The following is a 72,089-nucleotide window of genomic DNA, read 5'->3' on the forward strand; positions in this document are numbered from 1 at the left end:
TCTTACCCAAAATAGAACTTGACTATTCTATCCCTGGTTCCATTCTTCTTCTTAACATAATAGCTGTACTTGCTAACTATATCTTTCAGAGTCTCTATCGCGTTATCATATGTCCTGCTACTCAGATTTGGTCCTTTGACCACTCTAGCTAGTACTTCCACTAGCATTTAGATTATATTGCATCTGCAATCAATTGCCCAAACTTTCATTCTGCACTTTCTTTATCCATTGGCCTTCTGTGATTTATCTTCGCTAATTTATTACTCTTAACACTATTATTATTATTATTATTTTCCATGTTTACTCAATTCCAAAACTTAAGATTTCGGGCACCCAAACCCGTCATCCAATTCAAAGGATTTACATCCATCGTGATCTGATTATATATGATTCCTATAATGGAACTTGTATCCTCTCCAGGATACCCGAGCCAACTACTCTCTACCACACTCTACAGTCCCATCTGGGACACTATTCCATAAGTCATCATTATCAGTAATAACCTTCGATCCATTCTGAAAAGATAGGACTATATCCTAACTTGCTGCAACAAAGGTACTACATCTACCACCTTGCCAGAACCATGTCAAGTTAATGACTCTTTTATCATATCATAGCTCTATAAATCATCAATTCATAGTTGCGACCTTCTCTAGGTAGTAGAGTTGTACTTTATTCCATACTGATACACACAAGGTATACTATTCTCACTCTATAAGTGTCACCTTTACTTTGCAACTAGTCCAAACCTCAGTCCGATGGCAACTCTTGATGTAACTCTAGCTCATGTCAGTAATCGAGTCACGACTCTAGTTATCACCCAACCGTGACCTTTCAATATTCTAACTCTAGACTCTTAGCCAGAGTTCCCAACTCCTCTGCAAATATAGAACTCTGCTCGCATAAGCTGTACCAAAGCAAGCCATCTCAAACACCCTCATTATGGAGCACCACGGGGATGCACAGCTCTACACAATAATCTCATGTCGATCAGAATCTGCAACTTACAGAGCAGACATCGAGAACATTGTATAGTTACTACGATACGTCCTGACAGACTAGGTCTCCTAATTTCTTATCTCTCCTGAATCTTCTATTATCACAAACTTATTCTGACTGGGTCATCTACTGATGACTGCCAGTAGTGGTATCCTCATCCTTATCTAGGGCAACTGTACTTTTAAGACTCACTTTTATGTACTCGTGTCTTACGCGAAATGGGCACACCATTTAAACCCATACTGACAAAAATATAACATTTCTTGGAGTACGTATCCTCATGATAGATCTCACATGTCTACTAACTCTATTTCACATTTCTGTGTACTCCACGAAAATCAAGACACTAACTGAGGTAATCTTATATTTCCCGAGGTATAACGTAGAATCTAGAAACAAAGAATTACAGGAAAAGACGAAACAGAATCCTATACTCCGCATGTGACTCCTAGTAGACTCTTCCCAACATTTTAGACAAACATTCCCTAAGAATCTGGAGCCTAAGCTCTGATACCACATTTGTCACGACCCAACCTATGGGCCGGACCGGCACTAGGACCTGGGCCAGCCTAAAGCCCCCGAGGCCCGTAGTAAGCCTTAACTGTTCATTTACCCAATTCTAAGGCCCATTGGGCCCAAATTCAAGAAAACAAACGGACAGAGTCCGGCCATAAAATGGACTTTCCAACGGGGAGTTTTCGACTCACCCGACCTGTAAACACAATATATAGTCAATTGGGGAGCTCAGCTCACCCTCCACATACTCATCAACATAAAATAAATGGGAGCTCAGCTCCCTCATCCAATCCATCAAACATGCATAGCACATTTAAGTTTACAGGTCCAAAAATAATAATTTAGTTTACAGACCCAAATCAAATAAACATTTCTAACACATGCGGAAATTCTAAGATTTAACAAGTTTATACAAACAGTAGTAATCGACCTGCGAGGGAGAAAGCAGGTTAACCTCAAAAAAATATCCTCCTGTGGCCTGTAAAAATTTTTGAACAGGAGTGAGCGTTCGACTCAGAGAGTAAAATATCAATTTTAACCATAATCTCTATAACTATCTGTAACTAATGCACCCTGTAGCGTGAAATGCAACATCAACATCATATTCACATCATAGCATCAAAAAGGTAATTTGGAGCACTCACGCACCCTGTAGCATCAATCATAATATATTGGGAGCTGATCCCCTATACAGCTCTCTTAAATCCAACCTGGTGCCAGCGAAGAACTCAAGCCGGACTTTCGCTTAATAAACCAAATCGAGGGTCCCAGCGAAGAACTCAAGCCGTGACTACCCCGTCCTATCCATAGTCCACACCACATCACACGCACGCCAACGCACGCTTTGCTCCAAATTACCACAACAACACTCATGGCACATTAATTATGAATGCAACATAAATCGTGCCTAGAGTTTAACTACATAAATATATGCATATAAGTGATGCATGGGCATCTTGAACATATAATAATATCGAAATTATAATTAAAATTAATATTTTACTCACGGACTTGACGACAATCACGTGGCGGTGGGCGGAGGAAGAAGGTCATCGCTCACTGACAATTACATTACATTTATTTAACACAAATGACTCAATACAAATAAAGAAAAGACCAAATACGTCCTAAGTCATGCCGAAAATCCGTGAGTCTCCCCTATACCTAGGACCTACCCAACTGCAAAGTGCTCAAAACACACTTCTATATCCACAATCCATATATCCACAACTCAATCACATCACACAGCCCATCCTGGGCCCATCAAATCAATCATTCATCACAATATGAAAAAATTTCAATTTAGTCCTTATAATTGATCATTTTTGCAAAAATTGCCCAAACAAGCTCTAAAAATTATAAAACTTTGCCCATGGTCCTTAGCAATATTACTAAGCTATTGCAAAAAGAATCATAATTTTATAAGCTACCAGGAATATTTTATGGATTTTTAATCCTATTTAAGCACTAGAAAATTACGAAAAAGCAAGGTTCGGGTTTACCTTTGCCGACTCCGACTTCGGAAACGCGGTCGGGACGTCTGACAATGGTGGGGTAGCCAAAACCTCGATCCAATTCGGAGACTTTTCCGGTAACGGGTCTGTCTGGCCGGAAATTCACAGACCCGGACAACTGTCGAATTTCCGCGAATTGAGGATACCTACACGAAGCCCAATAATAATATATAAAAAATCAGGGGTGTTACAATAGGGATCTGTTTTGATCTTAGCTGTCTCACTTGATAGTCCACTATGGCTACAGGTTGCTCCTCAAATGTCAAATTCTCCTTTAGTTCTATTACATCCGGCTGTAGTACATGAGAAGGATCGGGAATGTATTTCTTGAGCATGGAGATGTGAAACACGGGATGAACGTGAGAAATGTTGGGTGGTAGCTCCAACCGGTAGGCAACTGCTCCAACTCTATCCGTAACCTCAAAAGGTCCGATATACCGAGGTGCCAACTTGCCCTTCTTTCCAAATATCATGACTCCCTTCATTGGAGAAACCTTCAGGAATACATAATCGCCTACTGCAAACTCCACATCCCTCCGTCTGGGGTCTGCATAACTCTTCTGCCTACTGAAAGCTGTTTTCAATCGTTCCCTGATTAAGGGAACCATCTCTGATGTGTACTGCACTAGGTCTACATCATGCACCTTCGCTTCCCCCATTTCTGTCCAACACAGAGGAGACCTACACTTTCTTCCATATAGTGCCTCATAGGGTGCCATCCCTATCTTTGGAATAATGCTTGTTGTTGTAGGCAAACTCCACCAAAGCTAGCTGATCATCCCATTGACCTCCAAAATCCAAAACACTCATGCGAAGCATGTCTTTCAGTGTTTGGATTGTCCTTTCACACTGTCCGTCTGTCTGAGGGTGGAAAGCCGTACTAAATTTCAACTGTGTGCCAAGTGCCTCCTGCAACTTTCTCCAAAATCGAGAAGTGAACTGGGGCCCTCTGTCAGATATTATGGAAGCCGGAACCCCATGCAATCTGACTATTTCTCGAATGTAGAGTCAGGCGTACTGTGCCACAGAATATGTAGTCTTCACAGGCAAAAAGTGAGCTGATTTGGTTAAGCGGTCTACAATTACCCATATGGAATCATATCCTCGCGTGGTACGAGGCAACTCAGTCACAAAATCCATGGTGATCATTTCCCACTTCCATTCTGGGATAGGGAGCTCCTGCAGCTTCCCAGACGGTCTCTGGTGTTCAAACTTCACCTTTTGACAAGTCAAGCACTTGGACACAAAGTCTGCTATGTCTCTCTTCATGCCATTCCACCAATAGCTATTCTTCACATCATGGTACATCTTGGTGGAGCCTGGGTGGACACTTTACAGTGTATAGTGTGCCTCTCGCATGATTTCGTCTTTGAGATTGTCCACATCGGGCACACATATCCTAGAACATTGCACTAGGGCGCCATCATTGGCAAATCCAAACTCACCACCTTCACCTTGCTGTACTCTTTCTATAATCTTCATCAATTGTTGGTCTCTGTGCTGGGAAACTCTAACTCTGTCTCTCAAGTCTGGCCTCACTGAAAAATGAGCCAACAACACCCCCTCATCTGAAAGATCTAGGATTAAACCTTGATCCATCAACTCATGTACCTCCTGAATCAATGGTCTCTTTTCTGCTGAAATGTGCGCTAAACTGCCAGAAGATTTTCTGCTCAAAGCATCTGCTACTACATTGGCTTTCCCAGGGTGGTACTGGATGGTGCAATCATAGTCTTTCAGAAGCTCCATCCATCTCCTCTGTCTCAAGTTTAAATCCCTCTGTTGGAAGATGTACTTCAAACTCTTATGGTCGGTGTATATCTCGCACACTTCACCATACAGGTAGTGTCTCCAGATTTTTAGTGCAAAGATTACAGCCGCCATTTCCAAATCATGGGTGGGGTAGTTCTGCTCATGCCTCTTCAGCTGTCTTGAAGCATAAGCCACTACATTTCCATTCTGCATCAAAACACACCCTAAGCCAACTCTGGAGGCGTCACAATACACGGTGTATCCTTCACCACTCTTAGGTAGTGTCAACACAGGGGCAGTGGTTAGACACTCCTTAAGCTTCTGGAAACTCTCCTCACAGTCATCTATCCAAATGAATGGAACATTCTTCCGGGTTAACTTAGTTAGGGGAGCTGCTATCCTGGAAAAATCCTGTACAAAACGCCTATAGTAGCCTAGACCAGAAAACTTCGCACCTCGGATCGTTGTAGGCCTAAGCCAATCGATTCTGACTTCAATTTTCTTGGGATCCACTTGAATGCCGTCACTAGAAACCACGTGTCCCAAGAATGAGATGCTTTCTAGCCAAAATTCACATTTCGAAAATTTGGCATATAGCTGGTGCTCCCTCAACGTCTGCAACACCATTCTCAAGTACCACACGTGTTCTTCCTTGGTCCGAGAGTATACCAAAATGTCATTTATGAATACGATGACAAAACGGTCCAAAAATGGCTTGAACACCCTGTTCATCAAGTCCATGAAGGCTGCTGGTGCATTAGTGAGTCCAAAAGACATCACCAAGAACTCATAATGACCATACCTTGTCCTGAATGCCGTTTTGGACACGTCCTCATTCCTGATTCTCAACTGATGGTAGCCTGATCGCAGGTCTATCTTGGAAAAGAATCTTGCCCCTTGGAGCTGATCAAACAGATCATCGATCCGAGGAAGTGGATACTTGTACTTCATAGTCACCTTGTTCAGCTGTCTGTAGTCAATACACAACCTCAATGACCCATATTTCTTTCTTACAAATAGCACAGGAGCGCCCCAGGGTGAAGTGCTCGGGCGTAGAAACCCTTGTCCAAAAGCTCCTGTAGTTGCTCCTTCAGCTCTTTCAATTCTGCTGGGGCCATCCTGTAAGGTGGCATGGATATGGGATTTGTACCCGGAACAACATCAATGCAGAACTCTATTCTCCTTTCTAGTGGCAACCCTGGAAGCTCTTCAGGGAAGACATCCATAAATTCTCTGACAACAGGAACATTTTCCATGTTGACACCTTCTACAGATGTATCTCTCACCAATGCCAAATACCCTTGGCATCCACGCCTCAACATTTTTCTAGCACTAATTGCTGACACCAAATTATATGGAGCCACGCTCCTGTCACCATCAAAGCTAAATTCTTCCACACCAGGTATGTGGAAATACACCTTTTTGTTCTTGCAGTCTAAGGTGGCGTAATGAGTTGCCAACCAATCCATCCCCAAAATTACATCAAAATCCATTACTGGTAGAGGAACCAAGTCTGCTAGGAGGATCTTTCCATCCACCACTACTGGGCTACCCGGAAAAACCATATCTACATCTATATTGTCACTAAGTGGGGTAGCTACCGACAAAGGACATTCTAAGGTTGTAGGGTTTCTACCCAACCTCATGGCAAACACAGGGGAGACAAATGAGTGCGTAGCACCCGGATCTATCAAAACACGAGCCTCATAGGAACAGACCAGAAGAATACATGCCACAACTGCATTTGAAGCTTGAGCATCCTGGTGGGTCAGGGTGAAAACCCGAGCTTGACCCCTACGAGTGGCGTAACCACGATCATCGACTTCTACCTGCTGATCTACCTCCAAATCCACGTCCCCCTTGTCCTCGGCCTGTTGACCATCGACTGCTGCCATCTTTGGAAGCACCCGGATACATCTGACGAGGAACATTTGCAACAGAACCCTGTGACCCCATCTGTGGCTCACTGAACACGGGGCATTCCCTAGCAAAGTGACCTGGTTGGCCACACCTGAAGCATACTCCTGAACCCATCAAACAAGGTCCTGAATGTCCTCTTCCACACTGTGCACAAGGTGCTAAGGAAGATCCTGAACCAGACCCAAAACTGCTGTACCCTGAACTGTGACCCCTTCTTTGGATCGTATCAGTCTGAACCCTCGAGGTTTGTGTCTAAAGCCACTCTTCTTGTTCCTACTTTTTCCTCTGTAATTACTCTGGCCACCACAGTCTGGAGTACCCATTTGGGGAACACCGGTAGAACCCTCTGCTTTGTTTTTCTTTGCTCTTCCGCTGTCATCCACAGCATAGCTAATCTCTATCTGTCTGGCTCGATCAACTACCACATCAAACGACTGATCCGACATCATGGCCAGGTTTGCATACCTTCTGTCAAGCCCCTTTAGGAATCTTTTCACCTTTATAGTTTCTGTAGCTACTGCTGTAGGGGCATATCTGCTCAATTCTAGAAATTCTGTAGCATATTCATCTACAGACCTACCATTCTGTCTTAAGGCCTCAAAGGCCCACTGCTTCTGATCTTTGAAGCTTTCTGGCACAAACCGATTGATGACCAGTTCCATAAACTGAGTCCACCACAAACCCTCCATCCGAGATAATATATAGTCATTCATCCATTGTCTAGGCATAGGCCCCATGACATGCTGCATATACTCTATAAGTCTTCTATCACCAATCGCACTGCTCTCGCCGTCATAGAATCCAAAAACTGATATGCATCGTCTGACACATCATAAGTACCAGGCACCAACTTCTTAAAATTTATTATCTGTTTGTAAGGTTCTCCTCTTGGTGCGGTGGACTGCTGCTGCTGTGGAGGGTGGACCATATACTGCGCCATCATATCGATGGTTCTCTGTAACCCAGCTAGAGTAGCTGCCATGGGGTCCATGGGACCCTGTGCCATGAAAGACTATTCCTGAACTGTGGGCAGCTGCTCTTTTACTTGAGCAGCTCTAGGACTCCTGCCCCGCCTCCTCGGGGCAGGCGCCTCATCCTGTGCTGACACCTTGTCAGGCACATCTGGTTCTGGTGCAGTGGTAACTCTCCTGCTTCTACGCATTTTCCAGAAATTCAGCAGCATTAGCCCACAAAATTCAAAACTGCACGTTACATATCTCTATAGACTCATATTTACACACAATATATGAAGCAGAAACTAGAAGCAAAGATGACAATGCAAGACGAATGTGGACCCTATTTTTCCGCATGTGACTCCTAGTAGACTCTTCCCAACACTTTAGATGAACATTCCCTAAGAATCTGGAGCCTAAGCTCTGATACCATATTTGTCACGACCCAACCCATGGGCCGGACCGGCACTAGGACCTGGGCCAGCCTAAAGCCCCCGAGGCCCGTAGTAAGCCCAACTATTCACTTAACCCAACTCTAAGGCCCATTTGGGTCCAATTTCAAGAAATCAACCGGACAGAGTCCGGCCATAAAATGGAGCTACCAACGGGGAGTTTTGACTCACCCGACCTGTAAACATAATAAATACTCAATTGGGGAGCTCAGCTCACCCTCCATATACTCATCAGCATAAAAATAAATAGGAGCTCAGCTCCCTCATCCAATCCATCAAACATACATAGGATATTAAGTTTACAGGTCCAAAATAATAATTTAGTTTACAGACCCAATCAGATCAACATTTCTAACACATGCGGAAATTCTAGGAGTAAATAAAATTACACAGATATTGATAAACAACCTGCGAATGAGAAAAGCAGGTTAACTGCAATAAAAATCCTCCTGTAGCCTGAAAAATATTGAACAGGAGTGAGCGTTCGACTCAGAGAGTAAAATATCAATTTTAACCATAATCTCTATAACTATCTAAAACTAATGCACCCTGTAGAGTGAAATGCAACATCGACAACATTTTCAATCATAACATCAAAAAGGTAATTTGGAGCACTCACACACCCTGTAGTATCAGTCATAATATATGGGAGCTGATCCCCTATACAGCTCTCTTAAATCCAACCTGGTGCCAGCGAAGAACTCAAGCCGGACTTTCGCTTAATAAACCAAATCGAGGGTCCCAGCGAAGAACTCAAGCCGTGACTACCCCTCGAAGGATCGGGTCCCAGCGAAGAACTCAAGCCGTGACTACCCGTCCTATCCATAGTCCACACCACATCACACGCACACCAACGCACGCACACTGCTCCAAATTACCACAACAACATCCATGGCACTTTAACAGTTATCAATGCAACATAAATCGTGCCTAGAGTTTAACTACATAAATATATGCATATAAGTGATGCATGGGCATGCTTGAACATATAATAATATCGAAATTACAGTTAAAATTAATATTTTACTCACAAACTTGACGGTGGTCACTGAGGCGGCTGGGCGGAGGAAGAAGGCTGTCCCGGCTCACCTGACAATTACATTACAATTTTTAATATAAATGACTCGATACAATCAAGAAAAGACCAAATACGTCCTAAGTCGTGCCGAAAATCCGGCAGAGTCTCCCCTATACCTAGGACCTACCCAACCTGCAAAAGGGCTCAAAACACACTTCTATATTCACAATCCATATATCCACAACTCAATCACATCACACAGCCCCTCCTGGGCCCATCAAATCAGTCATCCATCACAATATGTAAAATTTCAATTTAGTCCTTATAATTAATCATTTTTGCAAAAACTGCCCAAACAAGCTCTAAAAATTCTAAAACTTTGCCCCGCAGTCCTTAGCAATATTACTAGGCTATTGCAAAAAGAATCATAATTTTCTGAGCAACCACGAATATTTTATGGATTTTTAATCCTAGTTAAGCATTAGAAAATTACGAAAAAACAAGGTTCGGGTTTATCTTTGCCGATTCCGACTTCAGGGACGCGCTCGGGACGTCTGACAATGGGGGGGGGGTAGCCAAAACCTTGGTCCAATTCGGAGACTTTTCCGGTAACGGGTCTGTCTGGCCTGAAATTTGCAGACTCGGTCAACTGTCGAATTTCCGCGAATTGAGGATACCTACATGAAGCCCACAACACGGGGGTTAGTACATAAATTTTTCAGAATTTTCTAAGCTCATTTAATGCTCGAAAAAACACTACGAAGTTTCGTGGGACCCCAGAAAAATGGTGTCGGAAAAATTTGAAATTTATGTCGCCGCGAAGGTCTCGACGAGTGGAGCGCTCTGGTACTCTCGATTTTCTCGTGGGATTCATGGTTTGTGAGAAATCTAGCCCGAAAGTCAAAATGGGCTAAAACTTCCCGGGCAAAAATTGGACAAACCGCTCGATGGATTTCGGTGTTCTTGGTGTCTATGGAAAGCTCTCGTCGAGTAGATGATTTTAGACATAAAACCCGGTCCAATTGGTGGCCGAATCGGCCAGATTTTGGCCGGGGAAGTCGAAGAGTGGCACGCGCAGGGGAGGGCGTTCTGCGCTGCCAGCCGTCGGGCGCGGCCGGTGGTGGGATGGTGGTGGTCGCGCGGTGAGTAGGGTGGCGGGAGGTGGTGGCCTGGCCAGGGGCAGGAGGAGAGAGAAAAGAAAGAAAAAAGGGGAGGAGGTCTGGATGCGCGAAAGAAAAGGAAAGAAGAAAAAGGGAGCCGGTCCGATTCGACCGGTCCGATCCGGTCTGGTCTGGTTCTATTCTGCCGGTTCGATTCGAAATACAAAATTTTGAATTTTTACTCTGCCTCGGGACCGAAAACGAGCTCCAAAAATTCTGAAAAAATTCTAGAAAACTCAGAAAAATTCGTAGACTCTAAATATATTTTTAGTTTTGCCACGTGGTGTTTAAATAAATTTTTAAAAATCATCAAAGTTTATATTTTCGGAAAATCGAACCCGATTTTTAAAATCCGAAAAATCTCAAATAATTTCTTAAAATTTAAATAAAATTAAAATACCAAAAATACTCATAAAATAATAAAATCTAAAATTTTGGGGTGTTACATCTAGTATGGCCACTCATTCACCTTAACATTCTTATCTGTGCAACTCTTATCTTAGATGCATACGACTCTTTCAATGCCCAACACTCACTGCCATATAACATAGCCGGTCGTATGGCTATACGGTAAAATTTTCCTTTCAATTTATTGAGATTCTTACGATCACATAAAACTCCCGTGACATGTCTCCACTTCAACCATCCGGCTTTAATCCTATGACTAATATCCTCCTCACATCCCCCATCTACTTGAAGGACTGAGCCTAGATATTTAAAGTGATTACTTTGGGCAATATCACTCCATTCAAATTAACTCCTTCCCTATCACCAGTTTGGCCTTCACTGAACTTGTAATGCATGTATTCTGTTTTCGTTCTATTTAACTTAAAACCCTTTGACTTTAGAGTATTTCTCCAAAGTTCTAGCTTAAATAAACAAGTGATTAAAAAATAATCCTAAAAAATTATTTTTGAGATTTTTCTTTTAAAAAAGAAAGAATAGATAGTGATTTACTTTTTTTTATCGAGATAAAGGACAAAGAAGGAGATGGATAAAAGAAAGCACACTGAAAATTAGAGAGAGAGAGGAGGTGTGTGTGTGTAAGGGGAGAGAGTGATATGAATTTTATATATAGTATTTTTTTAATTTTTTTTTATTTTACACCATGACATTGTCATATATAAAGTTAGCTAGTGATACAGGTGATTTCTAGCATGAGAGATTGAAGTGTAATAAATTTTAAAATTAAGAAATTTTATGATAACAAACTAAAGATGAAGGACGTAGGTAAAACAATTTAAAAAATTGAGAGACTAAAATATAAGAAATTTCAAAATCAAAGAATTTATGATAACAAATTAAAGATAGAAAACATAAATATAACTACTTCAAATGCTAAGGAGATAATTAGCCTTGATCATATTTCATGGAATTAAAGTAAATTTTATAATCCATCCTTATTTTGCCTCATATTTCACTTTTGTCTCATAACTTCAATTTATTACTAAAAAATCTCTAAACTTTAAATTTATTTGACCCAAAAAAAAAATCTTCAACCTTCAATAGTAAATTTCCATATTACAAATTTTAGTTATAATATGACATCTATAAATATAATTCAACACTTCTCAACGAAGGATAAATCCTTTACCTTCCTAAGAAGCAAATTGTTATGATAACATTATATTTTTATGTTAAATCCAAGTGATTGTTGAAACAACCATAATATTTTGAATTAAAAAACAAAGAGTTAAAAAGGTAATTTAATTTCTTTTTAATTTGTAAACCTAATATGTTAAGAGAAATTTTTATGAAGTAAAAAAAATTAAAAAAAAATAGTAATAAATTAAATTTAAAGAACGGAATGCTATAAAAACTACCGCATGGAATCACAATTTTTCAACTTCCCACGAACACAAGATAAAATAATTTCAAGACTCTAATCAAACTATGAGACGATTTTCTATGCTTGGCACAAGAGATGAGACATTAGAGACAAAAATTGATGCAATGCATAACAAAAATTGATAGGAAAATGAATGCTTTGACGATGCATTGAGAAGAGAAATTTCTAAAATTCAAATACCATCATTGCATTTAAAAGAGCTTGGGAATCATTTATCACACAGCAAATATGTGATGGAAGTTCCGTCTCAAATGCATCAAGGGGGGAAAAATCAAATAATGCATTCAAAGAGTTAAAGCAACAAGAACGCTTCACTAGAATAGACCAATGTACAAATACACAAAATGCCCTAAACTAAATCCTCACAGCTCCACCGCGTCAGGAACCAAACATGCTGATTAAGCAAAACACATTACATTACACGAGCCCCTTCGCTAAAAGCTTCAACTGCTGTCGACTCAGATGGGGCACCATAAAATACAACGCTGAGGGACGGGCTAATTTGCATAGATACCCATAGGGCAGGCATGCCAACCTACCACTCTCCTCTATTTCAGACATTGAGACACCTCCAATGGAGAACCAGCTCTTCAACTTACAAAATACACTTACAGAAAAAGCAATACCATTATCAATTTTTAACTCCCCAACCTCACCGTTACTTGCCTTTAATTATTATCCTTTACTAAGCATGTCACCCATTTGAGTCTGACAACAAAGTGAGGACATCAGTGTCGACAAAATTTGACTCTATCGCGAGCTCAAGAGGGGTTTTACCTCCCCCATTCACAGCCTGAGGATCCGCTCCCCTGCAAATGCATTGGGACCCTTAGTACCACGTCATAGAAATCCATTTCCTTCCCCCCCCCCCCCCCCCCCCTTTTTTTGTCTGTGTACATGCATGCATTGTGTGGGGAGAAGTATGGTAGATAAGTGACACGTGCACAGGCCACAACACTACTCAGGTGTGCAAAATAGTGAAAAGACAAACAACCTAATAAAATTCTAAAACCATGACACAGTAAGTCACCTTAAAAGGAGCAATTTTGCAAACACAGCTCTGCCTCTAAGAATACAACGGTGCAGTGGCGTCTGACCCCTCGAGTCAGTTGAATTTATATTTGCACCATACTGTAAGAGGAGTTCTAACATGCCAATATCTGCAGTTTCGCAAGCAAGGTGAAGCAAGGGACACCCATCAAGATCCTCCAAGGTCTCACCTTCACCAGTACCAGCCAAATTTAAAGAGCTAGTGGAGGACCTGTCCAATGAATTCCCTGTTGAGCAGCTAGAGCAGTGATCAAGGCCTGTCTGCTCTTGTAGTAACATCACTCTAGCAAGGGTTAGAGAAGAGCTACAAGATGCTTGCTCATACACGGCATTGACATCTGCTTCATGATTAACAATAAGACGGTACACAGACTTCTTATCGCTAGCACGAACAGCTTCTGCCATCTGTTGTGTCACTGAATGAGGATATTGACTGTCTCTAGGCTTGCGAACAAACAGCTTTTCTGCATACTGTGATTTATAGAAAAAAAAAAAGGAGGATTTCACTTCCAAGGTTTCATAGAAGTCCAAAAAGTCAACCAAGTAGCATACAACAAAAAGCATCTTTGTTGTCATTAACAAATAGGAAATCTTATGTACTCTGCTTAAATATTGTGGTGAGGCAGACAAACACGTTCATTTTGCTGAATCTCCATCCAACTCACTCTCTCTCAAAAAAGGAAAAGGTGGGGAGGAGAGAGGGTGGTGGAGTGGTGTGACACAGCTAAATTATGGTGAAGATTTCTATCAGAGCGAGAAAATTGTGCCAAGAATTGAATGAAAATATTTGAACAAAAAAAGCAAAAACAAGCTCACTGGACCCATTATCCACTCCAAACCATGGCAATGTCTCCAACCAAAAAGACAATAGAAGTTAAAAGCGTTAGGTAGATAGACCTTTGCATTGATAAACTTCTCCTTTACTGAGATAGACTCAGCTGGACTGGGTTTGCTGATAAAATGCAGCTGCGATTTATCAGACTTGTACGAGCTTCAGCATCAGAATACTAAGGAATGTTAGCAACCAATAATAAAACCAGATGCATATCACCGGCAATGAAAGGAAATCTCTACTCAGATTAAAGAGGATTCTTTACCCTGTGGAGATGAGATCAACCTGAAGGGTGCTTCTTGATTGCAATAACTCCTCCCAGACTGAGTTTGCAAAGGCATTTCCTAGAGATTGAAACAAACTTATAACAGAAGGTTCCCATACTTTGACATCAAGTGTGAGGGACCTCACCTGCAATCCAATTCAAAACAAGAACAATAGCTGCATGAGTAAACAGACTGTACTAATATCATTACCAAAACAGGACTTGGTTTACATAACAGAACATCTCTATGAGGAAGAGTCTCCTCCATAATAATCCTGCCCAAACATCTTCTAAGATGCAAGTTCTACGACTGTCAAATCTAGTAATCTTATTATTGTAAATGTAGCTTGCTTAATTTATCCAATAAAATAAAAAGGATTAGATATTTTGGGCCTGCATATGATCTGATAATCTTCAAAATCAATCAGACATTAACAATGCAATTGAACACAATTAGCAAAGGGCTATCCACCTATCAAATATCATTCAGGCATGATGCCCAGTTTATTTAAAGAACCATTCTAATTGCTTGCTGTGGCTCTCACACAGAAATTTCCATATAATACATTCCACTGATGTTTGATGGCATGATGCACCCAAGACCAAAAGCATAGCTCACAATGGAACACCATGTAGAGGTCAAATAACTCAAATGGAATAGGTTACCTTTGATATATGCACGCCAAGATTACGGTGAACACCAGAACACTCGATGCAAACAAGAACACCAAGATTTAGGGATGCCCAATCTGGCTCTGGGGCACCACAATCAGCACATTTATCATTCCCACATACTCTTCGCAGCACATCAATTGGCTTCTCTGCACTGGATCGCTGTTGTGAAATTCTTGAAGGTCGTTCATGAAGATGTGCACCAGTAAGGCTCCTCTCAGATGTAAATTCATCACCAGCAGAGTGGTCAAAGTCAGCACTTTCAAATGAACTGCTCTCACTGGCAGACCGATGATGACCACTTCCCATTGGGATAGCAGGCAGACACTGAAATTTAATTAGACAACAACTGTCAAAATGACAAATTAATAAAACTTAATGATGAAATGCTATTCAAAATTACCCTCTCAGGAGCCTGAGAGCTGAGTAATGAAGCAATAACCCCTGTTATTTTTTCAATCCAATCCATTTGATCCAGTGTGCTCTCTGCCTGCACTGACAAGCATAAACAAACATTATTAAGGATCTATACTGATTGCTGAAAAGCAACTCCAAATTAAACATTAGTTCACCAATCTCCAGCATAATCATCAATCAATGATGACTGTATATTATGACCATATATTTCAGGCTGAGTAACCTTACCTAAATTCAAATATTAAGGATATACCTTACATCATACCTGCAAAGTGTAGTTCTTTGTTGGTGAAATAATCCTGAAGCAAAACCGCAAGTCTGACTGGTCAGCATCAACCTTGATTGTTGATGTAAGGAGGTTCACAGTATGGTGAGCGACAGATTTCTCATCATGTACTCCACCATGATAATGAGAAGATAGCCACCGACTCAACAATCCAGATCCAAGCTCAGAACTATTCCTTTGACCAGAAAGTTGACTACCAGAACCCTAGAAACATATCAATCATAGTGATGAAGTTGGAAATTTACAAATTTAAAAGGAAAATGAAGAGAGACATAAATGAGCATTTTATGCATAACCTTTTTTCACATAAATTACTTACAGATGATTTGCTACATTGTTTGCGATAGTAATACAACATTCCTCGGCTATCAAGAACAAAAAACCTTCTTTTCCAGTCACCTCGCAAGTTTGAGGAACGTTTAGATAGATAACCTTGCCTAATGGTTTGGACCTGAAAGTTCACTCACTCCTTTAGAGCTAGAACTAGACACCCAAAGAACAAAGTGAATATCTTTTGAAGTATGTGTACCTTTCCCCTTGCAGCAGATTGCATTACTGCCTCTATCATTTTATGTGAACTTCTACCAATGGCTTGTATACCATCTCCATTAGATCCATTAGAACCATTGGAAGACCATCTACTCTCGCGATCAATCTGCCTTTTGTACTCTTGCATCCTTTCGTTAAGAGCTGCCTGCTCATAGTTGGACCTCTCTCTTGACTGTTGAGCATAAGTCAGAACCTGCAAAACAAGAAGTATATTATCCCCATAAATTGATAAAACAAAGCCTTATATAGAATATTTTGGCTGACCACATAAAACTTGTTTAAGTGTTTTGCTTCCTCTGTTGCCAATCAAAACTTCCAGTTCCTTAACAAGTTGATCATTACCCATCCCAACATTTGTGGGCACTTAAGAAGCAAACAAAAATTCAAGTATCAGCTTTTAGCTTGAGCTTGAGATGACAAAGCCTGCCATCACCTCTTGATATAACCCCTCCCCCCCCCAACTGTCAATCTATCAATATGTATCTGTAAACTCTAGGAAATTGCCACTTTAAACTTCCCAGCCATTTGTGCTGATTTTGCTTACCACTGGAGGATAACCACAGGTACCACTTACTGTGCTATCACAGAAATGGCTATAAGGGCAAATCTGATTGCTCTTCCCTTTTTTCCCTTTTATTGGTAACATTTGGTTTACTTTGTGATGTTTATAGGAATGAGCTAGACCAGAGCAGAAAATAAGTAGATATTGTATATTTTACAGCATAATGACAAATATGGAAACCAAATTTCTTCCAAACTAAAGAAATATATATAATTATATATATAACCTGATTTATATATGGCTCCATTTGATGCAACAACTCATATCCCTGCATGAAAAAGGGTTCTTCATGAGTACACAGATGATTAAAGCAAGTTGAATAGGCAGAGAAGATCCACAAGCTGTATACCTGCTTGAAGTAACGAAGATGTGCATCCATTGTCCCACTGACAGCTTCTAAAAATTCAAACCTCTTTTTTGCTTCCACATTAGAAAGTGCAGTCACCTACACAGAAAAAGAGCAGATTATTGACGCATCTGCTACTGAATATACAATATCATTGAAAACAATAATTATGGGAAGAGCAGCTAGTTTGGGATGTTGTCTTACTAGATTAAAGCGAGCTTGCTCAAATGCAGATCTTGCAGCATGAAGCTCCTGCATATAGCAAACAATGTTAGAAATTAACAGACAATTATGGCTAATGCTGATATATAAATCGAAAAAAACATGCCACATAATACCTCCTCTAATAGAGTAGCTACATCAGTCTTCGTGCCCTTTCTCAGTGACAGAAACTTCTCCCGAGCCTACGTATACCATGAAAACTAAAATCAATTAACCATGGCTTTGGAGATGTTTTAGCTGTTTAGACATGAATTTGATTGCTGATAGGATTGAGAATCCAGATACCTTAATTCAAGTTCTCAAATATGAATCTAAGCAAACTATAAAGTGATGTAAAACAAATCCTTCTGCAGAATATAATTGCACAATCCAACTTCCTAATCCTAAGCCAGTTCAACAAGGTGCTACTTGCATACTTGGAGAAATATAAACCACAGATTTGGAAGCTCAGAGTTCAATACTCTTGCATAACTGTAACCTCATCTCAAAAGAAGAATTAAATGCATCACAAGTGTATGCTGAAAATCTCATCCCAACATGACTGAAAACGGAAAGTTATGATTTGTAGTTAAAATGACTGAAATTTCATCCCAGCATACATGCAAATGATGTCAATAGCAATGAGAAAATTATGAGCAATCCCACAAGAGGGAAGCACCTGATCATATATAAGGCTAGCCTTGTCAAAACGTTTCCTTGCTTCCTGCACAAAGACAAGATCTTTTAAAAATATGAACCCAAAAGGACGTTTATGAATTGAGGAATAGTGACATGTATGGAAATATTAAATGAACATCAAAAGGGGGGTCCTTAAAGCAGAAATTTGAGGGAGAAACTTTGCAATAATCAATATTCAAACAGCAAAATCCTAACTCCTGAGCAAGAGCCCTTGGACAATCTCGCTAAATGAAAAAGTTAGGTGCTTGGAGAATATGGAACCTATAAAAGAGAGAGATTAACAAAAACTAATTACTTGAGCAACTACCAATAAATATGTTCTAATTAATAAAAGTTTTTAAGTATACGTAGAAGAAAGTGGTCAAATTACAACATTGCAAATGCATTTTCTGCAAAAACTCAGTTGCCAGGTATTTCCCCTATGGTTGCATATTATAAATTCACTATTATATCTGCAAGAATTGGCAATTGCAGTACCTTGACCTCATGCAAATCAATATTGACAAATTGTAGTAATCTGTCATTTAGCATGTGCTCAACCTGAAACAAGGAAATGAGAAGGACCTCAGGTCAGATGAGCAAACCTAAAACATTAAAAAAAAAAAAAAAGATTTTGTTGAGAAATAAAAATAATTAATGTAAAATATGGTGCTCTGAATTCTGACTATAACTTTCCCAAACTGCAAATATATTTGAATCAGAACAATGACCAACATCAAACTGGTCTAAATACTCCTTCCACTTCAATGAACACTGAGATGCTCCAGCTTCCTTGACCTGATTTCCACTTACATTAGATATCAATTTTAAAGAAGTTAGTTCCTCAAGAATTATTTGTCTGAACCATTCAATCTCTAGTGCACTACCCTTGTCAACATCCACTAAAAACACACTTCCGATTGAAACCTCCATCAGATTGCAAGAGAAAAAGAAAATATGAGTAAAGATAAGTGGAAAGCCTATAACAAGTCCAAGTCAGATTTCTGCATTGTCTTCCCCCCTAGATGTTTTAAAGTGCTCCTTGAAAGCAAATCATGTTGACAACAAAAATTATGAGAGAGCATCACCGTAAGAAACACACATTTTGAAGTACAATCAACTCAAGTCACATTGATTAGGGAAAAAAATATATATATATCTATATATATCTTGGTTAATTTTCTTAGATTATTGTTTGGATTGGATTAAAATTTTGTAAACAGGAAAAGTATTCAGCTTTTAAGAAAATTAACCAAGAAACCTAATGAACTAGTATAGAGTTTTCTAAGAAATAGCATTAAATTGATGGAGATTAGCATAATATTTTGCAAAATTTATGGAAAGCATAAACATCAGAATTACCTGAGATCGAAGAACCTCCTTGTATGTCCCAATTTCTCTCAAGGCTATGGTAAATTTTGTCATAACAGGGCCTACATTAGCAAATATTTGTTCCATCAATAATTACACCGTCTCATCTAAAGAGCAGCTAGACATTCCTAACTTATCACATAAAAAGTTAAAAGGACAAAAGAAAAAAAGGCCAGTACCGACTAAACTAACTTCCGATTCAAATAAAATTACCTCCAAAGGCCACACTAATAGGATCATTATGGCCTCCACCAAAAGCTTCTAAAGCACTAGCAAAGGCAATGTCCCCATCATATCCCTCACCTAGTCCTTCACTGCAAGTAAAAGAATGTGCTCATTAATCCTTTACAAACTCATTGCTCTTGAAATACTGGAGAAGGACACAGAAGCGGGGAGAGAGAGAGAGAGAGAGAGAGAGTGAGAGAGAGATTAACATGTTCCAAAAAAGAAGATGAAGAAAGAATTTGCTACTGTTGAAGGGCATTTAATGTCAATGCAACTAGTTAAAAACTAATTGAAAGTACGAGCAATTTAGCATCATAGAGTATGTAAGTTTAACACATTGATCAAAAAGCACATACAAATTACAAACTTAGAACAAACTTACAACTCTGTACAACTAGTTAAAAACATAATTGACAGTATGTACAATTTAGCATTGTTGAGTATGTAATTTTAACACATTGATAAAAAATAACATACAAATTACAAACTTTGAACAAACTAACAACTCTGTATTTTACGACACCAAAAACCTTCACACAAACTAGAAGTTTCAACACCTTAAAAATTTAAGGTTCTATGTCAATTATCTCAATTAAAGCAATTATGGTAGTTTAGAATGTCAACACTGTAAACTAATAAAGACCAAACATTAGATGTGGCATTGTTAAAGATACTTGTTGAAATGAAAAGGACATACGTGTATTTTCGACATCCTTTGTAGAACTTTAAACTCCTCTCCCTTAGCAATTCAGCACTTTCCTCCAAGGATTGCATCTGTTTCACCAAATAAATTATCAATGGCCCACTATAGTGCAGACAAATTAAAATCAATATATTCTACATGTAAATACAAGCATAACTACCACCATTAACACAATTTGTTTAAAACATCAACGTCCAAAGAGTAATAATAGCAAATATAGCAGTAGGATACAGTAGGAATATCTTGTAGCAAAGTAAATCCAAATGCATTTCATAAAATTAAAGACTTTAAAAACAAAGCTACTTGTACTGCAAATTATTTTAACTGTCAGATAAGGCACAAATATATCGGTTTATGTTAGCACCCCAAACTAACAATTCATGGTTAGGCAAGGATTATGACTGAAGATCAAGCAAGATAACCAAGGCAAGGCAATTAAGAAATTATTTTAGGAAGTTTCTATCTTTTGGACCTCGAAAATTCTGAAATAAGTGAAAGGATACTCGCACAAATAATCGCAAATGAAAAGGCAATAAGAAAAAAGTAACCAATTACTTTAACAGATATGATCATTTTTATTCAATAAACAAGCTTTCCCTTCTTATTGAAAGAAATAAATAAGCTTTCCTTAAACTCCCAAACTCTTTTCATAAACAAGAAGCTAAAAAGATAAAAACAGAAAATCATACCAATAATTTAAAGACTGCCCAAAAAAATAACAGCAATCTAACGAACCTAGCTATCCAAGCAATTGAACTATCCAAAACCCATAAATTTTTACTGCTTACCCTCTTCTTTTTTTTTTTTGCCTTATCGAATTTAGAAGAAGAAAAAGAAATAGGACGCCTGCGCTTAAATAGAAGATTTGTGATTTTCATTTTAGTACTTTCTCAGCAATCAATCAAGCTGTTAATTCAGCTTAACAAAACAAGGGGAAAAAAAAAATAAAACATTTCCTCGCGTTTCTCCGAGTCCAAAAAAAGGAAGTAGAGAGAGATACTGACCTGCTTGCGAAACATAGGAGAGTCGTCGAGCTTCGCGAAAGGCATTTTTGATACAGCGATTCTTCCTCTCCTTACGATAAATTCTAAAAACCATTACAACAATGCTCGATCTTGGTTGCTTGAAGCTAATCTAATGTCATAACCACCTTCAATCATCAAAATTAAGCTGAGATCTTGACTTGTACCCCGATCCTAAAGATACTCACCACGAGACACCCCCACCAAAAAAAAAAAAAAAAGCAGATATCAACCTACTACTTATAGATAATTAAGAATCAGAGATAGAAGAACTCGATTAGCTGAGTGCCCGAGCTCCAAACACCATTTTTTTTTTTTGGTTCTTTTTCTTTGTAGTTTCTTTGTTTGGTTGGTTTAAAACCCCTAGGCAAGCAAAGTAAAGGCAAATATGATCAAAGTAAGAAACCCTAGAATGGACAGGAAAACACGAGAGATTTTGGATTTAGGAGGTTGTGTTTATGGGAATCTTGGGAATTGAATGGAGATCGATTAGGCAACTTCATTAACCTGGAAATATGCAAACCGTGCGAGAGAGAGACACAGAGCATATATAAAAGCGTAAAACAGAGAGCTCAGCCCTCCCTTTTTCTTTTTCTGTGTATTTTTTCCTTTTTCTTTTTCTTTTTTTTTTTTTCCCCTTTTCAGATTTGGGAGGCAAAATTTTAGAAGAAGATGGCGTTTTAACCGTGTCCACAGTAGAGAGCTATATCAAAAACAGGCGGAAAGCATCGTGAGTGTTAAGAACGGTGTCGTTTGAGTTGCTTTAAAAGAGGATTTCGCCAGCTCTGAGCCACTGACAATGGCCACCTTTACACTGACATGCTAAACAGGGAAGACCGGTTTTACCAAAGCAAGTAACCGGAGCGTGTGCTAAGCTGTCCCTAAATATCCATTTTTTAAATAAAAACTTAAATTAGTTTTTGGGGTACACTATTTTCAAACACTTTTTTATTTAATTTCAATTAAATTTTAAATTCAAAATTTTATAATATTGAATAAAAATTATTATAATAACATCAAATTAAAAATAAGTAATTCTTTAACATTTTTTTTTTGCCATTGATTTGAATCTTATTGTATATAGCCTATGTTCAAGTAGAGTAAAAAATTATTTAAAACAATTTCACAAATATACTTTATAGTTTAATAGTTCATCACTTTAGGGACATTTGATTTTCATCAAATTAACATTTTAAATATTTCCTCGTTATATCTAAAGTCTAAAAATTTATTGACTATTGTCACATAATTTTAAAAATATTATTACATTAGCATTTTGAATTGATGAAAATTTAAAGTATTGTTTTAATAAATATAAAAGTTATTCTCACTAAATTAAGTGGTACATTTGTAAAATTATCCTTATTATGTTTAGCTTATGACAATTCCAAATGTTTCTAAGATTTTTAACTCTCTTATTTATCGTATTAATTTATAATTTTTTTATAAATTTAATATTTTTCATTAAATAAATTATTTAATTATTTTATTTATTAATTTGTATATAATTTAACAGATTTAGGTATTAGTAAAAAATTCTGTTTAAAAAGTAAAATAGATTTTAATTATATAAAATAAAATTTAAATTATTAAATTTTACATAGTATTGCTAGTATTTTTAAATATTATTATTATTATGATATTTTTAGAATGAGTTAGGAATATTAGAAATGGTTAAATTGATGTTGAATTGTTGACTAGAGTAAGCGCGTGGGGGAAGGACATAGAATCTGAAGATGCTTCTGTAAAGCACAGTCAGCACTTGACGTAGGTGGGGCACAACGCAAACTTCCCCCCATTGCTACCCTGCTCAACAGAAGAAAATGAAAGTCGCTGGCTGCTCAGTTCCGTGCAAGAAAATAAAAATTAATTAATTAATTAAAATTTAAACTAGTAATGTAATGTAATGTTTCGCTCTGAGACAGCGAAAGCACTCATATCATTCAAAATGGGAAAAAATAAATAAATATAAAATCATTCACTGGGACCCGCAAACTTCTCTTCTGGGCGCACGCTCCACCTCCTCCCTAGTGCTGCGAACAATGCCCACCAATCGATAAAGGTGAATAAATTAAACCGATTTGAGCAGGTAAAATAAAAATAAAAATAATAGAGAAAAAAAAAAGAAAGAGATCAAACGGAATTTGATCAAAGATAGGAGTGAATGTAGATGTGTAGCAGATGAAAAGTGAAAGAAAGAAGAAGACTTTATGATGACAACTATGGCCTAATGTTGTTTACTTTTTGACCGCTTGTGTTTCTTTTTCTTTTCTTTTCTATTTTTTTCTATTTTTTTTCATGTTCCTTCTTCATTCAAACGTAAAATCTATAGCCCTACACTCCACTTTTTGAACAAAATTTTCAATTAAATGTGTTATATGTTTACAAATCAAATTTTATTTCATAAAAAAAAATTACTTGAATTGTGTTTTTCGGATTTAAATTTAAGTAAATATATATATATATAATAAACGATTTCTAAATTGTACTTTTTTATGGAAATATATATTTGTATTAATAAGCATTTCACATGCAAGGCTATGGCCCAATTACATATAAATCTAGCTTAGGTCTTTGCCAACGAAACCCAAGAAAGAAAGAAAAAATCACAATTAAGAACCCTAAAGTAAACGAGTGCAAGACCCGAATTAGAATCCCTGCTAAATGTTGAGCAGGAATCCAAAGCAACACTGTTGCACGCAGAGGCCTTCAATTTCAACCGTCACAAGAAGCCACCAACAATCGATTAAGTACAAAATGAGGGAATCGCACGGACACGTAGATTTTCAAAGCCAGTAAGGAAACCCTAAATAGGTGACAACCCATAACAAAGCAAAACTAGGTCACAGGGGGCAAATGAGAGCAGAGATCATAGTACCATAAGCATCGCAAATCAACTGGCAACTTGCCGGGGTGATGAAGTAGAGCTCACGACAAAGAAGCTTTAAGGATGAGTGGCCTTAACTGGATATAGACTTTAGAAATACCTTATGCCATAACACATAGACCCCTCGCAAAGCAAGAAAACTTTTAAAAAAAAATCTCAAATATGTAGCCATTGACCTGCATGCAACTCATTCTAAAAAAGATAAATCAATAAGAATTGGATCTATGGCAAAAATCACGGTAAAATTACTATTTATGCACAATTCCGTCTGATAGTGAGGAGAGAAACCTACTCTTCAAATAAAGGAAAAAGACTGTCCCTTACTTAGAAAAAGTAAAAATTGACCTAAAAATTGATAAATATAACCAGATAAATCTGAAAAAAAAAAGAAAAAAAAATCAAGACAAAAATCTCTCTCTGGCCAAACTAGAGAGAGCCCTCCCCTTAACTCATGGGGGATGTTTTTGGTGTAAAAATTGCATGAATTGTTTAATTGAACAACTATTTTCCCCAGCAAATCAAGACGTGCAAAGGAAAAGCATAATGGAATTGGAAACATGTGAAGGGCAGTAAGTGCCAACCAATACCTAAAGATGGTAGACTCATAAGGTAAATGATACACAAATTAGAGTGCACATTATTTAATTAACTATAAAGTAGAAGAAAAAATTAAAATAAGAAAAGAAGAAACCAAGAGACCAGCAAACAAGGACATCTCATATGAACAAAGAAAACTAAAGTAAACAATTCTTACCTTTTCCTCTTCCCATCCATAATTAATATATATAGCTTTTTTTTTTAATCCAGTAATTCACGCTTACACTGTGGATGATTATGGAGAGGTAAGGGGAAGAAAAGTAATATAAAGGGAGAAAAATAAAAATGAAGGAAAAATATTGATTTTGTTCTGTATGAAAAATTAAAAATTAAAAAGAAAGAGGGTGGAAATAATAGCGGATTTCCTCAAAACGCATAACGGGCCCAATAGAAATGGTGGGCAACATATTGAGCTTATCAGCCCAAATTTCAAATTACCACAACGCCCCGCAGAAATAAAGGAAAACCCGTAGGCGGTGCCCTGCCATCGCCTAAAACATCCACCGATTAAGAAAGATCAACAATCCTGAATGGCAGCCTCAGAAACCATGGACGATAGCTTCAGAGCCCGAGTGGAGAAGATTTTCGGATCGTTGACTTCATCTTCCTTGCAGCAACCCTCGTCTCTTCAATCTACTCTTTGGTCTCTCACTGACGATGAGGTCGAGAGAAGAGAATGGAGGAGAGAAGACGCCGTAACACATGACAGGGATGAAATACCGTGCTCTTCTGCTTTTGATGAGTTGAAAAGAGATCGGTGGAGGGCTTTTCGTAGAGAGCTCCAATGTGATCTCAATGATGATGATGATGATGATGATGATCATGATGAGTCTAATACGTTGAGTAGCAGAGGAGTGGGCACGTATGGTGTGGATGAATGGGATATCAGATCCTCCATTGGCTTGGACCGTACTCTCGATAATGAGGTTTAGTTTCCTTTTCTCTATTTCTTGATTTGATGTTGTTCAATCTGCTAGCTTGTGCTTTTTGATTGATGTTCTGTGGAGAACTACTAGTACTGATCGCCAAGTGTTTGTGAAATTGCATTAAATAATGTTTAAATGTGTCTACTATACCAGAAATGAACACATTTCTTTGACCTCAAAGCTGAAACTCTTGAAGTCTTTATTTATAGGACACTAGCCCCTTGTATTTTAGGGCAGCGTCTGGCTGTAGAAACAAGTGTTATTGTTTTAACTTTTAACCTCTAAATGGAGAGCTCTTTCTTCTTTCTTAGTCAATATACGAACTAGAATATCAGTCTCCAAATATGGCATCATTAATCCAGGAAGCTCCCACTACTTTTCATTAACAAAGTGTCCGAATTAGACATTTCAATGCTTAAATGTCTCAAGATTAGGCAATGAAATGTGACAATGTGTGATCTAAGGACTTTATTCGATGGAAATGGAGTTTGAGTGCTTATTTTCTAGACATTGTTGTGGCATGTTAGGCGTTTATTTATTTGTTTTTAAAATGATTAGATGGATATTCTTACACGAAGTAGTAGATGCATGAATTGGGGAACAGCATTACATATTTGTCATTCAGTTTTAACTGGAATGTTAGATTAAGTTTTTCCATTACCTCCTTCTCTTTATATTCTTCTTCTTCTTCTTCTTCTTCTTCTTCTGCTCGACTGCTCCTCCTCCTTTTCTTTTGCTGTTTATAACTGAGTTCGATGTGTTGTTGATTACTACTTAATGCAGGAAGAGGAAGATGAATATGATAAAGTGGCTTCAGGAAGAGAAAATGCTGGGGAGCGTCTTTATATGAAGAATGTTGGTAATCAAGAGTCTTATTTGAACATTCATAATGTACTTCCCAAGTCATTACATGGCACAAAAGACCCACGTGCTAATCACATGGCAGCAAAAATTAGGCTGAGAGAAGATGAAGCTGAAGCTCAAAAATTGAATTCTCACCATGGTTGTGATGCAGAAGTTAGAGAGCTCCATCGGAAACCATCTAATGAAAGTGGCAGTCAATTGAGATCTATATTAAAAAGGAAAGACAACAAATCAGATTCCAAGTGGCATAAACGTGTCAGGTTTGACCCTGGCTGTAAAACTGTATGCAAGAAAGAAGCATCCCAAAAAATTCAAGCCATTTCTGTGGGCAGTTCTTCACTGAACTGTATGATTTCAGACGATGAACGCATGTCAAGCCAGAACAGATATGGCATTCCAGATTATTTACAGAATCCATTTAAATATACCAATTACAGTTTTAATTCATCTAGTGAAGTTGAAGAGAAATCCAGTACCCAGGCTTGCATGGATTTTGTTAAGTTGGTCAAAGATCTAAAATCCACAGGATCAGGATCAGAGTTGAAGGATGCCTCAGCTGACCTTCCAATTCCGAAGTCGGTGACTTTTGTTCCCAAGAAAAAGGCAGGTGAACTTAAAGCAGGTAATTACAGCTGCAAGGTTAAGCAAGATGAGGAAGAGGATGGTAATCAATCCTTGCGGAATACAATCTTACCTGTTGGCATTGCAGCTGGGGAATCACAAGAGTCTGAAGCTGGTGTAGTGGAGGAAGATGAAAGAGAAAGAAATGACATAATCAAAAGTGATGGTTCCCAAAAGGCTAGTCGCAAGTATCGAACAAGGTCAGGCACAGATGAATCTGATCCTTGACTCCCTGTGAAGTTCCTGTGATTCTAATCATTAGACTTCTCTACTAAAATCTCATAATATTTTGTAATTGCTGTGATTGAAGCCTTCAGTAGTTTTTTCTCTTTTTGCCCTTAGAACATGGTTGTGTGCAAAATAGAAGCATGCCTTCTCATTTGGTTTAATGCATTTTATGAATGATGATGAAATTCAGGTTTGATAATGCAGAATCTGTTGGGTGTAGTTCATTACCAAAATGCAGGTTGTAGTTTGCTGAGTTTGTGCAGTGCTATTACTCTTTTAATTTTAGGAAATTATACTTTGCCATTTGTTTAGCTAAGAATACCTTTTGTGGTTTTGATATTTCGGCTCTTGTGGACCGAAGCCCACATCTCGTTTGGATGTAAAAAGCATTCATTGGACCCAGCTAATTCTGAAGCCCAACTTAATGCCCAACACTTTACACCAATCCGAAGTATCGTGGCTAGAAAAATGTAACAGTTCAAAGCGCAAGAAATTTCAATGTTTCCTGAATTAATCACCATTATTATATCAATATCTTCCATACTGTATCCAAATTCAATCCGAAGTATCGTGGCTAGAAAAATGTAACAGTTCAAAGCGCAAGAAATTTCAATGTTTCCTGAATTAATCACCATTATTATATCAATATCTTCCATACTGTATCCAAATTCAATCATAGAAATGAGAAGATTTAATTTGCACTACAGATTTAAAACATAAGCAGTAACCTGTACAAATCTCCCGAACTTCAAACAGGAAATCAAGATCTATATAAACTCTCTGGATAAGTAATAAAATGTGGTATTATGTACTCTAAAATCCACAACTTTATTACCTGTGTATAGACCCTATACGCGGCGCTGAGCCACCAAGTGTCGAAATGTAAAGGAAAAATATTCAGAAAATGGGAGAAAACAAAAAAGGATGTGAAACCATCTTGAATGTGATCCTAGAAAAATTCTTCAAAATTAATTCACCAATACTTCAACCTCATCTATCTTGTATGGAACTAAGAGAGAAGCTTCATTATGTACAGTCTTCAGATTGCCTTTTGCTACAATTTATCAGCGATTTTTCCAAGAGCATCTGCAAGCTTATTAAGAACAGCAACCACGCCATCTGCATGGTCCTTCCGCTGCTCCCGGTCCAATTGGAAATTGGTGTTCTGCGCTTCAAGTTGAGCAGTCAGCATCTTACCATTCTTTTCCAAGACACCAATCAAATGATTCTGGACATTGATCGTTTCTTCATTCCCATCTGTTGTGAACCGTCTCCGTTTCCGACTCTCATGTGAGGCAGAACCCAAACCCACTTCAGGATTGGAAGCTGGCTGTTTCTCATTTGCTGTACCTGCAGAGAGCAAAGATGACAGTTTTATTATTAACAATAATAAAGTGAAAATTTTGGTACTATCAACACTCAATCAACAAGTGTTCAGCAACTTATTATTCTAGATGCAGATACCAGCACCACAAACTTGGAAAGGGAGAAGCTAGAATGCATGCAACCGTGGATCAACATTGAGAATATTATATTTCCCATATAGCATGAAAACAAAAACGAGAAAATGCAGAAATAGAAAAGGAGGAACAGCATAAACTAAAGTTGTAGGAAATGGAAACTTGGGGGAAATCTATAAATATAAAACTAAGGTTATATTTATAAATTTTAACTTTTACATAAAAATATAGAAATACTTATAATTTTAATTTTATATAAATAAAATTGTATATACAACCAAAAAAAAAAATCTAATAGACGCCTTCAATGCACTTCACTTCCTACCAAGCCCATCATGAGTATTCTTGTGCTTCATCATATCCTTCTTTGAACCAATACTCACTCAACTCACTCAACTCAGCCTTTATTCCAAAAATTTTGGGTTGGCTATGTGGATTCTCTTTCTCCACTCTAAACGATTTTGAGTTAAATCTTTGGAAATGTGTAATGCTTCTAGGTCAATTTAGGTCTATCCCTTTGAACCAATATCTTTTGTTAAACCCATTCTTATCCAATGATCATATGCAAAGCCTTTGGTCTTAAAGCTCTAGCTTCTCTAAAGGATATTTTTTTTCAATGCAAGAGGTGAGAGAAATGTAGTTCTAAATTGGAATCATGTTTCCAATTATTTCTAAATTACAGAAATGGCCCCGAAACATTTTGGGCAAGTCTCCTTAAGTTTTAGTTGTGAGATGTTTCCGAAACACAGAAACTCTGGTACCCTTTCATTGCTTCATAATACATTTCAATGCAATGCAAGGCAACAGCAGGTCAAGTTTCAATGACAAAATGGATTTGGCATCAACTTTTTGTGCAATTTTAACATAAGATATAAAAACAATGTCAATTCCTCAGCGTAGACAATTCCTGTATAATTCTCTGTCCCATAGTCTGTGGATAGTATGACAAAAAGACATATTTTACATCTTGTAAACAACTTAAAAATTTCTGTCCAAGTTCCAGACCATACAAATCTTCAACATATTTATGTTTAAATAGAGGGGGAAAGGGAGAACCTAAAGATTTCATTATACCAATCTCTCTGCAGCTCAATTGGCTTTTTTGGATCCACCAAACCAATAAAAGTACAGAGAATGGTTTAGTCCCCATCCACCTCCCTGCCAATTAATGGATTTTAACCATGACTCACATAAAAAGGTGCTCAAAACAGTATGAAAAATACATCTAATCTCAGTTATGTGGTTACGTGTCCTTCAAACAACAAACTTTGTGTTGATTTTTACACTTAAACATCAACTGAAGCACAACTGAGACTGGAGTAATGTATCATGCCGGTAGTTGTGAATTATTTCAGATCACATGAGATGCAAGCTCATCATGACACACTGGACTGAAGTGCCTACTCAAAATCCCCAAAGACAATCATAGATCATGGAATCACAGACCAGTCATGACACTGTATCATATATTCATAGCTCCATTATTTTTCAAATTGCAGCATTCATTTATGTGCTTTATTTAGCTTTGATGGTAACAATTCTAACTGTCAATTCATTTGACGAGAAACTATGCTTGCAGTAGAAGCCTGAAATGTAATTTACATAAAATTGAAATTTGCACTCTCAAAATGTTTGACAGTATGAGCTATTAAACCAGTAGGAGTTGGTTCTAGTCATAGTCAAAAAGAACATAATTCTTATTCAAACAAAAGAGGAGGGGAACTTGGGAAGTGTTGAAAAACGCAAAAGAAGATGCTATAAGCAAGGCGAAAAGGGGAGAAGAAGAAGAAGAAGAAGAAGATGATGATTGTTAGCCCTATGAAAGAAAAAAAAAATGAAAACAACCAGAAACAAGAATACAGGTGTCACAATCATATTCAGCCAACTAAAATAGCATTACCTTGAGCTTGATCTGCTTGAAGAGTTGGTTGGTACTGCTTCTCTGAAAATCAAAATATAAAAATAAAATATCAGCAAGAAGTTTACAAAGGAAAATTTTTTATCTTAATCGTAAGCTAACTAGAAAGCAAAATTTTAATAGTTACAAACACTCCATCCAAAAAAAAAAGGAAATAAATAAATAGTAAATGATAGGAGATGGATCAGAACAAGCATGGAGTGTGTTCATTTAACCCAGAAGAAAGCGAAAATAGGTGGAAACAAAAGAAACATAGAGAGCCAACTCTCACCATCAAGTGATTAGAGCTCCACCACTTTATAAAATCATTCATCTCTAAAAAAATCGAAAATCTATGCTCAATGCCAAAAAAAAAAATACAATATGATAAACCCTCCAAGGAATTGAGACCAACCACAGTTATTGCATAAACGCCAGATAAATTCTGCTTCTTTTAGAACAAAAAACAAAATGAAAAAAAGGCAAAACGCCCAAAACTATAAATATATATTCAAAAAGCCTCCGAGTCCAATTACCTGAAATGGGTACAGGAGCAGCAACTCCCACTGCTGCCGCCTTTATTGGTGGAACCTCCTTAGCAGCACCAGCAACTGGCCCCTTTTCGGGGCTCCCGCCGGCCTCCTCAAAGTCCGAAAAGAGCCCATCTTCAGCCGCCGCGCTCCTCCCGCTATCGAATACCGCCTCCATATCCTCCGCCGGCTCCGTCGATGGAGCCAGAGCCAGGGCGAGCCCCGGGGCGGCCGCCGAAACATCCCCAACTCCATCCAGAATATCATAAACCTCCCTATCGAAGAAGCCCGGTAATTTCCTTTCCCTCCTCAAGTCGTTCCTCATCACCCAAAACGATTCCGTTTCCTCGCGTATCTGAGATTCCCATTCTTTTATCTTCTTATAATCACCAGCTAAATTGCTCCACCTCTTCCGGCACTGAACCGGCCCCCGGTTCACCCCGTGCCTTTTACAGTACGATGAGACAGATGCCCACTTGGGTTCGACCTGACCGGAGCCAAAAGCCATGCTAGCCGTCCGGCCTCTCCTGACCCGATTCTCGGCGACTTTTTTACCTTGGATGAGGACGAGAATCTCTTGCCTACTCCATCGAGGGAGTCTAGGGGCTTTACTGCCGTCATCTCCGCCATCGATGGAAGCGGAGCGAGTGTCAACGCCGTTAGTGGGCTGGCCGTCAACGGTATTTGGTGGCAAGTTTAATTGCTGGTCTAAAACCATAGGGAACAATATTTAGAGAGGCACGTGACGCGAGTCAAGAGGTTTGGGAAAGTAACGGCGTTCTAAGGGAGAGCTCGTTACGGCGTTTATTGGCCCTTCTCCGTAAGATAAAGAAGAGAAGGGAAAGAAAAGGAGAGAGAGAGAGAAGGGGAAGTACTAGGAGTACTAGAGTAGAAGAGAGGGAGAAGGTAGGGTATGGGATTAGTGGTTTCTGTGTTTTTACTGATTCCAGTGTATAGCTATTGACTATCTCCTTAATCCATAATTAAGGGTATAATTAATTATGGGTCATATCTTGAATAATCTTTAATAAATGGTTTCTTGGATAAGCTAAAGGCATAATAAGGTAATGCCACTTTCTTGTTTTGGACGGGGCAAGGGACACCCTTCTCATGTCAAGCCCTTTTGGGTCTTTTTCTTGCTAGTATTTTTTAACTCAACGCGTTTCTTCTTGTTGGCCTACATTTTGCCACGTATCCTTTTCTTTTCCTTTTTTTTTTCACCTAAGCTACTTTTTTTTTTTTTTTTTTTTTTATCTTTTTAATCTTTAAACTTTAAATTTTACCCTTTCATGAATATAATAATAGTGTTTTTTTTAACAAAATAATTTATTCACCCTTAATGTATATACATATTATTTAAAATTATGATTTTAAAAATTATGATAAAACTTTTCTTAAAACAAGGCTAATTTTGAGTATTAAAAAAATAGTATTTTTTAAATATAAAAAATTATTATTTTTAAAAGATAACGCCCTCAAATTTAGAGAAAAATATATGTACACTTAACTCATTGAATAATCCCTCTAAAAATGGTGATGCTCTACCAATACCCCAATCATTTACCCTAATATTAAGTTAATGGGTAATGCTTTTGCATGGCCCTTCCATTAAAGCAATTTTTTTTTTTCGGACTTTAAAATTTGGACAAAAAATTTTAAATGTCAATACCCAATAACTTTACGGGTGCTTTTTGTATGCTTTTGAATTATATGAATTTACCCAAAGACTAAAGTTTTTTTTTTTTTTATAAAAAAAGCAATATTATATTTTATTAGTTGTCTTAAAAAAAATATTATTTATAGACGTAAGCTTACAAAGCTGGGTTTGGATGCACATGTCTAATGAGGGGCTGCGATTAGGGAGAGGGTAAGTGAAGAGTCATATTCTCCCTGTGATACAATGGGGACCATCTCTCTCCCCTCCATTCCAATCACCTTTACCCTTTGGCTGTTGGATTCTTTTTTTTTTTTTTTAATTTCTATTTCCATTTTTTTTTTAATTTGATTAGAAAAGGGGACGAGAGGGCCACCATGAACAATAAGGATCTTATATGAAGGTCATGGTGTTTGATCATTCACTGCGTTTGTAGGAGTAGCATGCGTTGAGTGGGTCCAGTGCCTCCCTTAATCACCAGAATTATCTCCTAATTATGGCGTTTGCTACTTGAAGCAATTAAGGAGTTAGTGTAGTGATGTTGGTATTCTGGATTAGATTGGATTGGATTGTTCGGTTTTTGAGTCTAATCGATCTCATCTGATTGTTACTTTTCATGCCCACCTTCAAAAGTTACCATTGCTATAGCTTTTCATCACCCAGTTCCAGAGTCTATGGAAGATTTAGATTTCCATATTCCATTCTCTTTTTTTTTATTAAATTAATTTATAATAATAAATCTTTATAATTATTTTTAAAAATTAATTTTAATAAAACACTTCTAATTATTAAAAAAAAATCATTGACTTAATTTTAGCAAAAATAGCAAATCTCTTAAATCTTTTTGGCTTACGTGTCTTCATCAAGACAAGATTTTTTATTAATAGATTTAATTTTACATATCAAGGCAGTTGGGACAAAAACCCATATCTTTGAATTTCAATATATATTATATATATAAATGAGCATAAGAGAGTGCTCCCAAAAGCCAATCAGGAAAAGGAATTCTGTCAACTTGTGGGAATGGTTAATTACAAATAAATCCTTAATTGAGCAATGGAGAAATGCCATAATCATCAAGTTTGGGTAACACGTCACTCTAGTCTCTAGATTTGGCAAGAAGATGGTTACCCTAGCATTTTGTGGAACATAAAAGATAACGGTATTAGGTAGCAACAGACAAATTGGTGGACATTTGTCAATCCATTATTTGCTCTATTTGTATAAAGAGTCTTTCGTTTGGCAAGTTATTAGAATTTTAGCACACGCAATCTGGTTTTCTAATCTGTGACCTTACATCTATATATATACAAGTAGCTATATTTGGTCCACACATTTGCCAACATTTTGAGTATGGTAAGCTGTAATATAGAATAGAATAGACCTAGCCATTTATTGAAGTTAAAAGTTGATTCCAAGACCAATCACCTTTAATTCCTACAGTTGGTCAAGGCTTCAACACATAAGCATCTCTCTCACTCATAGATTGTTACTTGTGTGTAATAATCATTCATAGACTAGGGTTTTGGTTGATTATCTTAATCCAATGTTAGTGCAACACTTGACATTGATTTGGGGTAGGGTATGTGTATCCCTCAGTGGAAGGAATCAAAATCAACTTTCCTTTTTTTTTTTTAATAAACCAATGGGCTTCAACCTTAACCCTTCACCTATAATTTGATTAGATTTAGTGTAAGGTGGCTCTAATTTTTTCAGGGCAAAAAGTTTTTGGATTTTGAATAGTTTAACGAGGATCTAATCATTTGCCATAATCCAACAAATTCCACAGGTTATGGAGATACTCTCCTCTCTCCCTTCATCAAATGCCATCTGACCAATTCTCCTACACTCAGAAAGCATAAATCCACCCTTGCCCCTTTCTTCTTATTTCTTACACCAAGCAACCATGAGATATAGAAACCAAATCACTACTATATCATATTAAAGAACAAGGTAAATAGTATTATTTTAGGAGGTCTTGTGAATAAGAAATACCCAAAGTCTTCATCAAGATGAAAAGCTTGAATGTATAATTAATTTGCTTATTATTTCACAAAAAAATCTTTTTATAGTGGCAGAAACTATGGGCTCAAGTGAATCAAAGCTCAAAGCCGCTATTTCACTATCAAAGCTCAAGCACATCAAGTGGATCTGCCTTAAGAGGTTTGGAGGGTTTTCTAGACACAAGTTTTGGCATTGAAGGAAAGACTCAAGAACGGCCCTTGGGATCATCAATGGCAGGGACACACAGGAATTGGGACCCTTTGCCTCATATTGTTATTAGGTACAACTCCCCATATGAATGTGAGAATAGTGTGAAATGTATTGTGGTTCGATAGATAAATATTTGATTAATCATTTGTAGAAACAGCAATATAATGGTGGAAAAGCGGGAAAAGAAATGAGCCATCTTTATCAAAGGATATGCTGCGCAATTCCTTGGGATTTCCTTTTCCTTGCGCATAATCTAGCTTTTACTTTTCTTTAATCGCCCACTTGATCTTCGATTCCGGACTAAGTGGCAGACAACGACTAATATGCCTCGCAAAAACTAGTTCCAGTGATTGATTTGTTTTAACCCACTTTAAAGGATGTTCCTGTTGGACTTGGCAATACAGGCACCAGAAATAGGTCCTAGCGTTTTCTGGCAGGAATCAACAAATCTTGATTTTACACAAATTTCAGGCGTTATTGCAATTCAAGAAAAAAGGGTGAATTTCCAGTAAATAAGACTAGGAAAATCGGTCATCAGTAAATTCACCCATTAAATGATAATTACCAACATTGGGTAACCTGAAAATTCATATTTTACACTAGATACTTTCTTGCATTGAACTTACAAGGACTTGTCAGGCATTCTGCACTATAGTTAACAGCTCTAATGATCTGTCAGAAAGGTAGAAAGGTGATTCTTGCGTTACAATGCCTGGTTGATAAAATTATTCCCAAAGATACATGATATGGTAATTTGTCTCAAAATTTATATAATTTGTAGTTTCTACAGAATTCATAATCTTCTCAGAAATTCACCAAAGAATGATAAACCATTTCATAACCACCAAGCACTTAATCAATGACAGGCAGCCGAGCAAATCAAGCAAATAAGGTCCACACAAACCAGGATCACTGCATGTCATGATAATATTCTTCTCGACAAAAATGACGCCAAGAAGTATACCCTCACATGTACAAAATCCAGGAAGAATGGAAGATTTGCATAGAACAAACTTGCAATAGAGAAGTACAGTTCCACTTTTCCAAGGGGCACGCCCCTATAGGCTACAGCAAGAGCCAAAAGAAAAAGAAAAAAAAAAAAAAAGAAGAAGAAGAAGATCATCAACAAAACTGCTCTGTGAATGGAATATAACCTGAATTTAGAAACTTTTGCTGTGCCTAGTATAATCGCCCCCGACATTCACTTGAACCGCAATAGCATGGCAATTTTTTTATTTTCCCATCAGGACCAATAACACTATCAAGTTCAAAACCATAGTCATATGCGAGTTCCTGCTCCCAAAATTCAAGAAACCTTTGTTATATCATAACTGCTGTGACTTGTCAACAATAACGTATATAAAAGGAATTCCAAGATATAGTTCTAGCACAAAATCCTCTCCCTCAGATTTAAGATTAGCCAATCAAGTTAGCAAGACATTAGAAATGAGAAGTTTAAAACTAATATAATCAAGAGTGAAAGGAAGAGGAACCCAAATGAAATTACCTGCATAGGAGGTATGTCATCTGCAGCAAATAGCACAATCTGAGCAAGTCTAATGTCATGGTGGGAGCTTAAAATACACTGGACAAATAGGTTAGGCTCACAGCTATGATTAATAAATCTGGTAACATTACCACAGGAAACTCCATCTATGCAAAACTCTGACTCGGTTTCTGCTTTATCCAATTTCTTTATGAGATTACGTGCATGACGAGACACACCACCTTGTCGCCTCTGAAAGAAAAATGCGTTAAACATAACATGAAAATATAATTTGAAGAAATAGAAATTAAGGAAAGGCTCAAGAAATATGAACTAAAAGAGCTAAGCCTGATTATGAATGCACAATCTCAAGAAGAGTTCATTTTGGAATAAGAATAATAAGAAAACTAATAAGCCGACTATGGTGCCATAGGCTAACTACAACTGAAATTTAATCTTATGAATGTTTTCAATAGTAACAGTTGAAAGACCATTAATCCAAGTACTCACACCCCTGTTCAAAACTCCATATAATTGCAACAAAAAAAAAAGTGTAAATCCATGCTCCCTTAGTAAGCAGCTTGAAACAAGCAACATGGAAACTGTCACTCTCTTAAATGATTGCATGAATACCTCTCTTCGCCCTATCCCATTCATTGTATGCCAGCAATCAATCTGAAAAATGAACTCATTCTCTGAGACATTATCTAACTCTGCACTCCTCCTAAGAATTCCTGTGTATTCACACACTGGAGCCCCAGAAGGAATGAAGTCCCAAGACCTAACGGCCCATCCCTTGTTCAGTGTACGGTATACCTGTTTGAAGGAAATATTTTTCATTAAATGCAAAAAGAAAAAAAATCATATTAAAAGGAAATTGTTTATTGTACAGCTGTAATACCTCAAGTCGGTACTTCAACCCCCGCTGTGATATACGGTTGATGCAATTTGGTCCACATCCACATCCTGGACCACATTCAAACACCACATCCTTTGGTTCAGTCAATCTGAAAAATTAAAATAAAAACAAATAATTAGATAAGATGAGAGAAAAAGGTGGTAAAAATTTGAAAAGCATCACTAGCTCGAGGCATCAGAAAAGACTAAAGGCATCGCCTAAATGTGATTTAGCAATTAAAGTTCCTCCAAATTACGAAAAGTTCTTAGAAGTCTTTTAAGTCCTTAAAAAATGGCAATCAGAATGATATGAAGAGCGTTGGTCAAACACCAGCAATTGTACCTCCAATAAAGAGGCAAACGAGATTAGCACTAAACACATAATTCAAATCTCACCTGCCACCATCTTTGCGCACATATGGGAAGTCAGAGCCATTAAGTCGAGCACAGGAACAAGACTTTGGATTAGTACAGTTTCCTTTGCAATTGCATCCAGAAGGACTCGGGGGAATGCTCACATTTGTTGCAATGTGAATAGAGTTGGTATATTTAAACCCTATAATTTGAGATTTTTGTCATCATCACCAACCATAAATATTAATGTATTTGACTAATCAATCAGCACAGGCCTTAAACTAGAAAAATAAAAAAGAACGAGGGGAAAAAAAATAAAGAAGCATATTCCCCTTCCCTATCCAAAGGAAATTAAGGAATGGAACACTTCCAAGACAGAAACATTAAGATGAACATCAGAAGGAAAAAAAAAAGGGTTTTAAATATGAAAAGTAAAGTAACCTTTTCTGAGGGACTGGGGCGCAAAGGGAAGAAACATATCCATTTTTAGGAATACAAACACATATGTACTCTGATAGCAAAATATTAAAGAAACATGCAAGCCATTTGTCCTTTGTGCCAATGGTACATCCCAAACACACCAAACATGCACCTGAAAGAATTGCAAGTAATCTCACATTCCTTCACCAAATAACTGATAAAGTTTGCCATCAGCATAGATCCAAATAACTTCATATGTAATAATGACTTTACGATTCAATGATATAAAATCAATTTTGCTTGAAAAGATAATCTTGTGAGTTTATAATATTTTTCCATCGGTCAAAAGAAATTACCATGCTTTGTCAAAGTATAAGTAATGAATACTGGGCTAACTTAATACAATCCAATTACAAGCATAAAATTTTTCTTTGTTTTTGCAATGGCATTTGTAATCCTATTTCAGAACAGCAAGTACTTCCTGATTGTACAAAAGAGATGCTTAAACACAAGGACATTACCCAGTCAACTCTAAATGATACCCTAGTAAATTCACAAAGTACCAAATTGGAATCAAACTTTAAAATAAGGATTCTCCATGTTTTCATATACTTGTGAATTGTTAGATAAAAGGTGCACTCAGAAGAAAACAAAAAGGTGAGCTGTAAATTGTGCTGAGTCCTTCTGAATTAGATTAGGAACCTTTTGCCAGTCAAATAAGAAACTTAAAGATACCAGTTTTTGGTTACCCTTCAACTTTACCAAGCAACTCAAAATATGCAATTAAAGAAATATATCAAATTCTGAACTTTAGAAAAGGAAAATTGATGGCCTCTAGAAGTGGAGAAGTGACATATTCTTTGTTATGGAAAGTCAATCACTATATTATTTCTTTGTATATTCTGTATTCTGTATTCCTATTTAGGATTTCTTATTTAGGATTTCTTCCTAATTAGTAGAACACAATTATAGGAATCAATTGTATATATATACCCATGTACAGATTAATTGAAATCAATGAGAATCATCTCTTTCTACATGGTATCAGAGCAGGTCATCAATCTAGGGTGACTATTTGTTCTCACTACCCAGCTCAGGAGAGACCTTGGCCGCCGATCGGCCGTTTCAACCCCGATCAACATCGCCGGCATCGTCTCAACCCCCTCATTCCACCACTGTGTGCTGTTGCCTGATCCAGTACACCATTAAAGGACTTCTGAGGTTTGGCTCTCAGATCCTATTTCGGTATTTGCTTGATTTGTGATTTTGGATTATTTTGCTGCTATAAGCACTTTGGATTAGCGTTTCGGTTAGTTTTCTTTGTCTCAACAAATGGCAGACAATAAGAATGTTATTTCTGATGTGATTCCGGTGATGACTAAGATCACGGAACACAAACTTAATGGTTCGAATTACCTGGAGTGGAGTAAGACTGTTAGGGTCTATTTGCGTAGCATTGATAAGGATGATCACCTTACTAAAGATCCACCCACTGATGATACACGACAAACTTGGCTAAGGGAGGATGCTCGATTGTTTTTGCAGCTTCGGAACTCGATTCATAGTGAGGTAATTAGTTTAATTAATCACTGTGAATTTGTTAAGGAATTGATGGATTACTTAGATTTTCTCAGATTCGTAAAGGGAATATCTCCGTATTTATGATGTTTGTAAGGCATTCTACCGTGCTGAGAAAGAGGATAAGTATCTCACGGCTTATTTTATGGATTTTAAACGGGTATATGAGGAACTTAATGTATTGTTACCTTTTAGTCCTGATGTGAAAGTTCAGCAGACCCAACGGAGCAATCGTCATTATGAGTTTTCTTGCAGGCCTTCCTTCGAGTATGAGGCGCTAAATCTTAGATTCTCTCGATTCGAGATTTCCTCTTTGCATGAAACGTTCACACGGGTCCTTCGCATGCAGAGTACTCAATCTTTCTGACTGCCGGTAGTGCTCTTATTAGCCGTAATCCAAATGGACAACAGGTAATAGAAGAGGAAGTAGAGGAGGAATTATAGGCAATGTAGTAATCAGCGTAATGGAGAGGCTAGTTCTAATCGGGACTCAAGAGGAGTCATTTGTTATTATTGCCACGAGCACAGCCATACAAAATATAATTGTCCGCAACTTGGAAGAAAAATCAACGATCACATATGGCAAATATGGCAACAGAGAATTCTCTGATATCTTCCTGAGAAAACTATTTTGGTATCTGCAGATGATTTTGCACAATTTTCCCAAGATCGTGCATCTCTAAAGCCTACCGGTTCACATCGCTGCGATCACGAGTCGTAAATCCACTACATGCCTTGTGTCTTCCTCATCCAAATGGGTTATTGATTCAGTGTGACATTACATGACAGTAATTCTAGTCTTCTATCCGCTTTTAGTCTAATCTCACTTCCAACACTATTACTTTAGCTGATGGTTCTACTTCTTGTGTCATGGGTTCTGGAACTGCGAACCCGACTTCGTCAATTTCTTTGTCTTCTGTTTTGTGTCTACCAAAATTCTCTTTTAATCTACTTTCTGTTAGTAAACTTACTCGTACCTTAAATTGTTCTGTTTCATTTTTTCCTGACCAGTGTTTGTTTCAGGATCTTACGACGAAGCAGATTATTGGTAGAGGACGCGAGTCAGGTGGTCTCTACATTCTGGAAAATCATGTACCGCGGTCACTTGTTTGCTCCAGTACCTTAACACCTCTTGAAGCTCATTGTAGATTGGGTCATCCTTCTTTGTCTACCATGAAGAAGTTGTGTCCTCAATTTCAGTCTTTATCAGTACTAGAATGTGAGTCGTGTCAGTTTGCAAAACATAATCGTTTGCCTTCTGTGTCTAGAGTCAATAAACGGGCTTCATCCCCTTTTGAGTTAGTTCATTCTGATGTTTGGGGTCCTTGTTCTGTTACTTCTAAAACTGGAATTCATTATTTTGTTACTTTTGTTGATGATTACTCTCGTGTTACCTGGTTATATTTAATGAAGAATCGTTCTGAATTATTTTCTATCTTTTGTGCCTTTTGTAATGAAATCAAAACTCAATTTAATATTTCTGTGCGCATATTAAGAAGTGACAATGCCAAAGAATACTTTTCAGCACAATTTCAGTCTTATATGACACAAAATGGCATTCTTCATCAGTCTTCCTGTGTGGATACCCCATCCCAAAATGGTGTGGCCGAAAGAAAAAATCGGCATCTTCTTGAGGTAACTCGTGCTCTTCTTTTTCAGATGAAAGTACCTAAACACTTTTGGGCGGATGCAGTTTCTACGGCATGTTTTTTGATCAATCGTATGCCGTCTTCTGTCCTTAATGGGGATATTCCTTATACTGCTTTGTTTCCTACAAAATCTTTGTTCCCTATTGAATCCCATATTTTTTGTTGTACATGTTTTGTGCGTGATGTTCGTCCACAGGTTACTAAATTGGATCCAAAATCTCTCAAATGTGTCTTCCTTGGGTACTCCCGGCTCCAAAAAGGGTACCGTTGTTTCTCTCCTACTCTTAATCGTTATCTTGTTTCTGCAGATGTCACATTTTTTTAGTCCACTCCATTTTTTCCTCCATCATCTGTGTATGATAGTCAGGGGGAGGAGGATGATCTCTTAATATATACTGTCCAACCAATGTCTAGTCCTCTCCCACAGCCTGTTCCTTCTGTTTCTAGACCTACTCGACCTCCCGTTGTTCATGTTTATTCTAGGAGATTGGAGATTCCTGACTCATATCCTCCACCTGCTACTTCGTTGGGAGATCCTGTACCTCATACTGATCATGATTCTGATCTAGACTTACCCATTGCTCTTCGTAAAGGTAAACGTTCATGTACTTACCCTATCTCTTCTTTTGTTTCTTATAATCAATTGTCTTCTTGTTCTCGGTGTTTTGTTACTTCTTTAGACTCTGTTCCTATCCCTAATATCATTGGTGAGGCCTTTGTCTCATCCTGGCTAGTGTGATGCTATGAAAGAGGAAATGGAGGCTTTAGATGCTAATGGTACATGGGAACTATTGCCTTTGCCCACTAGTAACAAAGCTATTGGTTGCAAATGGGTATTTTACAAGAAGTAAATCTGATGGTTCTGTGGCTAGGTTAAAAGCACGCCTTGTAGCAAAAGGATATGCTCGACATATGGGGTTGATTACTCGATACTTTTTCTCCTGTAGCTAAACTTACTTCTATTCGCTTATTTATCTCTTTAGCACTACATATGATTGGCCTGCATCAATTGGATATTAAGAATGCTTTCCTTCATGGTGATCTTCGTGAGGAGGTGTATATGGAGCAACCACCGGGTTTGTTGCTCGGGGTGAGTTGACTATTGGGTATCGGTTATGAGAAGTAAGAGAGTATTTTTTCTTCTCAAAAAAAAAAAAAATTCTTATTCTATGACAGAGAGAAAAAAAGGGGTACTAACTTAACTTTAGCGCACCACTCTCCAACTTTTTAAAAGGATGTGAGATAGTGAGAGAGAAGATGAAGAGAGAAGATTCCTTACAATCACTGTCCCCGATTTTTTTTATGCGTTTAGTGGTAAATCGGGCTTATGTCTTCCCCCAAAGTACTCATTGGGAAGCCTTGAACCAAGAAGCAGGTGTAGTTTCTCGATCTAGTCTTTGAATCCAAATGAGAGCCATGGCACAAATTTGGATACTTCAATTACTAGATGAGACAGGTTTTAAGACCTCCCTGCCTGCGAAATTGTGGTGTCATAATCAAGCTGCTCTTCATATTGCTTCTAATCCGGTGTTTCATGAGCGGACCAAACATATTGAGATTGATTGTCATTTTATTCGTGAAAAGATTCAACAACAGATCATCTCAACAGGACACATCAAAACTGGAGAGCAGTTAGGAGATATTTTCACAAAAGCTCTAAATGGAGCTAGGATTGACTACATTTGTACAAGTTTGGCATGATTAACATCTATGCTCCAACTTGAGGGGGAGTGTTATGGAAAGTCAATCACTATATTATTTCTCTGTATATTCTGTATTCTGTATTCCTATTTAGGATTTCTTATTTAGGATTTCTTCCTAATTAGTAGAATACAATTATAGGAATCAATTGTATATATATACCCATGTACATATTAATTGAAATCAATGAGAATCATCTCTTTCTACATTCTTCAGCATGTAACAAATGCACTAGAAAACTAGTAAGAAAATACAAAATACCATGATGGTAATAAACAAAAACACACCTAAAATGAACGTGGCATATATAAGCAAAGCTAATTAGAAAACAAAAGAGAAAATCCTCCACAAGATAGAACCCCTCTAACAAAGCACAAGTCAATCAGTAAACTTGCCTGCAGGAGCAATAGGAGGATCAATCATATTTGTAACAGGAATAGGTATATCTTCTTCACCATAAGATATGTCCTCACACACCAAGCTTGGAACATAGAAAACTTTTGTCAGTTTGCACAATACATATGATGCACATAAAAAAAGTAATGTTATTCATTCAAAGATTCCATACCCTGGCAATTTAGAATAATCTTTAGACACACTCTCCGGTTCAATGCAATCCTAAAACAAAAGTAACAAATGAATGTAACTTTAAAAAAATGACAGCCAAACTGAACAAATTGAAAAATGAGAATTACGTGACAAATAACCTGTCTATAGGAATTCGTACCCATAATGAACTAATATGCAATTCTTTAGAGTAATTTGATTGCTACAAGCAGCTATTTTTTGGATTAATCATTACTCAAACAATCAGTGGGTAAACTCATTATGATATAGTTTTATGCTCAGCAAAAAAAAAAAAAAAAAAAAAAAAAAAAAATAGGCTTTTGCAGCACATAAACTCCATACTTATTCAACATTAACATCTATATCCCTAAACATTAACCAAGCTCGTTGGGATTCAACAAAATCATGCTTCAAAATTTGAATAAAATCCTCCTACACAGTTAATTCAACAAAGAAAAAGAGTGAGGGAAGATTGTGAAGGTCAAAATCCTCATATTAAATGCAGCATAAGCAAATTATGGGCCTCCACCTTCTAGCATCCACTCTCCTCTTCCAACACAAGTATGTTTTATGGATCCCTTTATCCATTGACTTATATTTATGGCAACTATTGAGAATGAATGGGTGTCCTAGAGCTCAAGGCATCTATCTTGCATCATAGGCTATCAATGTTGAATACTAAGTTAAATTCAAATTATCACTATAAACAGATAGAGAACTTGCAAAATATAAGTTCTGCAATATTACTAAAACAGATACTGTCAAGCAAATATATAAGACTGCTCATTTGTATACATTTCTTTTCCATAAAAGTTCCTTTAGAATGCAATCACCTGAACAGAGTAAGGATAATTTTTACTAAGAACGTTTAGAGTTTCTTTTACCTTTGCACCAGCCTTGTGACGCATATGATTGGATAACAACCTCTTATGGTCCATTGATTTCACATAAGCACCATTTTCTAAACTCATTATTTCCATACTTTTGCATTTAACAAGTCCAAAACCAGAGGCCATCAGACTTTCAGAATCTCTATCATATGTATTTTTCACAGCCACTTTTGATAGACTTTGCTGCGTTGAGTGATTGACTTTAGTTTTTTTCTTCTTAGTGTTATCTTCAGGACAATGGAATTGCCTCTTCTGATCATTGTTGTTGCAGACATAATCTTTAGCAGCATTTAACTGCACCTTCGAATTACTGCCATAATATGGTCTTTTCTCTTTGGGTATATTTTTAAGTCTTGGACTAACTCTTCGCTCTAAAAGAGTTAACTTTTGAAATTGTTGCCCAATTTTCTTTATCATGTTAACATCAAATACGTCATTTTCAGTTTCTTTCTTGCTAGAATTCTGACCCCAATTATTGATACCTTTGCATTTTAACATCAAAGGGGAAACAGCCATCACCCTTGCACTACACGTTTGATGCATACTGTCAGCAAGAAAACTTTCACAACTTGCGCATTCCAAATGAGCTCCCTCTTTTAAATCCATAATTGGTGTATCACCATGCTCAACAGGTGCAAAGCCAAGGACAAAATCACTTTTGCTACCTCTATCTTCAGCATCTTTTCTAGTCAAATCAAGTAGATGTTCTTGTATCAAGTGATCAACTTTACTTTTTCTCTCATTAACATTACCATCAGGATAATGTAGCAGACTCATCTGGTTATCATTTTTATTTTTTCTTTCACGGAGGTCATATTTAATAGCAGCCAGCTGCCTCCTTTGATCTCTACCATAAAATGGTCTTTTATCTGCAGGTGTATTTTTAAGTCTTGGGCTAACTCTTTGCTTCAAAAGATATCCATCTGACCTTATGTTTGGAACTCGTTGCACAGTGTTCTTTGTAAATGTAATGTCAGCTTTAGTTTTTTCCTTTCCAGCATTATCTTTGGGAGAATCCAATGGCCTCTTCCAATCATTATCTTCAGTTTTTCTGTACCGTGCATAATCTGTAGGACCATGTATCTTCTGCCTCTGAACACTGCCATAATATGGTCTTTTGTCTGCAGATATATCTTTAAGCCTAGGGCTAACTCTTCGCTCCAAGAAAACCCCCTCTGATCTTTTCTTTGGAACATGCTGAGAGAGGTTCTTTCTTGCATTAATGCCAACTTTATCTTTGTTGGTGCCAGCACTATCTTCAGGAGAATCAATTTGCGTCTTCTCATCATCATCTTCAGTTTTTCCGCTGCCACATAATTGCCTCGTTTGATTGCAGCCATAATATGGTCTTTTATCTTTGGGTATGTTTTTAAGTCTTGGGCTAACTCGTCGCTCCAAAAGAAACCCCTTGGACCTTATCTTTTGAATTTTTTGAGCAAAATTCTTTGTCACCAAAAATTCAAGTACTTTCGTTCGAGTTTCTTGCTCTTCAGAAGTTTTGGTGGAATTATTGCTTCCATTATACACTCTACCCATCAATTGATTCCAAGATCAAAATTCTGCACATAGCAAATAATATCAACGATAATTTTTCTTGCAATCTGAATATAAAATATAAGCATACTTTCCATTATGGAACTTATCCATTCCAATTTAATAATAAAATCCAAAGTGCCTCAAGATGAAAATGTAACTTGCATCTTTGCTTTCAGAAAATTCAGTGCAGTAAAAGCTCTCATAAAATAACAGTAATAAGAGTAAAATAAGAACAGCAATAACAATCATGGCTTCAAGACTCGATAATATCAAAATTGAATAAAAAGAAAAAACTTTTCATGAACCAAAAGCAATGCATGAAACCCAATTCTCAAATTGCTAACATCAGTGACAGAGCCATTAATATTTTTAGGGGGTGGCAATGTAACACTTAATTTGCATATATAATTATAATTTTTTTTATTCATAAAAATACATGTGATGTATTATGAGGGTGTTTAGTTTGCCTTATAAGTCCATCAAACCTACTTATAAGTAGAAAATCATAAGTAGATTAGTATTTGATTTGGCTTATAAGTTAAAAAACTACATAAAATAAGTCAGAAATTATAAGTAAAATATCCCTTATTTATAACTTATTTAGTTATTTTAAAACTATGTTTTGACTAAATAAAAGACTATACTATCCTAATAATTTTTTAAAATATCAATATTATCTCCATTTTAAGAACCACAACACCCAACAATATATCCTTTTTGGCCATTTTAATAAATTAAGTTACTTTTAACCGACTTTTAACCGAATACTTAAATTATTTAAAAGTTAATTTTAAATAGTTTTACCAAACAATTAATTACTTATTTTTAAATTAACTTATAAGTTCAAAAATACATTTTAAATCAAGAGTTAAAAGTAAGTAGTTAAGCCAAACACACTCTAAATGTCAAAATAAATAACATACTCAACTCAACTCAACTCAACTCAACTCAACTAAGCCTTTATCCCAAAAATTTGGGGTCGGCTATATGGATTCGCTTTCTCCACTCTTAACGATTTTGGGTTAAATCCTCAGAAATGTGTAATGCTTCTAGGTCATGTTGTACTACTCTCCTCCAAGTCAATTAAGGTCTACCCCTTTTTTTCTTTCTATCCTCTAACCTAATGTGCTCTACTTGTCTAACTAGAGCTTCCGTATTTCTACGCTTCACATGACCAAACCACCTCAATCTCCCTTCTCCCAACTTATCTTCAATTAGCACCACTCCTATCTTTTCTCTAATACTCTCATTATGAACTTTATCTAGTCTAGTATGGCCACTCATCCACCTTAACATTCTCATCTCTGCAACTCTTATCTTAGACGCACACAACTCTTTCAGTGCCCAACACTCACTACCATATAACATAGCCGGTCGTATAGCTGTACGGTAAAATTTTCCTTTCAACTTATTGGGAATCTTACGATCACATAAAACTCCCGTGGCACGTCTCCACTTCAACCATCCGGCTTTAATCCTATGTAATTATATAAAAAAAGACAAAACAAAACTAAAATTGGAGTATTTAATATTTTTCGTTTAAAAAAAATGCATCTATCATGGTGAATTTTTTTCCATGAAAAATAATATTTCAAACATGAAATTGAATTTTAATATTTGATAAATCACCTAATATACATCATGAAATCAAATAAGTTATAGACTCATGTAAAATTATTTTTACTAATTTGCTTCAAATAGCAAAGCCATTCATAACTCTGCTTAAATAGTTTGCGCTTAACCAGTCCCAAGCCCGGATAAAGGAGGAGGGTTGCAGTAGGTGACAACCAGCATAAAAATTTCGTCACACCTTATGATATGGATTCAAATGATATAAACATTGGGGCGTTCTCTACTTACGACGCGCTACATCGGAGCTTGGGTATAGTGAGAAATATGCAAGGGTGTAGGGCGTTCACCAGCGACGCGCCATGCCGGCGCCCGGGTGTGGTTTAAGTGAGCAAGGGTTCCCACATCATAGATAGGTGTGAGTAAAGTAATTAGTCCATAGGACAGATAATAGAACAGATAGTGGAAGATAGACGTAAAAAACAATAAAAGATATCATAGAAGGAGATCAATTAGGAAGAAACAGGATAGGAGGAGGATCAGGGTTGGTACTTGGAATGTTGGATCACTTACAGGAAAATTAATGGAGCTTGTGGATACCTTGGAAAGGAGAAGGGTGAATATTGCTTGCATTCAAGAGACTAAATGGGTAGGAGAGGAAAATAAGGAAGTGGGTAATTCAGGGTACAAACTGTGGTTTACCGAAAATGAGAGAAACAAGAACAGAGTGGGCATAATCATAGACAGGACATTGAAAGACGTAGTAATAGCTGTGAAAAGAGTAGAAGATAGAATTATACTAGTAAAGCTAGTACTAGAAAGAGAAACAATAAATGTAAGTAGTGCTTATGCCCCACAAATAGGACTAGACAGTGAGAGTAAACAAAAATTTTGGGAAGATATGGATGATTTAATGCAAAGCATACCGAATGAAGAGAATATTTTCATTGGTGGAGATTCGAATGGACATGTAGGAAGTGATAGAAAAGGTTATGAGAATGTTCATGGAGGTTTTGATTTTGGCAGTCGAAATGAGAAGGGAAAAAGCATCCTGGATTTTGCTATGACATACGACTTAATACTAGCAAATACCTACTTTATAAAAAGAGAGTCACATTTAGTGACTTTCAAAAGTGGGCAACATAGAAGCCAAATCAACTTCCTCTTAACCAGGAAGACAAATAGAGCTCTATGCAAAGATTGCAAGGTCATTCCAGGAGAGGCTTTAACAGGTCAACATCGGTTGGTGGTCTTGGATGTCAAGTTTAAGAACAATTCAAGTAAGGTCAGAAGAAATAGTGTAGCTCGAACAAAGTGGTGGGAGTTCAAAAGAGTAAAGCAAGTGAAGTTTAAAAATGAGCTTCTCGAGTCCGAAGTATGGAAGTTGGATATGGAGGCCAATGATATGTGGATACAAATGGCATCAAAGATTAGAGAAGTAGTTAGAAAAGTACTTGGAGAGTCTAAAGGACATGGATCACCCTCAAAAAAGAGATGGTGGTGTAATGAGGAAGTACAAAAGGCAGTGAAGAGAAAAAGGGAATGGTATAAGAAATTACCTAAATGTGATAATAATGAGGCATATGAATAGTACAAGATAGCAAAGAAAGAGGCAAAAAAGGCAGTTAGTCAAGCAAGAGCACAGGCCTTTGAAAAGTTATATGAGAAACTTTGAACTAAAGAAGTGGAGAAAGATATTTATAGATTAGCAAGGAGGAGAGAAAGAAAATGTCAAGATCTCAATCTAGTTAGGTGCATTAAGGATAAAGTGTCGGTGAAAGATGAGAACATTAAAGAAAGATGGAGAAATTATTTTAATGATCTCTTTAATAATAGTCAAAATGGTAATAGCATGAATATAGACTATAGAACAATAGAAAAGAATGTGAATTGTACTAGAAGGATTAGATCTTTAGAAATAAATGAAGCACTTAAGAGAATGAAAGTGGGTAAAGCCTGTGGACCCGATGAAATACCAATTGAAGTGTGGAAGTGTTTGGGAGATATGGGAGTGGCATGGTTAACTAAATTATTTAATAAGATTCTAAACTCAAAGAAAATGTCTGATGAATGGAGGAGGAGTATTTTAGTACCTATTTTTAAAAATAAGGGAGACATACAGAGTTGCTCAAACTATAGGGGAATTAAACTCATGAGTCATACTATGAAGTTGTGAGAGAGAGTTGTGGAGCATCGATGATACTTCTATCTCTCTCAATCAATTTGGTTTCATGCCCGGTCGTTCAACTATAAAAGCGATCTTTCTCATTAGAAGCTTGATGGAGTAATAGAGATGTGAAGAAAGATCTACACATGGTTTTTATTGATTTGGAGAAAGCTTATGATAGTGTTCTAAGAGATGTCTTATGGAATGTGTTAGAACAAAATAAGGTATCTATTAGGTACATACAAGTGTTGAAAGATATATATGAAGGAGCAACTACTATTGTGCGTACAGTGGGAGGGGACACAAGAGATTTTCCGATCTCAATTAGATTACACCAAGGATCAGCCATAAGCCCTTACCTTTTTACATTAGTTTTAGATGAATTGACAAAACATATACAAGAGAGTATTCCTTGGTGCATAATGTTTGCGGATGATATTGTTCTGATAGATGAGACATGAGAACGAGTCAATAGAAAGCTAGAGCTTTTGAGAAGTACTCTAGAGTCAAAGGGTTTTAAGTTAAGTAAAATGAATACAGAATACATGCATTGCAAGTTCAGTGAAGGCCAAACTGGTGATAGGGAAGGGGTTAGTTTGAATGGAGTGGTACTGCCCCAAAGTAATCACTTTAAATATCTAGGCTCAGTCCTTCAAGTAGATGAGGGATGTGAGGAGGATGTTAGTCATAGGATTAAAGCTGGATGGTTGAAGTGGAGACGTGCCACGGGAGTTTTATGTGATCACAAGATTTCCAATAAGTTGAAAGGAAAATTTTATATGTTATATGGTAGTGAGTGTTGAGCATTGAAAGAGTCATATGCGTCTAAGATAAGAGTTGCAGAGATGAGAATGTTAAGGTGGATGAGTGGCCATACTAGTCTAGATAAAGTCAATAATGAGAGTATTAGAGAAAATGTAGGAGTGTTGCCAATTGAAAATAAGTTGAGAGAAGGGAGATTGAGGTGGTTTGGTCATGTGAAACGTAGACATACGGAGGCTCCAATTAGACAATTAGAGCACATTAAGTTAGAGGATAGAAAGAAAAAAAGGGATAGACCTAAATTGACTTAGAGGAGAGTAGTACAACATGACCTATAAGCATTACACATTGCTGAGGATTTAACCCAAAATCGTTTAGAGTGGAGAAAGCTAATCCATATAGCCGACCCCAAATTTTTTTGATAAAGTTTTAGTTGAGTTGAGTTGACTATAGTTTCAAAGACTAAGTAAAAATTAAAAACTAAATACTAACCTAACATCTAAGAATGAAGTAAATTTGGTTTCATAATTTAGTTATTACTTCAGAATTTATATATTATATATAGGGGGATATTATGTTAGTTAGAAATTCAATTAAATTAATAGAATTATTTCAAAATTTTAGTTAGAAATTCAATAAAATTAATAGAATTATTTCAAAATTTAAGTAATAAAATTAAATTTTCTAAAAACCCATTGTGAATATCAAAGATAAAAATGGATAAATATATTAAATTAGAGATTAAAAAGAGAAATTAATAATTTAGATAAAACATTATAAATTCAAATAGGTAACTAACCCAATAAAATATAAAATTTTTTAAAATTAAGGGGCCAATTTAATTTTAAGTAGAAAATACCATACTAAACATTATTTTCTTTTTCAAAATTAAGGGAGCCATTTAATTTTAAATGTAAAATACCATACTAAAATTTAATTTTTCACAAAGTTAAGGGCGGCCATGGCCGACCCAGCCCCCCTCCCTCCGTCATTGGCTACCATGCATAAGACCAAAACTTTCAAAATCAACAGCATTCCGCTTCCACAGAATATACAAGCAGAAAAAGTAAACAAAGGGCACAATTGATTTTCACAATCTAAACAGGCACTAAATCGATTCTGCACACACGCATCCACTGCATTTAGTTCGTGGCTCACAACAACTAATACTGGAAACAATTAATGTTCAGTGTTGACCTTGCGAGCGACAGTGCGGATTAACACTGGGCATTTAAGCACATCTTAGAAAAATCTTAATTGAAATCGATTTGGTCTAAAAGTTTAGCTGAAAACTCGAATCAGATAAAAGAGAACGTACCATTAGCTTCTAGCCTGAGAAGAGAGCCTCAGATGAAGCGCGATTCCCGACGAAAATTTTAAGGCGGAGTTGGATTTGGATAGATAGAAGAGAGAAGGTGGGCTTGAGAATCTAGGGTTTATGAACTAGGACATTTAAAAACGGCCGAGACCCGGCGGGAAGATGAGGAAAGAAGAATACAGTGAATAGTGATTAGTGAAGACCAAGCACGTACTCACTCTCCAGCGATCTCATGCTTTACGAGGCAATAAATTTTGGAGTTGTTACTGCTCTGTAACAATAATTTAATAATATGAGTTATTTATTTTTAATATAATAATATGAGCATATTAAAAAATAAATTTGGTTATTTTAGTCATTTTATTAAATGTGAAAAAATAAAAATAAATATATTTTCATTAAATGAATAAATTAGTATTTTAATTTTTCATTAATATGAGTATATAAATCTCACAATAGTGTAGAGTGAGAATTTTTCACTTTTTGTTGTATGAAAAAAATAAAGTAACTCTATTATATTAGAGTATTGATTTGATAATTTAAAAATAAAGATGATATATGTCAATTTCAGTGCATAATTTGGAAAAAGTTGAATCCAATTAAGGAAAATTGATTCCTTATGATGCTAATACTTCATGGTTTTGTATCAATTTAAAAATAATTTTAATTTTGATTCATCTTCACATCATGACAATTTAATAATTAAAATATGTTTTACTTTTTAAATTTAAATTTACAGTTAAAAATAAATTATAATTAGTTAGCTTTTAATTTCAAGTATATTAAAACTGAAAAACCATTTATCAAATTGTCAATTTAATTTATCCCATGGTGGTCACCTATATCCTAATGCTGAGTTAAAAAAGTGAAATACATATGACTTTGAGGAGAATCTCATAACAAGACTAATTAAAATATGAACACAATCTTGAATAAATTTATGACTCTCACCATTGAGCATTGTAGCTTAATGATAAATCCTTAGAGTTGAGAGTATTGGATATCGATTTGACTTCTCATCTTAGTGTTGAAGATTAATAGTATCTCTATTTATAAAATAAGTGAATCAATTGTGTCTAATCTATGTTTGTGACTTTTTAGGATTTACAATAACTCAATAAAGGGTCTATAATATAAAATTAATTAAATTAAAACTATTTAACAGCAAACCCTAGGTTTATGAAGTAATGATTGTCGCATTCTTAGAGTTTTTTTGTAATTAAAAAAATATATGCCCCCCTCTTTTATTTTTCTTATTGAGATTGATTTGACATTGAATTATTATTATTATTATTATCATTAAAAATAATCACATTAATAAATTAGATAAAATTAATTTTAAATTATTTTGTTTATTTTTGTTGTAAATTTTAAAAATAATTTAATAATATTTAAAATTACATGTTAAAAAAATAAGCAATATGTCATGACCCAATCTATGGGCCGGACCGATACTAGGACCTGGGTCAGCCTAAAGCCTCCGAGGCCCGTAGTAAGCCTAACTATTCATTAACCCAACTCTAAGGCCTATTTGGGCTTAATTTCAAGAATTCAATCGGACAAAATCCGGCCATAAGTGTACCTTTCAACATGGAGTTTTTGACTCACCCGACCTGTAAACACAATATATAATTAATTGTGGAGCTCAGCTCACCCTCCACATACTCAAATGTTATAAAAATAAATGGGAGCTTAGCTCCCTCATCCAGTCCAACAAACATACATATAATAATAAGTTTACAGGCCCAACATGACAATTATATTACAGTCCCCAAAACAAATAAATATTTCTAACACATGCGGAAATTTTAGGAGTTAATAGAATTACACAAACATTAATAAACAACCTGCGAAGGAGAAAAGTAGGTTAACCACAACAAAAATCCTCTTGTAACCTTAAAAATAATGAACAGGAGTGAGCGTTCGACTCAAAGAGTAAAATATCAAATTTAACCATAATCTCTATAACTATCTAAAGCTAATGCACCCTGTAGAGTGAAATGCAACATCAGTAATATTTTCACATCGTAACAACAAAAAGGTAATTTGAAGCACTCACACACCCGATAATGTCAAACAATACATATATGGGAGTTGATCCCCTATACAGCTCTCTTAATCCAAACTGTGCCAGTGAAGAACTCAAGCTCAGACTTCCACTTAATAAACCAAATCGGGGTCCCAGCGAAGAACTCAAGCCGTGTCTACCCCGAAGGATCGGGTCCCAACGAAGATCTCAAGCCGTGTCTACCCGTCCTGTCCATAGCCAACACCACACCACACGCACGCTAACTCACGCACACTGCTCCAAATTACCACAACAACATCCATGGCACTTAACAGTTATGAATGCAACATAAAATGTGCTTAGAGTTTAACTACATAGATATTTACATATAAGTGATGCATGGGCATGCTTGAACATATAATAATATCGAAATTACAATTAAAATTAATATTTTACTCACAAACTTGACAAGATCCTTTGTGGCGGTGAGGCGAGAGGAAGAAAGGCATCGCTCACCTGACAATTTTATTATAATCATTTAATAAATTTGACTCAATACAAACTAAGAAAAAGACCAAAGACGTCCTAAATCATGTCGAAAATCCGGCAGAGTCTCCCCTATACCTAGGACCTACCCAACCTGCAAATGGTTTTAAAACTCACTTCTATTGTAACACCCCAAAAATTTTAAATTTATGAGAATTTTTGGTATTTTAATTTTATTTAAATTTTAGAAATTTTTTTGAGATTTATCGGATTTTAAAAATCGGGTTCGATTTTTCGAAAATATAAATTTTGATGAATTTTAAAAATTAATTTAAAGACCACGTGGCAAAACTAAAAATATATTTGGAGTCTACGTATTTTTCTGAGTTTTCTGGAATTTTTTTGGAATTTTTGGACCTCGTTTTCGGTCCCGAGGCAGAGTAAAAATTCAAAATTTTGTATTTCGAATCAAACCGGCCGAATCGAACCGGATCGGATCGGACCAGTCGAATCGGACCGCTCCTTCCCTTTTTCTTCCTCCGCGTCCCTTTCCCCTTCTCTCTTCCTCCCATTTTCTCTCTCCTCCTGCCCCTGCCGCCGGCCAACCACCTCCCCCTGCCACCGACCGGCGCCGCCACCCAGCCTCCCGGCCTGGCCGCCTCTAAACGGGCCGGAACAGCGAATTCCCTCCTCTCGCGCGGCGTTCGACTTCTCCGGCCAAAATCCGCCGATCCGCCACCAATTGACTGGTCTTGTGTCTAAAATCATCTACTCGTACGAGCTTTCCATAGACACCAAGAAAGCCGAAATCCATCGAGCGGTTTGTCCAATTTTTGCTCGGGAAGTTTTTAGCCCATTTCGACTTTTGGGCTAGATTTCTCGAAAACCGTGAATCCCACGAGAAAACCGAGAGTACCAGCACGCTCCACTTGTCGAGAGCTTCGCGGCGACATAAATTTCAAATTTTTTCGACACCGTTTTTCGGTGGATCCCACGGAACTTCGCAGTGTTTTTCCGAGCATTTAATGAGCTTAGAAAATTCTGAAAAATTTATGTACTAACCCCCGTGTTATGGGCTTCGTGTAGGTATCCTCGATTCGTGGAAATTCGACAGTTGACCGGGTCTGCGAAATTCCGACTAGACAGACCCGTTACCGGAAAAGTCTCCGAATTAGACCGAGGTTTTGGCTAGCCCCCCATTGTCAAACATCCCGAGCGCGTTCCCAAAGTCGGAATTGGCAAAGGTAAACCCGAACCTTGCTTTTTCGTAATTTTCTAGTGCTTAAATAGGATTAAAAATCCATAAAATATTCGTGGCAGCTTAGAAAATTATGATTCTTTTTGCAATAGCTTAGTAATATTGCTAAGGACCGCGGGGCAAAGTTTTAGAATTTTTAGAGCTTATTTGGGCAGTTTTTGCAAAAATAGTCAATTATAGGGACTAAATTGAAATTTTACATGTTGTGATGGATGATTGATTTGGTGGGCCCAGGAGGGGCTGTGTGATGTGATTGAGTTGTGGACATATGGATTGTGAATATAGAAGTGTGTTTTGAGCCCTTTGCAGTTGGGTAGGTCCTAGGTATAGGGAGACTCTGCGGATTTTCTACGACTTAGGACGTATTGGTCTTTTCTTTGTTTGTATTGAGTCAAATTTATTAAATGATTGTAATAAAATTGTCAGTGAGCCGATGCCTTTCTTCCTCCGCCCGCCTCGGTGACCATCACAAGTCTGTGAGTAAAATATTAATTTTAATTGTAATTTCGATATTATTATATGTTCAGCATGCCCATGCATCACTTATATGCATATATTATATAGTTAAACTCTAGGTACGACTTATGTTGCATTCATAATTGTTAACGTGCCATGAATGTTGTTGTGGTAATTTGGAGCAGTGTGCGTGCGTTGGTTTGTGTGTGATGTGGTGTGGACTATGGACAGGACGGGTAGTCACGGCTTGAGTTCTTCGCTGGGACCCGATCCTTCGAGGGGTAGTCACGGCTTGAGTTCTTCGCTGGGACCCTCGATTTGGTTTATTAAGCCAAAGTCCGGCTTGAGTTCTTCGCTGGCACCAGGTTGGATTTAAGAGAGTCAGATAGGGATCACCCCATATGTTATGATTGATGCTACAGGGTGCGTGAGTGCTCCAAATTACCTTTTTGATGTTATGATGTGAAAATGATGTTGATGTTGCATTTCACTCTACAGGGTGCATTAGTTTTAGATAGTTATAGAGATTATGGTTAAAATTGATATTTTACTCTCTGAGTCGAACGCTCACTCCTGTTCAAAAATTTTTCCAGGCCACAGGAGGATATTTTTGAAGTTAACCTGCTTTCTCCCTCGCAGGTCGATTACTAATGCTTGTATAAACTTGTTAAATCTTAGAATTTCCGCATGTGTTAGAATGTTTATTTGATTTGGGTCTGTAAACTAAATTATTATTTTGGACCTGTAAACTTAATATTCTATGCATGTTTGATGGATTGGATGAGGGAGCTGAGCTCCCATTTATTTTTATGCTGATGAGTATGTGGAGGGTGAGCTGAGCTCCCCAATTGAGTATTTATTGTGTTTACAGGTCGGGTGAGTCGAAAACTCCCCGTTGGAAAGTTCATTTTATGGCCGGACTCTGTCCGTTTGGTTTCTTGAAATTGGGCCCAAATGGGCCTTAGAATTGGGTAAATGAACAGTTAGGCTTACTACGGGCCTCGGGGGCTTTAGGCTGGCCCAGGTCCTAGTGCCGGTCCGGCCCATAGGTTGGGTCGTGACATTTATATCCACCAACCATACACCCACAACTCAATCATATCACACAGCCCCTCTGGACACATCCAAATAGTCATTAATCACAATATGTAAAATTACAGTTTAGTCCTTATAATTGACCATTTTTACAAAAACTACCCAAATAAACTCTAAAAATTCTAAAACTTTGCCTCGCTGTCCTTAGCAATATTACTAGGCTAATGCAAAAAGAATCATAATTTTATGAGCTACCACGAATATTTTATAGATTTTTAATCTCATTTAAGCACTAGAAAATTATGAAAAAGTAAGGTTTGGGTTTACCTATGCCGATTCCGATCTCGGGAACGCGCTCGGGTGTTTGAAAAAGGTGGAGTAGCCAAAATCTCGATCCAATTCCAAGACTTTTTCGGTAGCCGGTCTGTCTGGCCGAAAATTCACAGACCTAGACAACTGTCGAATTTCCGCGAATTGAAGGTACCTACACGAAGTCCACAATACGGGAGTTAGTATAAAATTTTTATGGAATTTTCTAAGCTCATGTAATGCTCGGAAAAAATACTACGAAGTTTCGTGGGACCCACCGAAAAATGATGTCGAAAAATTTTGAAATTTATATTGCCGTGAAACTCTCGACGAGTAGAGCGCTCTAGTACTCTCGGTTTTCTCTTGGGGTTTACGGTTTGAGAAAAATCTAGCCCAAAAGTCAAAATAGGCTAAAACTTTCCGGACAAAAATAGGACAAACCGCTCGATGGATTTTAGTGTTCTTAGAGTCTATGGAAAGTTCTCGGGGTGTAGATGGTGTTTGACATAAGACTCGGCCCAATTGGTGGCCGGATTGGCCAGATTTCAGCCGGGAAGCCGAAACGGCGCGCGCGCGTCTGGTGGTCTTTGGGCACGTTTTCCGGCGGCTTGGAGCGTTGGCCGGCCGTGTGAAGGTGGTGGGGCGGTGCGCCGGTGAGGTAGGGAAGGCTGGGTGGCAGCGGCGCAGCCTGGGGGTGAGGGAGGAGAGAGAAAATGGGAAGAGAAGGAAGAGAGGTCGGGCGCGCGAGGGAGAAGAAGGAAGAAAAAGAAAAGGACTGGTCCGATTCGATCAGTCCGATTCAATATACAAAATTTTAAATTTTTACTCTGTCTTGGGACCGAAAACGAGGCCAAAAAATTCTCAAAAAATGCTAAAAAACTCAGAAAAATTCGTAGACTCCAAATATATTTTTAGTTTTGTCACGTGGTCTTTAAATTAATTTTCAAAAATCATAAAAGTTTTATATTTTCGGGAAATCAAACCCAATTTCGAAAATCCTAAAAATTTCAAATAATTTCCTAAAATTTAAATAAAAATAAAAATATTAATATTACTCACAAAATAATAAATTTAAAAATTTGGAGTGTTGCATTCTTTCCCCCTTATAGAAAATTCGTCCTCGAATTTTTACACAAGGCAGAATAAGGTACTGAATTATATATTGAATAGATAAGGGTACTTGCTACGCATGTCCCGCTCTGACTCCCAAGTGCACTCTTCCACTGACTGGCTCCTCCACAAAACCTTAACCATAGGGATCTATTTTGATCTTAACTGCCTCACTTGATAGTCACTATGGCTACAGGTTGCTCCTCAAACATCAAGTTTTCTTTCAACTCTACTACATCTGGCTGTAACACATGAGAAAGATCAAGAATATATTTCCTAAGCATGGAGATGTGGAATACAGAATGAACATGGGAAATGTTGGGTGGTAACTCCAACCGGTAGGCAACTGCTCCAACTCTATCAGTAACTTCAAAAGGTCTAATATACCGAGGTGCCAACTTGCCCTTCTTTCCAAATCTCATGACTTCCTTCATCGGAGAAACCTTCAGGAATACATAGTCGCCTACTGCAAACTCTACATCCCTCCATCTGGGGTCTGCATAACTTTTCTGCCTACTGAAAGCTGTTTTTAATTATTCCCTGATTAAAGGAACTATCTCTGAAGTGTACTGCACTAGGTCTACATCATGTACCTTTGCTTCTCCCATTTCCATCCAACACAGAGGAGACCTACACTTTCTTCCATATAGTGCTTCATAGGGTGCCATCCCTATGCTGGAATGGTAACTGTTGTTGTAGGCAAACTCCACCAAAGGTAGCTGATTATCCCATTGACCTCCAAAATCCAAAACACTCATGCGAAGCATGTCTTCCAGTGTTTGAATTGTCCTTTCGAACTGTCCGTCCGTCTAAGAGTGGAAAATAGTACTAAAGTTCAACTGTGTGCCAAGTGCCTCCTGCAACTTCCTCCAAAACCGAAAAGTGAACTGGGGCCCTCTGTCAGATATTATGGAAGCCAGAACTCCATGCAATTTGTCTATTTCTTGAATATAAAGTCGGGCGTACTGTGTAACAGAATATGTGATCTTCACAGGCAAGAAATGAGCTGATTTAGTTAGGCGGTCTACAATTACCCATATCGAATCATATCCTCGCGTGGTACGAGGCAACCCAGTCACAAAATTCATAGTAATCATCTCCCACTTCCATTATGGGATAGGGAGCTCTTGCAGCTTCCTTGACGGCCTCTGGTGTTTAAACTTCACCTTCTGACAAGTCAAGCACTTGGACACGAAGTCTACTATGTCTCTCTTCATGCCATTCCACCAATAGCTATCTTTCACATCATGGTACATCTTGGTAGAGCCTGGGTGGACATTGTACAGTGTATAGTGTGCCTCTTGCATGATTTCATTTTTGAGATTGTCCACATTGGGCACACATATCCTAGGACCTTGCACTAGGGCCCCATCATTGGCAAATCCAAAATCACCACCTTCACCCTGCTGTACTCTTTCTATGATCTTCATCAATTATTGGTCTCTGTGCTGGGAAACTCTAACTCTATCTCGCAGGTCTGGTCTCACTGAAAAGTGAGCCAACAATACCCCCTCATCTGAAAGATCTAGGATTAGACCTTGATCCATCAACTCATGTACTTCCTGAATCAACAGTCTCTTCTTCGCTGACATGTGCGCCAAACTGCTAGAAGATTTTCTGCTCAAAGCATCTGCTACTACATTGGCCTTCCCAGGGTGGTACTGGATGGTGCAATCATAGTCCTTCTGAAGCTCCATCGATCTCCTCTGTCTCAAGTTTAAATCCCTCTGTTGGAAGATGTACTTCAAACTCTTGTGGTCGGTGTATATCTCGCACACTTCACCATACAGGTAATGTCTACAGATTTTTAGTGCAAATACTACAGCCGCCATTTCCAAATCATGGGTGGGGTAATTCTGTTTATGCCTCTTCAGGTGCCTTGAAGCATAAGCCACTACTTTTCCATTCTACATCAAAACACACCCTAAGCCAACTCTGGAGGCGTCACAGTACACAGTATATCCTTCACCACTCATCGGTAGTGTTAACACTGGAGCGGTGGTTAGACACTCCTTAAGCTTCTGGAAACTCTCCTCACAGTCATCTGTCCAAATGAATGGAACATTCTTTCGAGTTAACTTAGTTAGGGGAGCCGCTATCCTGGAAAAATCTTGCACAAAATGCCTATAGTAGCCAGCTAGACCCAGAAAACTTCACACCTCAGTAACTGTTGTAGGCCTAAGCCAATCAGTTACAGCTTCAATTTTCTTGGGATCTACTTGAATGCCTTCACTAGAAGCCACGTGTCCCAAGAATGAGATGCTTGCTAGCCAAAATTCATATTTTGAAAATTTGGCATATAGCTGGTGCTCCCTCAAAGTCTGCAACACCATCCTCAAGTGCCACACATGTTCTTCCTCGGTCTGAGAGTATACCAAAATGTCATCTATGAATACGATGACAAAACGTTTCAGGAATGGCCTAAACACCCTGTTCATTAAGTCCATGAAGGCTGCTGGTGCATTAGTGAGTCCAAAAGACATCACCAAGAACTCATAATGACCATATTTTGTCCAAAATGTGGTTTTGGACACATCCTCATTCCTGATTCTCAACTGATGGTAGCCTGATTGCAGGTCTATCTTGGAAAAGAATCTAGCCCCTTGGAGCTGATCAAACAGATTATCGATCCTAGGAAGTGGATACTTGTTCTTCACAGTCACCTTATTCAGCTGTCTATAGTCAATACACAACCTCAAGGACCCATCCTTCTTTCTCACAAACAAAACAGGAGCACCCCAGGGTGAAGTGCTCGGACGTATAAAACCCTTGTCCAAAAGCTCCTGTAGTTGCTCCTTTAGCTCTTTCAATTCTGCTGGTGCCATCCTGTAAGGTGGCATTGATATGGGGTTTGTACCTAGCACAACATCAATGCAGAACTCTATTTCCCTTCCTGGTGGCAACCCTGGGAGCTCCTCAGGAAAAATATCCATGAATTCTCTAACAACAGGAACATTTTCCATGTTGACACCTTCTACAGATGTATCCCTTACCAATGCCAAATACCCTTGACATCCACGCCTCAACATTTTTCTAGCATTAATTGCTGACACCAAATTATATGGAGCCACGCTCCTGTCACCATCAAAGCTAAACTCTTCCACACCAGGTATGTGGAAATACACCTTTTTGTTCCTGCAGTCTAAAGTGGCATAATGAGTTGCCAGCCAATCCATCCCTAAAATTAGATCAAAATCTATTACTGGTAGAGGAACCACGTCTGCTGGGAAGATCTTTCCATCCACTACTACTGGGCTACTCGAAAAAACCATGTCTACATCTATGTTGTCACTAAGTGGGGTAGCTACAGACAAAGGGTATTCTAAAGTTGTAGGATTTCTACCCAATCTCATGGCAAATATAGGGGAGACAAATGAGTGCGTAGCACTCGGATCTATCAAAACACGAGCCTCATAGGAACAGACTAGAAGAATACCTGCCACAACTACATTGGAAGCCTTAGCATCCTAGTGGATCAGGGTGAAAACCCGAGCTTGACCTCTACCCTGCGTTGCAGAATCCTGATACTGACTTCTACCCCCTGATCTGCCGCCAAATCCACATCCCCCTTATCCTTGGCCATTGTCCACCGAATCGATGCGCCATCTTTGGAAGCACCAGGATACAACTGACAAGGAATATTTGCAATAGAACCCTGTGACCCCATCAATAGCTCGCTGAACATTGGGCATTCCCTAGCAAAGTGACCATGTTGGCCACATCCGAAGCATACTCCTGAACCCATCAGACAAGGTCCTGAATGTCCTTTTCCACACTGTGCATAAGGTGCCAAGGAGGATCCTGAACTGGACCAGGCTGCTGTATCGGCTGTGACCCTTTCTTTGGATCCGTACCACAGTGCAGAATCCTCGAGATTTGTGTCTAAAACCACTCTTCTTATTCCTGCTTCTTCCTCTGTAATTAGTTTGGCCACCACTATCCATAGTACCCATGTGGGGAACACCTGAAGAACCCTCTGCTCTATTTTTCTTTACCCTCTCACTGGCATCCACAGCATAGCTAATCTCAATCTGTCTGGCTCGATCAACTACCACATCAAAAGACTGATCAGACATCATGGCTAGGTTTGCATACCTCCTGTCAAGCCTCTTTAGGAATCTCTTCACCTTCATAGTTTCTGTAGCTACTGCTGTAGGGGTATACCTACTCAGTTCCAGAAATTTTGTAGCATATTCATCTACAGACCTGCCATTCTATCTTAAGGCCTCAAAGGCCCACTGCTTTTGATCTCTGAAACTTTCTGGTATAAATTTGTTGATAAACAGTTCCACAAACTGGGTCCATAACAAACCTTCCACTCGAGGTAATATGTAGTCATTCATCCATTGTTTACCCCATGACATGCTGCATATACTCTATAAGTCTTCTATCAGTCAACTGTAACTCTGTTCCTGCCTGTCTGCAGGAATCCAAAAACAGATATGCATCGTCTGACACATCATAAGTACCAGGCACCAACTTCTTGAAATTGATTATCTGTTTGTAAGGTTCCCCTCTTGGTGTGGTGGACTGCTGCTGCTGGGGAGGGTGGACCATATACTGTGCCATCATATCGATGGTTCTCTGCAAACCAGCTAGAGTAGTTGCCATTGGGTCCGTGGGACCCTGTGCCATAAAAGACTGATCCTGAACTGGTGGCAACTGCTCTTTTACTTGAGCAGCTGTAGGCCTCCTACCCCACCTCCTCGGGGCAGGCGTCTCATCCTGTGCCGACACCTCTTCAGGCACATCTGGTTCTGGTACAATGGCAGCTCTTTTGCTTCTATGCATTTTCCTGAAATTCAGCAGCATTAGCCCACAAAATTCAAAATAGCATGTTACACAACTCTATAGACTCATATTTATACATAATTATATGAAGCAGAAACTAGAAGCAAAGATGACAATGCAAGACGAGTGTGGACCCTATTTTCCGCATGTGACTCCTAGTAAACTCTTCCCAACACTTTAGATAATTATTCCCTATGAATATGGAGCCAAAGCTCTGATACCACATTTGTCACGACCCAATCTATGGGCTGGACCAGCACTAGGACCTGGGCCAGCCTAAAGCCCCCGAGGCTCGTAGTAAGCCTAACTATTTCTTAACCCAACTCTAAGGCCCATTTGGGCTCAATTTCAAGAATTCAACCGGACAGAGTCCGACCATAAAGTGGACCTTTCAATGGGGAGTTTTTGACTCACTCGACCTGTAAACACAATATATAATCAATTGAGGAGCTTAGCTCACCCTCCACATACTCAAATGTCATAAAAATAAATGGGAGCTTAGCTCCTTCATCCAGTCCAACAAACATGCATATAATAATAAGTTTATAGGCCCAACATGACAATTATATTACAGTCCCCAAAACAAATAAATATTTATAACACATACGGAAATTCTAGGTGTTAATAAAATTATACAAACATTAATAAACAACCTGCGAAGGAGAAAAGTAGGTTAATCACAACAAAAATCCTCCTGTAGCCTGAAAAATAATGAACAGGAGTGAGCGTTCGACTCAGATAGTAAAATATCAATTTTAACCATAATCTCTATAACTATCTAAAGCTAATGCACCCTGTAGAGTGAAATGCAACATCAGCAATATTTTCACATCATAACAGCAAAAATGTAATTTGGAGCACTCACACACTCGATAATGTCAAACAATATATATATGGGAGCTGATCCCCAATACAGCTCTCTTAATCCAAACTATGCCAGCGAAGAACTCAAGCTCGGACTTCCACTTAATAAATCAAATCGGGGTCCCAGCGAAGAACTCAAGCTGTGTCTATCCCGAAGGACCAGGTCCCAGAGAAGATCTCAAGCCGTGTCTACCCATCCTGTCCATAGCCAACACCACACCACACGCACGCCAACTCACACACACTGCTCTAAATTACCATAACAACATCCATAGCACTTAACAGTTATGAATGCAACATAAAACGTGCTTAGAGTTTAACTACATAGATATTTACATATAAGTGATGCATGAGCATGTTTGAACATATAATAATATCGAAATTACAATTAAAATTAATATTTTACTCACAGACTTGACAGCAGTCACTGTGGCGGTTGGGCAGAGGAAGAAGGTTGTCCTAGCACACCTGACAATTTTATTACAATCATTTAATAAATTTGACTCAATACAAAATAAGAAAAAGATAAAAGACGACCTAAGTCATGCCGAAAATTCGGCAGAGTCTCCCCTATACCTAGGACCTATCCAACCTGCAAATGGGTTTAAAACACACTTCTGTATCCACCAACCATACACCCACAACTCAATCATATCACACAGCCCCTTCTGGGCCCATCCAAACAATCATCAATTACAATATGTAAAATTACAGTTTAGTTCTTATAATTGACCCTTTTTGCAAAAACTACCCAAATAAACTCTAAAAATTCTAAAACTTTGCCCCGCGGTCCTTAGCAATATTATTAGGCTAATGCAAAAACAATCATAATTTTCTGAGCTACCATGAATATTTTATGAATTTTTAATCCCATTTAAGCACTAGAAAATTATAAAAAAGTAAGGTTTGGGTTTACCTATGCCGATTGCGATCTCAGGAACGTGCTTGGGGCGTCTGACAAAGGTGGAGTAGCCAAAATCTCGATCCAATTCCAAGACTTTTTTGGTAGTCAGTCTGTCTGGCCGAAAATTCACAGACCTGGACAACTGTCGAATTTCCGCGAATTGAAGGTACCTACACGAAGCCCACAACACGGGGGTTAGTATAAAATTTTTACGGAATTTTCTAAGCTCATTTAATGCTCGGAAAAATACTACGAAATTTCATGGGACCCACCGAAAAATGATGTCGAAAAATTTTGAAATTTATATTGTCGCAAAACTCTCGACGAGTGGAGCGCTCTGGTACTTTCGGTTTTCTCGTGGGGTTCACGGTTTGCGAGAAATCTAGCCCAAAAGTCAAAATAGGCTAAAACTTCCCAGACAAAAATTGGACAAACCGCTTGATGAATTTTGGTGTTCTTGGAGTCTATGGAAAGCTCTCGAGGTGTAGATAATGTTTGACACAAGACCCGACCCAATTGGTGGCCGGATCGGCCGGATTTCAGCTGGGAAGCCAAAACGGAGCGCGCACGTCTGGTGGTCTTCGCGCACTTTTTTCGGCCTCCTGGAGCGTCGGCCGGCCTTGGGAAGGTGGTGGGGCGGTGCGCCTGCGAGGTAGGGAAGGCTGGGTGGTGACGGCGCGGCCTGGGGGTGAGGGAGGAGAGAGAAAACGAGAAAGGAAGGAGGAGAGGTCGGGCGCGCGAAGGAGAAGAAGGAAGAAAAAGAAAAGGGCCGGTCCGATTCGATCGGTCCGATCCGGTCCGGTCCGATTTGATTTGATCGGTCCGATTCAATATACAAAATTTTGAATTTTTATTCTGCCTTGTGACCGAAAACGAGGCCCAAAAATTCTGAAAAAATTCTAGAAAACTCAAAAAAATTCGTAGACTCCAAATATATTTTTAGTTTTGCCACGTGGTCTTTAAATTAATTTTTAAAAATTATTAAAGTTTTATATTTTCGAGAAATCAAACCCAATTTCGAAAATCCGAAAAATTTCAAATAATTTCCTAAAATTTAAATAAAAATAAAAATGTTAATATTACTCACAAAATAATAAATTTAAAATTTTGGGGTGTTACACAATAAATCTAAAACAGTCCCCAACAAGTTTTGTAACACCCCTAATTTTTAAATAAATTATTTTATATGTTAATATTAATATTTTATTGTATTAGATATTTTGAATTTTTTTTTAATTTTTTGAAATTTTAGAGTTAGGTTTAATTTTTTGAAAATATGAAACTTTGATGATTTTTAAAAATTAATTTAAAGACCACTTGACAAAACTAAAAATATATTTAGACTCTATAAATTTTTCTGAGTTTTATGAAATTTTTTCAGAATTTTTGATCACAGGACAGAGTAAAAATTCAATTTCAGGTATCCTGAATCAGAACCGTAAAATCAAACCAGACCCGGTCGAACCGACCTTCCTCCTTTTCTTTTCCTTTCTACCGCGTCGCGCTTGACACCTTCTCTCTGTCCCTCATTTTCTCTCTCCTCCCTCCTCCCCTCGCAGGCCAGTCGCCACCCCTCCCTCCCCAGCTCACCAACGCACCTCTAGAGACCTCCCCCACCGCCAACCGCCGCTTCAGTGGTAGGAAAAGCATGCGCGAAGTTCCTTCAAAGCGCCACGTGGACTCCTCATCTTCCCGGCCAAAATCTGACCTATCCGGCTACCGATTGGATCGGGTATTGTCCCAAAACTCATCTACACCTCGAGAGCTTTTTATAGACATCAAGAACACAAAAATCTATCAAGTGGTTTGTCCAATTTTTGCTCAAGAAATTTTAGCCCATTTTGAATTTTCGACTAAATTTCTCGCAAACCATGAACCCCAAGAAAAATCCGATAGTACCGGAATGCTCCCTTGGATGAGAGCTTCACGGCAATACCCATTTCAAAATTTTCTAACAACGTTTTTCGATGGGTCACATGGAACTTTGTAGTATTTTTTTGAGTATTAAATGAGCTTAATAAATTTTGTAAAAATTATGTACTAACTCTTGTGTTGTGAGTATCGCGTAGGTATACTCGTTTCATATAAATTCGACAATTACTCAGATCTGCAATTTCAGGCAGGGCAAGCAGGCAACTGAGAAAGCTTCAAAATCGAGTCGAGATTATAGGCTACCCTACTATTTTCAGAAGTCTCGGACGCGTCTCAATTGTTAGAATTGGCATAGGTAAACCCGAACCCTCATTTTTCTTAATTATCTAGGCCTGATTTCAATTAAAAATCTATAAAATATTCGTGGTAGGTTAGAAAATTATAATTCCTTTTGTATTAGCTTAATAATATTGCTAAGGACCACGGGGCAAAATTTTATAATTTTTATAGCTCATTTTGGTAGTTTTTGCAAAAGGGTTAGTTGTAGAGACTAAATGGTAATTTTTCAAATTATGGTTGTTGACTGTTTGAATGGGCTCAGGAGGGGCCATATAATGTGATTGAGGTATGGTTGTGTGACTTACGGATATAGAGTGTATTTTGAGCCTTTTTGCAGGTTTGGTAGGTTCTAGGTACATGGAGAACTCTGCTGGATTTTCGACACGACTTAGGATGTATTTAGTTCTTTTTAAGCTTGTATTGAGTCAATTATATTAAATAATTATAATAAAATTATTAGGTGAGCCGGGACAGTCTTTCTCCTTTGTCCAACCGTCATAGTGACCTCGGTTCACGTCTGTGAGTAAAATATTAATTTTAATTATAATTTCAATATTACTATATGTTCAAGCATGCCCATGCACTGCTTATAAATATATATTTACGTAGTTAAATACTAGGCATGTCTTATATTGCATCTTTATCTGATGAAACACTATGAATATTGTTTTATGGTAATTTGGAGCAGTGTGCGTGTGTTGGCGTGCGTATGGTGTGTGGTATTGGATATGGATAGGACAAGTAGACGCGGCTGGAGCTTGACTCGCAGGTAAGCACGGCTCGAGATGATCTTGCAGGCCCCCGCATTTGGTCTATTAAGTGAAAGTCTAGCTTGAGATGTACTCGCTGGCAGAGGTTGGACTGAGAGAGCTATATAGGGGATCAGCTCCCATATATGTACTGTTTGAATATTATACGAGTGTATAAGTGCTCCAAATTACTTTTTTGCTGTTATGATGTGATTTATATGAAAATTATGAAGGTGTTGCATTCCACTTTTTATGATGTATTAGCTTTAGATAGCTATAGAAATTGTGCTTAAAATCGGTATTTTACTCTCTGATCGAACGCTCACTCCGTTCACCTTATTTTTCCATGATACAGGAGATTTCTTGTTGAGTTCTAACATGCCTCTCTCCTTCGCAAGGTATCTATTAATATCTGTTATGTTTTGTATAATTTTACTAACTTCTAGAACTTTATATGTGTTATAAGTATTTTATTTGAATTAGGTCTGTAATATAATGTTGTGTTGGATTTGCAAATTTATTAGATGCATGTATGATTGGATTGGATGAGAGAGCTGAGCTCCCATTTGATTTTATGACATTATGAGTATGTGAAGGGTGAGCTGAGCTCCCCAACTTATTATATATTGTGCTTACAAGTAAAGCGAGTCAAAACTCCCTGTTGTATGGTCCATGTTATGGCCAGACTCTGTCCGATTGAATTCTACAAATTAGGCTTAAAATAAGCCTTAGGATCGGGTTAAAGAATAATTAGGTTGGGTCCTAGTGCCGATCTGACCCATAGGTTGAGTCGTGACAGATTTACTCTTACTTGATTTGTATGGAATATCCTGTCTTAGACACCCTGTGTGATGTTATCTTCTTCTTCTTATTCTTCTTATTTTTTTTAATCTCGTCTAATCCATCATTCTTTACATATTTTAACCTTTTTAAATAATTTCCTCCGTTTGAGACAATTTAATTAATTAACATAGTTAACAAAATTAAATAATAATTTACCTCATAACAATATATATATATATTAAAATAAAATTTTTTAAACTCAATATATTCAGCGTAATAAAATTGAGATAATTTGATACACCTTTTCATATCAAAAGATAAGAAAAAATTAGTCAAATTCAAGTCATATAAATAGTTACTTAATTTTAATTTTTATCAAAAAGATTATCATATAATTAAATTTATGTGATCAAATTCAATGCATATATAATATTTTTAATAAAAAATAATTAATTCCTCTTTTATTCTTAACTAGTAAAATAAATTTTCATTTTTATCAATGAAATTAATCTTATTGAATATACTATTGTTTGCCCAAAATAAATCGATTCGACATAGAACATTGGCGAAAATCATTCAACTCAACTCAATTTAACTTAATTAAACCTTTATCCTAAAAATTTATTGGGGTCGGCTACATGGATTCTTTTTCTATCCTCTAACTCTATGTGCTCTACTTGTTTAAGTGGAGTCTCTGTATGTCTATGTTTCACATGACCAAGCCACCTCAATCTCTATTCTCTCAACTTATCCTCAATTAACACCACTCCTAAATTTTCTTTAATATTCTCATTACGGATTTTATCTAATATAATATGGCCACTCATCCACCTTAACATTATCATCTCCGCAACTCTCATCTTAGACACATATGGCTCTTTCATTGCCTAACACTCACTAACATATAATATGGCCGGTCGTATGGCTGTATAGTAAAATTTTCCTTTAAACTTATTAGGAATTTTACGATCACATAAAACTCCCGTGGTATTTCTCTATTTCAACCATTCGGCTTGAATACTATGACTAATATCCTTCTCACATCTCCCATCTACTTGAAGGATTAAGCCAAGATATTTAAATTATTACTTTTAGGCAATATCACTCCATTCAAATTAACTCATTCCTTATCACTAATTCAGCCTTCATTAAACTTGCAATGCATGTATTATGTTTTCGTTTTACTTAACTTAAAGTCCTTTGACTCTAGAGTACTTCTCCAAAACTCTAACTTTCTATTGACTCATTCTTGCGTCTCATCTATCAGAGCTATATCATCCGCAAACATCATGCACTAAGGGATACTCTTTTGTGTAAAAAGGTAAGCTCACAGTTGAACCTTGGTGTAATCTAATTGAGATAGTAAAATCTCTTGTGTCCCCTCCTACTGTGCGCACAATAATAATTGTTCCTTCATACATATATTTCAACACTTGTATGTATATACTAGATACTCTCTTTTATTCTAACATCTTTCGTAAGACATATTTTGAAATATTATTATAAACCTTCTTTAGATATTGACATAAATTATTATTAATTAAAATTAAAATTTGCTTAATTTAAATTAAAACTGTAATAAAATATTTCCTTTCAAGAAAAAATGATTTCAATATCTGTCACGTGTCAGGTTGAATGTCTCCAATCAATCATTGTTGAGCTGTAGAATTCTAAAATTCAGGGATCAGTATATTTGTTTCCCGTAAACTAACTACATATGGAAATCCGAATTTATTTTGTGCTGGCTTTGGATCTACGAATTCCGTAATTTCCAAAGGTACTTGCGGAATTGGGTGGAAGTAGCAATTCCTTAAATTAACTCCATATTAGTCTATTTAATAATATTATTTAAATAATTTTTAATATATATTTCATAAAATTTTATTTAAAATTAAATTTAACATATATGATTAAGATTGTAATATATATTATAATTATTATACTACACATATTATAATTGTCAACTATATATAACTTAAAATGATCTTTCAAATTTTTGTCTTTTTAATAATTTATTTATATTATATAATATATTAGGCATTGATAATTAATTTTAAATTATTATAATAATTCATATAATAATTTTCATGACAATTGTTATCTAAAATTATTTTTAAAACTAAAAGCTAAAACAAAATCAATTCAAATCAAATTATAATAAAATAAAATTAAAATATTAAAAATAAATTAAAATTGAATAAAAAATGTAATTTAATTATAATTTTTAAAATAAATTTCAAATTAAAATCATACTGTACACTCCTCGTGGTTACAGTAGCATTGTTATATAACAATTTTTAAGGTATAATTAAAATATTATTTTTTTTGTATTTATGATATAATATTTATATTAATATTTAAAAATTAAAAATATAATTTATGAAACATTATTTTTTTAAAATTTTTAAAATTAAAGAGTTTTGATCAATAAAATGATATTATTATTTTTATATTGAATAATTAATTTAATAAATATTTTTATAAATATTTTTATTTTAAAATTATTATATAAATAATTAATTTAATAATTATTAAAATGATTAGTATTACTGAGGAAAGCAAATAATTTTCCTATTGGAGCAAAGGCAGAAAAAAATTTATTTCTCAAAAAACTAAAATGGAGAAAAATATTTTATTCAAGAAAATTAATATGGTCCATAAAATTTCTGCCAAAAAATAATCTAGGAAGGAATTTGTAGGTTATTATTAACTAATTAACTGCCCCGGCTTTTTGTCCACGTAACATCCATCGCGAACAGAACAGAATCAGGTACTCGGCCGCTCCACAACAGTTTTTGTACGAAAGCAAGTTTTTCAGCTAACAGTTGACGCGTGGCTACTAATATCCAAAAGTTCAAAATTACCACTCAGAGTTAACGAGTAGTATGCTAGGGTAAACCACTGGATTATCTCTCAGAAATAAATAAAGCATTTGTCAACAAATTTAATCGCCGCGCGTATCTCAAGGTCCCAAATGGAACTGGCACCAAACGGTCCAAACCAAAACCTGTGAGTTGTAACCTATCTCCTAACTTTACTTA

The 72,089-nt window shown here is 37.2% G+C and overlaps 4 protein-coding genes across 4 annotated transcripts; 1 reads left to right on the forward strand and 3 right to left on the reverse strand.

The window, feature by feature from the left end:
- Positions 1-12,295: 12,295 nt before the first annotated feature.
- LOC110632792 (ADP-ribosylation factor GTPase-activating protein AGD3) lies at positions 12,296-21,997 on the reverse strand. Its single transcript, XM_021781127.2, has 19 exons — positions 21,295-21,997; positions 20,285-20,361; positions 19,576-19,676; positions 19,354-19,424; positions 18,490-18,552; positions 17,993-18,037; positions 17,451-17,516; positions 17,317-17,364; positions 17,116-17,211; positions 16,993-17,034; positions 16,185-16,397; positions 15,975-16,106; positions 15,635-15,859; positions 15,356-15,442; positions 14,947-15,279; positions 14,281-14,426; positions 14,081-14,174; positions 13,164-13,654; positions 12,296-12,942 (listed from the first exon to the last, which is right to left on the reverse strand). Exons 1-19 carry the CDS (start codon positions 21,337-21,339, stop codon positions 12,828-12,830), a joined length of 2,490 nt encoding a protein of 829 aa, XP_021636819.2. The 5' UTR covers positions 21,340-21,997; the 3' UTR covers positions 12,296-12,827.
- Positions 21,998-25,240: 3,243 nt separating this feature from the next.
- On the forward strand, positions 25,241-27,641 carry LOC110632783 (uncharacterized). The gene is made up of 2 exons (XM_021781116.2): positions 25,241-25,722; positions 26,506-27,641. Exons 1-2 carry the CDS (start codon positions 25,327-25,329, stop codon positions 27,433-27,435), a joined length of 1,326 nt encoding a protein of 441 aa, XP_021636808.2. The 5' UTR covers positions 25,241-25,326; the 3' UTR covers positions 27,436-27,641.
- Positions 27,642-28,164: 523 nt separating this feature from the next.
- On the reverse strand, positions 28,165-32,473 carry LOC110634190 (trihelix transcription factor ASR3). The gene is made up of 3 exons (XM_058144651.1): positions 31,329-32,473; positions 30,796-30,837; positions 28,165-28,785 (listed from the first exon to the last, which is right to left on the reverse strand). Exons 1-3 carry the CDS (start codon positions 32,038-32,040, stop codon positions 28,490-28,492), a joined length of 1,050 nt encoding a protein of 349 aa, XP_058000634.1. The 5' UTR covers positions 32,041-32,473; the 3' UTR covers positions 28,165-28,489.
- A 3,399-nt stretch (positions 32,474-35,872) lies between these two features.
- Positions 35,873-52,328, reverse strand: LOC110632775 (uncharacterized). The gene is made up of 9 exons (XM_058144652.1): positions 52,085-52,328; positions 44,727-46,291; positions 43,844-43,893; positions 43,671-43,756; positions 37,970-38,129; positions 37,578-37,683; positions 37,310-37,492; positions 36,698-36,928; positions 35,873-36,483 (listed from the first exon to the last, which is right to left on the reverse strand). Exons 2-9 carry the CDS (start codon positions 46,266-46,268, stop codon positions 36,370-36,372), a joined length of 2,472 nt encoding a protein of 823 aa, XP_058000635.1. The 5' UTR covers positions 46,269-46,291; positions 52,085-52,328; the 3' UTR covers positions 35,873-36,369.
- Between the last annotated feature and the right edge of the window lie 19,761 nt (positions 52,329-72,089).

The sequence above is a fragment of the Hevea brasiliensis genome, chromosome 3, assembly GCF_030052815.1.
Source record: "Hevea brasiliensis isolate MT/VB/25A 57/8 chromosome 3, ASM3005281v1, whole genome shotgun sequence".
In the NCBI taxonomy this organism is placed as follows: domain Eukaryota; kingdom Viridiplantae; phylum Streptophyta; class Magnoliopsida; order Malpighiales; family Euphorbiaceae; genus Hevea; species Hevea brasiliensis.

What these genes read in the sequence shown, in the direction of transcription:
- LOC110632792 (XM_021781127.2), bottom strand. Translation starts at nt 21,339, where the DNA reads ATGCCTTTCGCGAAGCTCGACGACTCTCCTATGTTTCGCAAGCAG. An exon ending in AGCAAGCTCGCTTTAATCTA is followed by an intron (nt 17,212 to 17,316) that starts GTAAGACAACAT and finishes TTTTCTGTGTAG; the next exon opens with GTGACTGCACTTTCTAATGT. An exon ending in GCAAAATTGCTCCTTTTAAG is followed by an intron (nt 12,943 to 13,163) that starts GTGACTTACTGT and finishes ATGCATTTGCAG; the next exon opens with GGGAGCGGATCCTCAGGCTG.
- LOC110632783 (XM_021781116.2), top strand. Translation starts at nt 25,327, where the DNA reads ATGGCAGCCTCAGAAACCATGGACGATAGCTTCAGAGCCCGAGTGGAG. An exon ending in ACCGTACTCTCGATAATGAG is followed by an intron (nt 25,723 to 26,505) that starts GTTTAGTTTCCT and finishes TACTTAATGCAG; the next exon opens with GAAGAGGAAGATGAATATGA.
- LOC110634190 (XM_058144651.1), bottom strand. Translation starts at nt 32,040, where the DNA reads ATGGTTTTAGACCAGCAATTAAACTTGCCACCAAATACCGTTGACGGC. An exon ending in TGCTCCTGTACCCATTTCAG is followed by an intron (nt 30,838 to 31,328) that starts GTAATTGGACTC and finishes TTTGATTTTCAG; the next exon opens with AGAAGCAGTACCAACCAACT. An exon ending in TCAAGCAGATCAAGCTCAAG is followed by an intron (nt 28,786 to 30,795) that starts GTAATGCTATTT and finishes TGCTCTCTGCAG; the next exon opens with GTACAGCAAATGAGAAACAG.
- LOC110632775 (XM_058144652.1), bottom strand. Translation starts at nt 46,268, where the DNA reads ATGGGTAGAGTGTATAATGGAAGCAATAATTCCACCAAAACTTCTGAA. An exon ending in GTCACAAGGCTGGTGCAAAG is followed by an intron (nt 43,894 to 44,726) that starts GTAAAAGAAACT and finishes CTTTTGTTTTAG; the next exon opens with GATTGCATTGAACCGGAGAG. An exon ending in ATGACATACCTCCTATGCAG is followed by an intron (nt 36,484 to 36,697) that starts GTAATTTCATTT and finishes TTTTGGGAGCAG; the next exon opens with GAACTCGCATATGACTATGG.